General features: G+C 37.3%; 2 long non-coding RNA genes across 15 annotated transcripts; both read right to left on the bottom strand.

Moving 5' to 3' along the window:
* Window positions 1-21,654: 21,654 nt before the first annotated feature.
* On the bottom strand, window positions 21,655-30,813 carry LOC136264774 (uncharacterized). 12 transcript variants are annotated; one of them, XR_010705309.1, is made up of 8 exons: window positions 29,488-29,512; window positions 29,169-29,434; window positions 28,966-29,086; window positions 22,336-22,447; window positions 22,175-22,283; window positions 22,018-22,116; window positions 21,851-21,917; window positions 21,655-21,805 (listed from the first exon to the last, which is right to left on the bottom strand). It is a non-coding gene; the product is annotated as an uncharacterized lncRNA (long non-coding RNA). The 12 variants fall into 12 exon arrangements; XR_010705311.1 differs by lacking the exons at window positions 29,169-29,434; window positions 29,488-29,512 and adding an exon at window positions 30,667-30,763; XR_010705312.1 differs by lacking the exons at window positions 29,169-29,434; window positions 29,488-29,512 and adding an exon at window positions 30,325-30,482.
* A 13,678-nt stretch (window positions 30,814-44,491) lies between these two features.
* LOC136264741 (uncharacterized) lies at window positions 44,492-69,415 on the bottom strand. 3 transcript variants are annotated; one of them, XR_010705301.1, is made up of 3 exons: window positions 69,327-69,403; window positions 59,135-59,253; window positions 44,492-44,707 (listed from the first exon to the last, which is right to left on the bottom strand). It is a non-coding gene; the product is annotated as an uncharacterized lncRNA (long non-coding RNA). The 3 variants fall into 3 exon arrangements; XR_010705299.1 differs by lacking the exon at window positions 44,492-44,707 and adding an exon at window positions 56,848-57,012; XR_010705300.1 differs by lacking the exon at window positions 59,135-59,253 and having other exon boundaries at window positions 69,327-69,415.
* Window positions 69,416-72,089: the final 2,674 nt, after the last annotated feature.

The following is a 72,089-nucleotide window of genomic DNA, read 5'->3' as shown; positions in this document are numbered from 1 at the left end:
TTAATATTATACAGTCAGTTTGCTTTTGGATATTTAATGTCTCCAACTGCAACAAAAATTCGATGAATCCATGCATCTCATCACTGGTCGTCTGAACATTCTGAAAGTGATACAGTACCGCTCAGCTACAACTTGACAAACGCGTGCTACCGAAACGCAGCAACTGTTGCGTGTCTACCATAGGTTTGGCGTGTAATAAGCGTTGTCAACTACAGAAGCACGGGTTCAGCACGCGTTACAACGACGTGAATATCATGGCGAAGTGCACACGCATTGATAACTTTGCAGTTTACACGCTCCGGTAGGTGCAACGCGTTTGTCCGTCGTGCCATATTATGCTGCCAGTCAACGCGTTGAACCAGACTTACAACGCGTTGAACCGTTCACATCAAGACTCATTCAGTATAAAAATTACTACAATAACGTACCTTTGTGTAAATTCTTGTTACTTCCGGCGAGCTTTCTTTACCTCCATCATTACCCTGAGCTGCACAGTGCAGCAGAGCTATCTTTACGTTTGGAGCAGCTTATAATAAGCGCCACAGTAAATAAATTTAGCTTCTAATTAATGCGAACTGTTGTTCATTTAAGCATGCTCGGACGAGTTATGCGTGTGTATTATCTATGGACGAGCTGTATACCGTCTACATGTTGAACAGGGTGATATCAACGTCACCTCAGCGCAAGTAAGTTTTTCGTATGTCTGCACTCACAGCATATACAGGCGTGTTGTTGTGTTGTGTATCAGCTGGTGACAGGCTTTTATTGCTAGGAGAATAATAGTGTGCTGATTAGATAGGTACAAGGTACAAGAAAACACGCGTAACAGTACAAAATAGCGTAGAAACAACACTCTTAGCAACTGGTACACCTGTAAGCGCATGTGTAGTTTTGCTGACTACTGGAAATATTTCCCTGAACCAAATTCAGGACTGTTAACATTTTGTATACCTACTAGTTTGGCTTCTTGTGGGCTTAATGGAGTTATTTGTTAGAAATAATGTTTCTGGTGGTTGTGATATGAATTAAAAAATTAATTTTGTGACCACAGTGTCTTGCTTTAGGCCATATTGTAGCCATATTTCAGTAACTATACACATTATTCTCAAATCCTCTGTCAGTCCCTCACAAGTGATGTCCTCCAAACCTTAGAACTGTTAGTAAGTTCTTCATTGGTCTGATTTTTGGTTCAGTTTTCACTAATTGGCATGTGGACATCTCATGTTTCCATAACAACATTTGAATTCCAATGAGAAAAAGTTAAGAATGGATAAATATTTGTTAACAGTGGATTAAGAAAACCAAAAGCCCCAAATCACCAATTGATAGTGTACTTATGAGTTTGCAGTATCCCGAAACCTTGGTTCAACCACTTCTACCTTTTAGCACAATGAATTCCGAAGTGTAGGTGGCTTCATTGCTTATCCAATGGCAAGACTATATATAAATATAATATTATAGTGGCCGGGACCACAAAACAGTAGGCGTGGCCCACGAAGTAACATCACCCAAAAAGCAGCCTCAATTTTCCCACACAACAATGAGGCACTATTGAACTTAGCCCAAACAAGCTTTCAGATCAACCCGAAATGCTTTGAACAAGTTGCTACGGAATTTTAAGCTTTTTTATTCGATGGAATTTTCTACTGACTGACTGATTTTGGACAAGCGTATCTCGATAATGGGTAAGGCTATGGGCCTGATGTTTTCACTGTTACTCTTCAATGTTCCAAGAGGTACCTTTAAGCATACCGCAGTACGTACCATGCATTCTTCATGGACTTACCAGTGTCCTCCTTTGTGTGTCATTCATCTTTGCTGATAGCGAAAGGTGTTGATTTGGCAGTAGTACGTGACAGGCTTCCCTTTGAAGCAGAAATTGTCCGTATTTTTCTTAGTGGCTACAGAGGTGCTTTTCAAGCAGTTCAGCCAGTTCTTGATTTATACTGCTGTGAACGGGATGAACATAGCCAACAGCGAAGTGTAATGGATACTTCACTTTTCAGACGATTATTAATATAACTGGGGCCCAAGCACTGTAGTGTTGCTTCTTTCGATATGCGTGGATCACAGAGGTGCCTTTTGAACAGTTCTTAATTCAAATCCTGTGTAACTGGTTGAACATAGCTGACAACGAAACATAAAGAATACTTCACTTTTTCAGATGATAATTGATATAGCTGGGGCACGTGGTGCCAGTTCTGTTTGCATCGGTTCACCAGTCATAATAAAAGTATTTACAAAAAAGTTAGCAAACAAATACGTGCATGAAAAATTGGAATTTTCAACTAGAGCAGGGACCATAACACATCGATAAAAAAGTACTGAAACAAATAGTCCATGACATTAAATCACTGTAAAAAGTGTTATATTCTTACTGTGCATTTGTATCTTGAGCACATTAGGGATATAACACTTCTTATTGTTTTACTGTGATTTAATATCATGGACTATACTCCAACTTGTTTCAATGTTTTGTGCATACTCTAGTTGAAAATCCCAAATTTTTCATGTACTTATACAGTATATATATATACATGTTATTTTAACAGGGAGACAGGATGTAGTGAGACAGCATTGATCAGAGCTAAAGCAGGATTTTCAGTGCACCCTGAATATTCATACTGTAACTTCACCTTAGTTGGCCTGACCAAATAAGTTATTCATAGGTTCACGAATCCACACAGTATCATGAACCACGATAGTGGGTTCATAATAGGGATCGCCCTGTTTTTGCAAAAATCCTAATAGAACGCACACCTAAAAACCACCTTGAAAAGCATCCTTCAACTCAAAACAACCCTCTGGTGGTTCTTTGCGATGAGTATAGGTCCACTAGTAAGTATCAAGTGAAAAGGAAACAGTATGTGTATTTCAGACAAAACTGAAATATGCCCGTTTGTTCATATTATTATTCTTATTATTCATAATATTATTCTTTCACAGGCATAGCAAAGTTTACAAGGAGAATTCTGAGATAAAAAGTAGCAGGGCTTGCTGAATGGATCATTGTGCGTGTCCATGACCTATTTTTGATGTCGTTTTCGGATGGAAACAGCCCAAACCGGGCCGTTTCTTCTTGCCAAAGCGCCATTACGCTCGAGAAGCCATACAAGATCGTGCTCAGAGTTTGGTTTTTTGGTGTGCGCTACTTGTGGCTAATAGAATCCGTCTTTATTAAACTCAGTATAGGCCAGGAAGCTTAATCTGGGCTGATGAGTTTGTTACAAGGTGGTTTTTTTGTTCCGTTATTATTGTACGTGGGCGGGTTGTCAGATTAAATACTCTAATAGAGCAGTCATGTAAATACTCTAATAATGCAGTCAAGTGTATAACAACAATCCTTGCACTGAATTTGACAGCTATTAAAGGCACCAGTAATGTAAATTGTAGCACATATTGGGAGATTCTCAGTCTGTATGCACATTGCAATTTGATCAATTTCATGTTTGTACTGAAACATTGACGATGTTACTATGCAGAATGCAAAATTATAGTATTCACAACAGCCTTCATTATCGATCAAATAAATCCATGTTTATTTGTACACATGATATTGTAGTCAATAGTGTGAGAAGATATTGCTGAGGAGATGATATGTTCCAATAACTTGCAGCAAGTACTAATCAATGATATAGGTCTATAGTTTGATGGATTAGTACACGGGCCTTTCTTGTATACTGGTGTTACATATGCCCTCTTCCAGTCTGAAGGGAGTTCACCCTGATGAATAATGCAGTCCAGTATATAACAACAATCCTTGTACTGAATTTGACAGCTATTAAAGGCACCAGTAATGTAAATTGTAGCTCATATTAGGAGACTCTCAGTCTGTATGCACATTGCAATTTTATCAGTTTCATGTGTGTACTGAAATGTTGACGGTGTTACTATGCAGAATGCAAAATTACACTATTCACCACAGTCTTCTTCATAATCCATTACTGGATTAACAAAAAGTACACAAACTAGATGAATAAAAAATTGGAAATTTTAAAATGGGAATAGGAATCGCTGAAAAAAGCCACAAAACAAGAAGGGATCGCTGGGGTGGTAATGTAAACCACAAATCCCTATTTTGACTCTCTGTCGGTGGTAATGTAAACCACAAATCCCTATTTTGACTCTCTGTTGGTGGTAATGTGAACCACAAATCCCTATTTTGAGCCACTTCAAAATGACAGAGCATGTAACTAAAGATTTATGACAGAGAGTCAAAATAGGGATTTGTGGTTTACATTACCACCCCAGCGATCCCTTCTTGTTTTGTGGCTTTTTTCAGCGATTCCTATTCCCATTTTAAAATTTCAAATTTTTTATTCATCTAGTAAAATAACAAGTCATATGAAATGTTTTTTTTTGGAATTTTCACAATGCCTTACTACTGAGAAGTACACAAACCCCAAAAATATGTGTGTAAAATTAGTGTTGCACCGATAACTGTCGCTAACAGCTGATATTACAAGTATTGGTATTGGCTAAAATAACTTGCTGATTAACCGAAACCACAATTAGAAAATGGCATGCACAATATGCTTTGATCTGTGGAAGCTTACTCGCTTAGGTCTTTGTAAAGTCTATCCACGGTTTAATAGAAGACAAAAACAGACTTAACACTCTAGAAACAAATAGCGCCAAATAGAATTTTCCATGATATTTTTGGACTTCTCCATTTATCGTAGCAAACGTACCTACAACGTTAGCACCCGTAATCAAATTCTTTTCGGTATGCCTATAAAATGAATAGATTGGTTAACCACAAGTTTTTTAAAGACCTCATTATCCTCCTTGTAGAAAATTGATTTAGTGCTATGTGTAATGTGGGTGTGGTCCATATTTGAAACTGTACTTGTTCTTCATGCTTGTGATTGTGTCACAACATGTGACAACTCCAGCGTTCCCATTGTTATAAGTCCACACAACCTGCTTCTTCGACACAGGTGTTCTTCATACTGTTGTGACACCATAGGCACTAGCTACCGCTAACCCAGTTCAACATTATCAATCACTGCCATTTCCCTCACCATTTCCAGCACCCAGATCCAAGTCTAACTTGTGAAAGGAGTTTAAAGGACGCTGTGCGGGCTTCATTTTCCAGCACTTCGACCAAAGCATGTTGAATCTTTTTAAATGTTCGTTAACAATTTCAGTATGACATGTTATCCAATCCCACAATAACTCCATCTATGTGCTCATGTATAAATCCATACATTTTCCAAGTCAATTAGAGACCATACCCTCAGATATTTGTGGATTTTAAAAACCGAGCGAACCTCATGCTAGGTCTCTAACCAATACTCAGTTAATGGTGATGGCAAAGAACTGGCAAAGTAAAGAAAGAGGTGAATGCAGCAGTAAGTAATACAATGTTTGTCTACTGTAACTGTTTTGTAGCTGTTTAGGCTTGTTTGTTTGCAAAAAGATGGCAGCAAAGCTGTAGCAGGATGTGTATATGTAGTTGATCACTCTTCACAACCCACTAAAAGTACTGTTTGATATGTTGACTTAGCTGCTTTATAACTATACTTGGCTTCTTTCCATAAAAAAGGTTATAGTGACAAAACTATAGCAAAAAAAGTCAACGGCAATACATTAAATACATTATCGTGACAATTTCAGTTTACACATACAGGCTATATAAACTCTAGGTGATTTTCTGCCCCTACTCTCCTGTTATGAATAATTGGTTAATATCGGTATATTAGTTACAGGAATAGACAAATAATCAGTATCGGTAAAAGTGAAAAATCTTAACTGAGCCAACCCAATCAATTTTCAACATTAACACTAATACTGCAGTACTCAGTCTTGTCGTCTCTTTGTTCTGCAAAGTAATTCTGGAGAAACAGTGCATTATAATGTCCACAGATACGGTGTTACTTTGCATGGTTAACCTACTGTACATAGACTACCTGCCGAGAATTTATTTTTTGGGTTGGCTGGGTGCTGTACACCTTAGATTGTGACTATTTTAAGGCTGTGTGTGCATTCTCTTACTGTATAATATGTACCACCTTAGCTGGCACTTTCTTCAACACACGCTACATACCTAGAGAAGTTAGACTGGGACGATTGCAGTCATTCCCCACAAGGGTGGCACCACAAGAGTGCTTGAATTCAAGGTACGTACTGTACACAGTATATTTTAGGGCTAAAGCAATCATGGTTTTTTGTATTCAACTACTCTCTAGAGAATAATTAATTTTAGGGCTAAAGCAATCATGGTTTTTTGTATTCAACTACTCTCTAGAGAATAATTAAATTAATTATTCTCTAGAGAGTAGTTGAATACAAAAAACCATGATTGCTTTAGCCCTAAAATATACTGTGTACAGTACGTACCTTGAATTCAAGGTACGGTACGTACCTAAAATACTCATGGTGCAGTACGTACCATGAGTATTTACCATAAATTACGTACCATACTCATGGTACGTACCATGGGTATTTACCATACTCATGGTATTACCATGGGTATTTACCATACTCATGGTACGTACCTAAAATAGTCACAATCTGATAATGATCTAGTACTCATGAATACTAGCTACTTGTAGTCAAACCCATTCAACATTTAGTTTTGTTACAGTTTACAACTTTTTAAGTAACAACAATGGCAAAAAATATTACTGGTGTTAGTATCCCTGGCGAAAAATCATACCTATGAAACTCACTCCCTGACAAATACATCATGTGAGCTGGGTCATGTGATTGTAAACTGTACTCACTGAGTACTAGTATATTTTTAGCCTAGTATATTTGCACTGTAATATCTTAATATGTTAAAGCCTCATCAGAAGTCTACCTACAGTAGTATCATACCAAGGTCTTAACCCTTAAACCAGCAGAGCACTTTTGGGAATGTGTGTTTTTATACAAAATGGACACGCATGGCGACACTAGGTGGGGAAACTTAATTATTACAGTCTACAAGTATGCATCAACTAAAAATTTGCTCACTGGGCTATGGTTAAATGAACAATGGCTTACTTGTTATGAAGTGATGAACAGCAACTTGTCATGTCTCTGTGTCAAAATTCTTGCCACATGTTTAATGTCGATTGTGGATTTACTCCCGTGAGTCATATATGGTTTGTTACAAAATTTTACGCAGGATTGAATGGAAGCAGTTTCAAATAACAAGATTTTACTTTCCTTATATAGAAACTAATTGGCTTGGATTATGATGGCACCTGGAGAGGAGCAAGTTATCAAATATTTTATAAAGGTATATGAAAAGGGTTTGCATTTTTCCTTATTTCCTTACTGAAAAGTTATTTTCATGGCTAGTGTTGGCCTCACCATTTAGCGCTGGGGTAAAACCCTAGGTGTCAATTTTTACTCCTTGTTAGATCACAAGTAGAATGACAAATTGCGTAGCCATAGGATGAATGCTTCAAAGGTTATGGCACTTTGTACAAGGCACGCTCAAAATTGGTGCAAAAAAATGGGACTTAGTTTTTTTATTCTGATCTAAGTATGTATGGTTGAACCTACCCATACCCAATTCTGATTGGGTCAAGAGAACTGTGTAAACTGTGGTGGAACAATGAGCCTCATGATAATTAACCTGAGGAGGGCAAGAACCTTTTTCAAAAATTCATGGCTATAGGTACAATAATTATGAAATTTCCTGATTAATTTGAAATAGGCAAAAATTTACTTTCCCATCATGTAGTTCAAAGAATGCTTTTATATAAAGTGTGTGTGCCTTGAGGCGACCTTGTGTGTGAGTATGTGACATCAATATTTACCAAGAGTATAATAATAGTAACCAAGAGTATCTAACGGGTGTATTACCCCATGATTAATGAATGCTTAAAGTAACACGGATATTTCAGTAATTGTTCGTTTATATTGCCATTAAGGGTTGCTTTATTTAGCCCAATTTGGCCACTAAACCAAGCAAAAACATAATAGCATGAAAGGGGATGTTTAAGTTCTCTGTGCAAACAAACAATTAGAGAAATATCTGTGTTATTTTACGTAGTCATTAATCACAGCATAATACACCATTCAATTCTATTATTTTCTGTACTCTTGGTTTTACAGGATGGACTGGTTCGACGAGGTGGCCAGGTGTTAACATCAAACACAGAAGTCAGTGTCTATTCCAATTAAAGCCTGATGCAAGTACCTACAATTGGTAAGTAGTCATGTGATCAATTAAATAACCATGTGATCTGACCTCAGGTGATCAGTCATAAGGCAGCTACTGACTTGAAAGTGGTTGCAAATAGATGATGTTGTTAGCCATACCCCCATCTGCAGGTGTCGAGCCTCATCTCAGCTTGACTCTACAGTGTCAGATACCGTCTTTACATGAAGACGCTCTGGGAAAGGTTTCAAGGTCAGTAACTGCCCTTAAGGGTATATAATGTTTCTGACCATCTCAACCAAAACCTACATTGTTTGTGCAAGTATGTGTTCCCAGTGCTGGCTCACTGGGCCGCAATAGCTATGTTCGCATGGCTGTCGTAGGCTTTGCTTTGTGTGTGTGTGGAGGGGGGGCTGCTGAACTGACACAAACCCGAGGTTCGTTGTCCGACTTATTAGGATATTTCAGCAGAGAATCATCAATACAACCGCCTCCATATGAGTTTGCACCATTACATTTGTATTGGGCTAACTGTCCCCAGTATAATCTGTACTAACGGACTGTCCCCAGTATAACCTACACTGCTGCCTACTTATAGTGTACATGACTAGCCATTTTCTGTTAATTACAGTGACAGTAAAGTGAAACCATGTTTTGTGTAGAAGCCACCTGTATAATATATTGCCACCTTTCCATATAGGCTATATAAGCTTAAACTCTATAATTGAGAAGTTTATACACTGGTAAACCACCTGCCATGTAGAGATTCTAGTGAAAAGTTAGACAGGTTCCACTGTAGAACCTATTGGAGGGCATCTATTATATCTTTAGAAAGTTGCTTCTCCTGTGTCGTGAAGAAACTTTTGGGACACATTCAATTTAGTAGAGCAGCATACAGTAGTGCTTGAATATATTGATTTTGTGCAGTTTGTAAAGGAAGAAAGTTTCAAACTTGGTACATAAACAGTGCTCCCAATCTCATTTTTGGATAAAAGCCTTAAGAGTTCAACTGATCCCATTTAATGGTAAATAACTAAATATTTAATCGCATCACACTAAAACTTTACCAAAATTGAATATATTTATACACTTACATTTTCAAAGATTTCTTGGGGGAACATGCCCACAGACTCCTAGAATGACAGTAGAATCCTATGTGGCTTACTTTGCCCTCCCCTAGCTTAATCAGAGGATGTAGAACATGATGTCAGGATACATGTATCCGTACTGTACATTTTGCCAATAGGGTTTAGTTTTAGTAAACGATCAGAGACCTCAACCTGTAAAGTGCATTTGGAGTGAGACCTGAGGGTAAAATGAGGGATATTTGCTTACTTATGCATGGGATCCCCTCGTTTTCTCTCTCTTAGTAGAAAAATTCCTTTAAAACTTGCAAAATTTGCCACGTTTTTGCTATTTTCCCAGCTATTTTTTACCTGTCCATTTTTAGCCTTTAAAGCACTGTAAAGTATTTTACCAAGAATTCTGGAGTGAAATTAATCATGTTAGAGCTTAATTTTCCAGGAGTTGCAAGGTGTGAGATGGGAAACCATGCATGAGACAACAATCCAATGCATGTGTCTCACGTGTAATGTGTGTGTGAGGTGTCTTAACGATGAAGTTCAGCACTATGTTTATTTTCAGAAATTGTACTTCACTGCAGAAGCAAATATAACATTCAGCATTAGACCCACCATAACGTCCTATCATGTGCAAACTTGGTTGGTCGTGGTAGGACATTTCAATCAAGAGTCAAAATGTACTACAGTGAAACTTGTGTATTAAGGACACCTTGGGACCAGCCAAAGTGTCCTGACTGTCAAGGTGTCCTGATTTTCCAGGTCAGTTTACGTGCTAAAAGACCATTGCCAAGTGTCCTGATTATGCAAGTCTCCTGATTAACAGTTTCCACTTTAGTTGAATCAATGCTATTAACAACTGTACACAGCTTTGGTGGTTGTTATTGTTGTGAGCTAACTACTGTTGCTAATTGAATGGGAGGAGGCCTAGTGCGTTCATGGCCACTCCCATTGGGTTGTAATACTGCGTTTACACTTCGCGCAGTTTTGGAACCTGGTTTATGAAACTGCAACATCCCGTTTATTGGCACATGTTTAGACACACAATAATAAAGCGTGCTGGCCTGGAAGATGCGTAAAGTAGGGCTCTTTTATTGGGTGGTTGAGAAGAAAGGCAGTGGTGAATTGCACGATTGTGCTCTAGGGATGGTTGTTGGCTTATACAAGCCATTAATATCCTTATAACAATGTGGTCGATACCGGTAAGCAGGAGTACATAATATATTTATATAGAGTATCCAACGCTGTATTGCCCCTTCAAAACGCACTGCATAATAATGTTAAGCAATAGTCATCATCACCAAAGGTGTTAACTTGCTTCAAGAGCTATAAGGGCCTTGAAGTGCTTGCAGGTCTTTGCTTTGGTATATCAATGCCTATCAACAAGTCTTTCATGTTGAAGCCATGTGTTGGAGTTTACTGAAATTGTACTAAAATATTCCAGATATGTTACACAATGTTGCACAATTATTATGCAGTGTGTTTTGAAGGGGTAATATAGGCGTTGGATACTTTCCTAAATATATATATATATATATAATATATATTATGAACTCTTGCCGTAATCATGTGCTCTTCCTGCTATGAAGTGTTGAATTGTTCCGTTTGATATAGTGTTTCTTTTATCTATTTAAGCTTTATTTTGATATAATATCTAGTGGACACATTGAATATAGAAAACCGAACCAAACCAAGTCGTGCTGGCACACCAGTTTTATGCGGGCTGGTTTGGCTTGGCTCAGTTCGATGGGCGTTTATACTGTAGTGAAAACCGAGACGAGTCATGCCAAACCGAGCCAGTGCGCGACATGAGACAATTGTAAACGCACTGTTAGAATGTAGTGTATCCTAGCAACCAAGTGGTAGTTATGATTAGCAGTACAAGCCATAAACCAAACAAATAAACTGTATTCCTTAGGCTCCATCCTTTTCTTTTGATAGCTAGGACATTATGTCTGAACAAACTGTGTTATGGTCAGACATGCAGACTATTTGGGCCATAAATGTTCAGTGCCTGATTGTTATATTTGGCTCTGCACTGGTGTAGAAATTGTTGAGCCCCAGTGATACTGCAGTGGATTTTGCAATAGTGCTTTATTTACAATAAATTCTGATAGTAATTTCAGACACCTGTGTTATTTCGCTATTCTTAATCACCAGTAGAAAATGCAATCAAGTTTGGCGTCTACAATGATAAAGTTTTTCATCATGCAAAAATCATTGTAATTCAATTACTGTAAATTTGGAATTCAACTAAATTACACAAAACTTTACACGTTGTGACATCATGGTCTCCTCTCCACCCCCCCTCCCCCTTTGAGCTTTCAAGCACAAAAATGTCTGCAGACAGTGTTGAGCAAGTTACTTAGTAAAAGTAACTAGTTACAGTTACATATTACTCGTAAAATAAAGTAACTGTGATCTGTGTAGATTATTGCACAAATCAAAGTACCTTTACTATTTCAGACACCTGAGAGTGATTATGTGCCATTCTGAAGGTCTCTAATAATAGCAAAGATACTGTGGAGTTGGGCAATAACCGAATTAGACCCATAGTTCGTGTGGCTCCGGTCACTACCAACATTGGTAGCTTCCTGATCAAATTAGTGTTAAAATATCTCACTGGTAAGCTTCCTAGACGTATACCATCATCTGTATTATCCAACAATGCTTTCTTGATAGTATAATGATGATTTCTGAGACTAAAATCCAGCAAAACACATGACACACATGACAAATTTTTTTTTGTCACAGGTATCAAAGTTTAGATGCCTACCCCAAGTATCTATTGCAGTTTAAATACCTCATTAGTGACCAAACATCAAAGCATACTATGCATACCATAGTCTATTATTACATATTACATTATTTTGCATCCACGGCCTTAAGCTGTCGTGTGTGCAGCTACCACCCTATCATGTGACATGGTAGTGTTATGTAATGTTGGTTATAAGTAAGAAGCTGGTGAATAAGCTTCATTTAGTAGGCTTCATTACTTCGTTGTGGCTAGGCGTTACTCAGCGGTTAGCAACTTTGTTACTTGTATTATGTAATATATTAGACTTGTTATTGTAACTTCATTACTTATGTAACATGTCTTTTTAAGCAAAGTAACTCAAGTTATATTACTAGATTTTCTCTATGTTCACCAATTATAATAAAATTATTAACCAAAAAAAGTTAACAAACAAGTACACGAAAAAAAGGAATTTTTCAACTAGAGTAGGGACCATAGCACATCATTTAAAACAAGTTGATACTTCTAAAAACCAGTTGCCATGCAGCAAACAAACCTAACTGGAATTAATTAGCAGTATACTAATGGGTCTTTCAGTGTGCATAACTGAATTGTAGAATTTGTATTTTTTGTAATAGATTAAATATTTTGTAATTCTGTAATTACATTGCTAAGGAGGTGTACCTGAAACGAAACACTTTAACCCACTAATAATGTACAGGAGTATCTTCTTAACTGTTTTATAGTTCGTCTATAAAATTTTCTTGCGCAAATTCTCCAGGCAAAGCCTCAAGGCTGCTCTTCATTTTTGTTCACATATGTACTGGCACGCCCCCTTATCAACTCAAAGGAATTCATTTTATCCGATATCCTAGGTGGTCATCTGTGATGTTTTTTGGCTGTTTGATGTCCATAGAGTCCATTGGGACAGGTCTTCACCTCGTCCTTATAAACTTGTGTCACTCGTATTTCAGCAGTATTAACCAAAGCTTACCTGCCCAGAAGTTTAATAGAGGCTCTATAATAACCTTTATTTATAACATAAAAGCTGTTTTTAACCAACAAAGTTTTGCTCATGTGGGTGCGGAAAGACAAACAAATTATACAAACATACATACGTACACACACACTTTTTGGAAAACAATTTCAGTAACCAGGCGCATGCCCACAGCCGGCCAAAGTGGGCACACGCCTGGTTAAAAAGCACAGAAACAAGTTGGAGTAGTCCATGATATTAAATCACAGTAAAAGAATAGGAAGTGTTATACCCCTACTGTGCATTTCCATAATGGTATCGAGCACAGTAGGGATATAACACTTCTTATTGTTTTACTGTGATCTAATATCATAGACTACTCAAACTTGTTTCAGTACTTTTTTTATTGATGAGTTATGGTCCCTACTCTTGTTGAAAACTCCTCATTTTTCGTGTACTTGCTTATATCATTACGTAACACGTCACTTATGTAAAGCGGTACTCCTAACACTGCTGCATGGCTACCCAAACCCTTCCAAAGATGTTTTATGATATTTTATTTTTTTAGAACCAGCACAACATGAACTTGTCCAGCCACTGCAGGAGTCTGTTAGGGCACCTGAAATCTGAAGGTACATGCAGTAGTATTACATAGCTCCTACGGTAGATATTTTCATTGTTTATGTGATCCCTCAGGATGGAATTATCGTAAGGTGTTGGATGGGATGACACTACACGTGCCTCTTACTCTTGATTACTAATGTAAGTACATATACTTCCCCTGCATCCAGAATAATACATGTGATGTTTTTAGTGGGAAAGGCTGTCTTCCTGGATTCTACATTGCTGCAACCAGCAAGAATTACAGGAGAATAACTTTTATATATAGGTTTACGTTTAAAGTTAATTTTACATTTCATTTGTATTTCTGACCACATCTTCACAATAATTATTCATTCAGTGAAGCTTAGCTGCTGGTTTATTATGTTGTCTAGTAAATAGTATGTAGGGGTGGGCGGTATTGATCAATGTCATACCACAGAATATTATTATAAATATTGTGTTAAATCTGTACAAAACAGCCTCATTGTAGACCATACAGTGCTTTCACTTCAAGTAGGAAAAACAAATTGGAGGTGTTAGCCATTTCTACGGAAAAAATCTGACAAAACCAATACATTATCACCATCTTCTTTACAGTAGACAATAAATACTTCAGGGGTTGCTATGAAAATTAAACATAAAAAATGATCACCATATACAGACATCATGCATATAGCACATGCAGAGTCAATAGCACTGATAAAAAGAAGTATCAAAATAACATACAAATATTTGACTAAAATATGTGCACAAGACAGAGCAAACTCGTTGGCTACTGTATTAGCATGATCACACCTACCCAGCGAACCAACACTGAGACATAAGCTGTACACTATTGAGGTGCTATGTGATCAGTGCAGACAAACCCTCCTGGGGCAGGACTATAGTAACCCATATGAGGATGTACCGTGTTCCACGGGTGGAGGTGTAGGCACCTGGACCTTCACCTAATACCAGGGACTGAGATACAACACAAGTCACTTTGAATCCCACAATGGTATCTGGACTTTGGGCAAGAACGGAATCTGGGATCTCAACAGATGTTCTACAAGTCCATATTATTTCTTGTAAATTATGCTGTATGTTATCTCATGTGCTGTGCTGTAATAAATTTAGTTACTTGTGCGCTGTGTGAATGTTTACGCAAGCCTTGCCAGTATTCCAATTAGCTTGGAAGCCAGCTCAGTGCTTAAGTAAGATTCAGAATCTTGAACGCGATTCTCAGGTGGTGTCTGGCCCTTCAATTTAGAAAGAGGTACCTCCCATGGTAGGCTCTTTGCTCCAGTGTTGCTAAGAAGTTGTGCTATAATACTTTTTGAAAACCATACAGTACGTGGTACATTACTTTAGTGATACAGTTTTTTAAAATATGCCCACCCCTAGTAGTACTGTACATACATATGTTAGGGGCCTACTTGACATAGATGCCATAATGAGGTCATGATCTGCATATTGTCTGGCCTGTTTGATGTGGTTACTAATTAGATATTAACTGTGACAGTTCTGATAACAGTGCACGTGATCAAGAGTTCATAATGCAAAAAAATGTACTCTTGACATGATCAATTTAATTGGAGGGGGAAGCGCTAGAATTATAAAACTTTTATATTAGCAGGAGATGGCAATATGAATGGCCTGCAGTTCAAGCAGTGTTTTCTTCGACACACAGCACAGGACAAGCCATTTTTCACAAACACCCTCATTGACTGTGGCTTGACCTACTGACTATGCATGACATGACTATTGAACCCTCATTGACAATATGACTTGACCTACTGACTATCATCACATGGCTATTGAGCCCTCATTGATTGGTTGACTAGACTTACTCTATAATTGAACCCATAATTGACTGGTTGACATCACCTAGTGACTATTATGACATGACTATTAAACCCTCATTGACTATGACTTGACCTACTGACTATGCATGGCATGACTATTGAACCCTCATTGACAATATGACTTGACCTACTGACTATCATCACATGGCTATTGAGCCCTCATTGATTGGTTGACTAGACTTACTCTATAATTGAACCCATAATTGACTGGTTGACATCACCTAGTGACTATTATGACATGACTATTAAACCCTCATTGACAGTATGACTTGACCTACTAACTATATGATCATATGGCCATTGCACCCTCATTGACTGGTAGACGTGGCCTACTGACTATCATCACATGACTATTTAACCCTCAATGACTAGTTGACCTAATCTAGTGACTATCATCCTGTGACTATCGAGCCCTCACTGACTGGTTGACTTGACCTACTGACTATCATCATGAGACTATTGAGCCGTTGACTTGACCTACTGACTATCATTTCGTGACTATCGAAACCTCATTGATGGGTTGACATAACCTTCAGTACTTATTATTATAATATGAATGATTGCTAGGGACATTGGTTTTTTGACCAGCATCACTGATAGTGTTTTCTCATGACAATCTATAGCTAGCTATAGCTAGTTTAAAGATTTTTCTTTATGACACTTCAAATTTTGAAATAAGGTACCCATGTAAGTTTCATCTGTCAAAACAAAATTTATATCAATTTTCTCAGTAATTCCAAATTAAAAATCTGTGGAATTCAGTAATTTAAATTTACAAAATGATTCTCAACTTTTTATCTTTCAAATGCACAAGTAATAATATTATTTCAGTTACATGTTTTGAGACAGCCAACAAGTATACGATTATGAAGTGGAGTTTTTGAAAATCAAGGGTTGCAGTTTGACCACAAGACATGCCCACACTCTTAATTTTGCATTTCGTAAAGCTTTTTGGTGATCTAATTATGTCATTTACCACTATTAACATCACAAATACACTTCAGTTAGTGTGTATTAAAATTTGTGGTCAGGAATTGATCTCGGCAGGAGACCGCTCACCAACCTTGAATTTCACATTGACAAGCTAAACCATAAAATTAATATACAAATGGCAACATAACTGTGATTGTTGCCATGGTAACCTGTGCATATATATGAAGACATGAGAGTAATCATGTACAAAAAACAGAATTAGCATAATAATGATGTGCTGTACATTTGATCATGAAGTTATAATCAAAGAAACCTGATTTACATTTTTGGAAGCTCATGCCAGTTTAATTTTATGAAAGCTCTTACAACCAAAGATTCATTACTGTTAGTAGATTAACTAATTACAGAAGAGGAACGGGAAAAACCAGAAAGGTCAGCATAAAGTCAGTATTATAAAATATTGCTGTTGGAGTTGTACATTCATGAACTAAAACCTGCAAGACTGCATATGCATGTTGCCTTATGGTTCATCAAGGGTTGGAGAGAGCATATTAAGAGGTAAAAGGTCTAACACTGTACAAATAAGTCACCACAAAACAGTAGGTGGCCATGGAAGCCTGCAGCTGGACACTGTAATTCTCATGTGCACTCCTCGAGGAGGTACTAGATATACCAGAAACCATTGTGACATTTTTGTGCAGCTATAGATACACCATATGTGCATAATTATAATGATTGCTGCACTGTCAATCAGCAAAAAACCTGAGTGCACTTTGCGGAATGCTTACAAGCACTATAGTTTACATCATGTTTGGCCATGGGTCAACAATATAGTGGTTAATTCTTTGCTTCAGCCACAAACGGAAACAATGGTAGCTAGACATAATTTTTGAGACAACATTATTTTTGATGCATAACTTCCTTTCAACACCAGGCTACAGTGTAGTTGACACATGAACGGCCTGAATTTTATTCTACCATGTTCAAACTGTGGAACTTTGTCTGTGCTTGTGAAAACAGAACAAAACATCCTGCATGCTGCAGGTTAGATGATTAAAAATGGCTAAAGATTTTATTGCCATTGCATGCATGATAAATTAAACAGTTATGTATACGATAAATGGCCTATCATAATAATCACATAAATAATAAATAGCTTCTGCAGCTTCACTGGGCAATCAGTTTAGTCACAGTCTAAAATAAACAATAGTTTACATTGTGGTAGCTTAGCAAGAACAGCTTAGCAAGAAAAGCTTAGCAAGAACAAGACCAGCTCATCCGTTCTGTTGGTTCTAAAAACTCATACTCACCAGTGTGAAAAAGCTAAAAAGAGCGTGCAGGAGTCACTCTCCATAGCTGCTTCAAAGACCTTCAATAATGAGAGGAATTATAACGAAACTTCACTAGTTCATTGTCTTGTGTACTTTTTGAGGAGTTAAGGGAGGAGACTGGCCGTTCCTAGCCCTGGGTTTGAACCCTTGCCAGCACCACACTGACTGCTTTCACAGCCAGCTTACCTCGACACTTGACACTAGTTACACGCTCAGAAACCAAGCAAATTTAAGAGCTATTTAAACCCTAATGTTGGTAAAAGCAGGGTGAAAAAAAAATCGGGTCTCAGCCGGGAATCGAACTCGCGCCTTTACCCGATCCCCCCGCGATAAGCACAACAACTAACCTTTGCATCACAAGGAACTCACATCGTAAGCACTTATTTCTATGGTACATATTGCATACAGTAAGCTAGCTGATCAAGAATCAAGCCAGTAACATTCAGCTGAGAACTCAATGAATGGGAGCCCGTAAATCTGCTGAACTGGGAGGACTGAGTCAGTTTTAGATAAAGCGCTTGTTAGCTAAAGCACGACAAGTTGAGCTGAATCCTGAAAAACAGCTCCAAACTAAAAGTGGATTTTTTCTTAACATTTCATTTAGTCGATTGGTGGTATATAACAGCAAAGCTAGAAAAATCAACATACACAGTGTTGGGAGCCGGTAACGCGTTACGTAATGTAACGCGTTACGTAACTGATATAAGTAACAAAGTAATATAACGAAATACGCTCGTAACGAACTTACGAATTTTGTTAGTTATCCTCTGAGTAACGTCTAGCACAACAAAGTAACGAGGCCTACTGAATGAAGCTTACTCACCAGCTTCTTACTTATAACCAAGATTTGCACATTGTCCAACAACGCAATCATGTCACGTGATAAGGTGGTAGTTTCACACGTGACAGCTTAAGGCTGTGGACACACAGTAATATAATATGCAGTATTATTATAGTTGCTTTATTTTATGGGTAATATGTAATTGTAACTAAATAGTTCAGTTGCAAGTATTATGTAAAGAGTTACTTTTACAAAGTAACTTTCCCAACACTGAACATACATATAGCTCAACTAGTATATATTATATAAGTTAGGGAAAGGACTGTAATGAATACCAGACTTTTATGGTCTCCACATAGGAAATGTATGGTGAAAATTTTGATTGGTCATAAACAGACATTTGAACGAAAAGATTTTGAAATATTTTTAGCAGGTCAAGCAGTAGCTACTACAAATGAGCCAAATTTCAAGATCATACAATTGCATCCAATGCGTACATACTAGTTTAGCTGAGGCTGGGGTAGTCGCAGTCCTACCCATCATGACACAAACAGCATGACACCTGTTGAGAGTAGATACACTGCTTCATAGGCACCGGCCTATTATGCTAGCATAATTTTTAGCATAAAAGGTGCTTTGAAGCATCAAGCATAATGCTAGCATAATGGGTAGATTTTGCCATACAGTAAACTGTTACCAGTGAAAAATGAACCAAAAATTCACATCATGGAATAGATCAACATAACTATTCTATCTGTAAACTCTTGTGTAGCCATACCACTACTTTCCTACATACTAAAAAGGTGAGTATATTATGGATGTAGCCTAATGAGCAATTCTAGCAAAGCAGTCAGGTACATAAACATTTGACTTAGAGCCATTTATCTGCCAAATAAATTATGGTTAATTTTAAACAATTGCTTTCAGGTCATCCATATACTGCATAAAAGCATAAAATTATTAGTTAAACATGGAGGTTGAAGCGCATAATTTTGAGCATAATGGGTTACATTTTTGAGCACTGCAGCATAGCATAATAGGTGAAATTAAAAGCATAATAGGCTGGTGCCTATTCATGCAGAGATATGATGGGAGTGAGTATAATGGCCATGTAGCCACTTGATCTAGAGCAGGAGTCTATAGCTACTAGCTACTGTATACCTGAAAGAGGACCAGCTCATGCATGATATCACGATAATTTATTTTAACTAATACTTTTCCTCCAGAAGTCAGGACATAAACATTGGTTCTTGTGCGTATATGAGATCCACAGGATTAACACCTCTGAGTCGGTAGTGCATAATTAGGACGTTCACGATCATGATGCAAGATGTCATGCGATTGTTCATGAAGTGGAGTAGCACACCCCCTCCCCTACAGTTTTGTTAGGCACTTACTCATGTGACCTACCCAATTTGAGGTGTCCAATTGCAACCGAACCAACTTGAGGAGGTATAAGGAGTGACCAAAGGCTTATTAATTCAACCAGTTTTAGATCAATCTTATCTTGACCCCCAAAGCTCTCTAAAGCTGGGCACCATGGCCATCTTCAACATTAGGAGATTTAGATCTACAGTGGAATTGTGTTCTCCCAAGAAAGGCTACAATATTGTGGTTTATATAATTAGTGTGTACAGTGAGGCACATTTCAATTTCTGACAACACAGCAGTACACAATTCACTGTCTTATAGCTAATGCTAAAAAGTCATTGGTTCTCCACATAAGCTTTCCACTAACCTTTCCTTTCCTTTTGACTTTATAGCTAATGCTACAAAGTCAATGGCTTTCCACTACTTAAGTAGCTATAGGGAAGAGGGTAGGGTTGTTAACCATATTACAAGCAAACCTGTATGTAAGATGCATTATCATCATGCATCCACAAATAATCCATTATTTAAGAGGACACGATGTACATGTATACTTACAGTAGCTAACCATGTTTGTGATAAGAAGACAATGCAGTTGTCATAGAATGGAAACTGACCAGAATTAGGATTGCAAATTAGGTAATTAATACTAAAATACAAACACATCTATTAATTAATTCAAAGTGATGGCAACACCATCTATAGTCCAATGGACCTCCACTTGGTACGAGATCCATGGATGCACATTCCACTGGCATGTAAGATGGCAAAAGCCAGATCCACCCCATAACTAGTGCTGAAGATTGCTCCCACTTTAAAGAAAGGCAATAAGCCAGGTGTTTCAGATGACTTCTTGTCTCTGGGCCAGAGAGACCATCCCAGAAAAACAAAGTGGAGTAAAGCTTACCCTATGATCACCACAAGCCAAAGAATACTTCCTATTTTCTGCAGACACCAGTACGGATTGCGGGGAATGAGACAAATAAGAACGGGCGTCAGTGTCAATAACACATAATAATATGTCAAACAATGACTCGGGCTGACTTTGCCACATACACCAAGATCAGCAACAAGGGCACTCTGACTTTCATCACTTGTAGATTCCTAAAATTCCTTTACAATATGTTCCTTAATAACCTCTGAAGATAAATCTCCAATACAGTCACAAACCTCATCGTGGCACTTATCAATTAAGCCGCCCTTTTTACAAGTAAGGAGGTGGTCCTAAGTTGAAGGAGAGCCACAACCATCATAACTGGAGGGAAGGTCCAACAGAGGTTTTCGGTATCTCACTGCTAAGGCATCACAAAATTCTTGAGCAGTTAAGCCAAAATGATTCTGCTCAACAGGTACAACAGAAAGCCAAACTAACATAGTGTTATCGTGAGCATGTTGAATAGATCGTTGATGAAAAGAATCAAATTGTTGAAGGACACTTGCAACATGGCGTTGCTCGCATGACTTGAGATAATCAGATCTAGCAGAGAACACAGTAGTTTCATGGACATCATTAACCTCAAAATTTGATGAGTGGCCAATGATGGCAATTAATACTCTATGAACACAATATAAATAATGTTGGTTTTCTTGCAAGAAGCTTGCAATTGTGTATTGACTGTAATTTTGATACCCTGCCACTATTCCTTAACTGCTGAGGACGAATTTCTTGACTTTGGTTAAGTATGCATGGCTCAGAAACTTGTCAAGTATAGTGCATGTCAGCTTTACAATTGCCAATTGTTTTCAGTGATACAGTTCACTTCAAACAGAAGTGGAAAGGAAAGCAAAAGGTTGAGATTCATTCTTTTAAGTGCATGCATTTGTGTCAACACTTGATTATCTAATGCATGCACAAGTACATACCATATAGCTTCAAGTCGTACATCAAAAATAATTCATGACTCCATGCAAGTAAAAAAAGCTGTACAGCACTAAATATACAGAGATATAACATCAATTATTCATTTGTAGTTTTTTCACATCACAACGTCCAGACTGTATAGACGCCTGCTATGAGTCATACAACAAGTATGTTCCCCTTTTGCAGAGAGTTGTCTGGTGAAAGTAAATATGAGCTTAGTAAACAGACCACATTATTACCTTTGGGAATTTAGCAAACGTTACAGATGTTTCCAAAACTGACTCTCTGTCATCCTGCACCTTGAATCTAGTCACAAAAAAAATAAGTATCTAAGTATAAGCAAGTATTTAACATACGTACTTAAGATTAGATATAAACAAATACAGGTACTATACAGTATTCGTACTTGTTCAAGTTTGCTTTCCTCTTTGGGATGTAGGTAGCTGTGAACGTCCCGGAAGAGCAGAGTCTGACAAGCGGCGATAACCCATGTTCTATGATGATGCTGCAGATACATAAGCCACCATAACTAAAAGCAAGAGAAATTGACATCCCTTTATTACCTGAATGCGTTAGATGGTCTTAAAGAAGTCCTGCTTTGGGCCCACATTCAGTAGTTGGTGTATGTCAGCAAACCTTGGAATTTACCAAGTGTTATAAACAATGAGCTGACTGCAACACAAACATGTGACATTACTAGCATGATACACTGTGTGGCACCTACCTCAGAATTGCTTTGCCCAGCACTTGTGCTCAACACTCAACTGTGTCAGGATATCAGTGGCTGAAATGATTGATGACTTAAACTCCAGACAGTCAGCAATAGCCGTTCTTCCCTGCAAGAGGTATAAACACACACACATTACAATCCACAATGCATAGCTATACTTACAATAACAACTACAGCAACATACACGATAACATATACAATAAATATGCAATAAAATGTAGGAGACAAAGTCACTATATGATGCTTCCCTTACTTCCAAGGACAAAGAATTCCACATTTGAATAGATTTATAACAAAAAAAATCATTGAGTAAATGAAAGATGACAAAGTGGAACACTCGCAGGTCTTCTAGTATTGTATACATGTTGGAGTCCAAATACAATTGGTGGGATACAGCAGTCAGTGCTGACGGTACTGAGCAAACATAGAATATAGACAGCAAAACTGAATAAGTTCCTGTAAGGGTAGCAATCTAAGATGGTTAAAATAACTTGGAACGTCATATTTATGGAGAGAAACAGTAATACGTACTACTTTATTGAGCATGAGACTGCGATTATATGTTCAACTGTGGTCTCCACACTGTGAGAGCATAGAGGAGGTGTGAAACAGTTTATTAGCATTTTCAAAACAGCAGAATTCATAACATGTCTATGCTTAATGGTGACAGTATGCCATTTTATCAAAAATTAGTCTCAAGTACTTCCATCCATCAACAACATAAAGAGGAGAATCTCCCACAACAATGAATCTCCCACAACAATAGAGGGATATATATTGGCGCCTTTTAGAGGCTTTTACAGAGAACCACATAACTGTAGACTTCTTCAAATTTAGTTTAGCTATAACCTAATCTTGAATATAAAGACAATTGAGTATTTAATGTGGCAGCAACCTCGTCAACTGTAAAACCACTACACATAAGAGTGGTATCATCTGCATACTGAACCATTAGTGATCTGAAATGGAAGATCATTCATGTAAACCAAAAGCAAGAGAAGCCCCAGAGCACTGCCCTGGGGTACACGGACAATTAATAAATTCCCGAATGCAACTTCCAATACCTGTGTGTATTAATGCCCCCTCAATAGCGGACACTCCTCTACTACGTAAACCGAACACTACATAAATCTCAAACATGGTAAACACTACAGTACAACACCTCGCTAATCGCAGACGCTAGCAACAAAGGTTAATTGCCAGTTACAACAATCAATCAAACTATATCATTTAATGCAAAAAGCATTGTCTCTGTAACTATTGTCTGTTCTACAAAGTGCAAGACAAAGTGCTGAAATCAGAAGCCATACAAATGCATGTATAGGTACAAGCACTACTGTTACTATTCTTAACAGAGTCTTCTGAAAATAGTAGCTGGTGCACTTTAAGTAATAGTTAGACACTCGCAATAGGTGTCTTCGAGGATTTAAAAACCTGAGGTGACGCCAATAATTACCTAGGCGCAACCTGAGGTCACGTCAATAATTACCGAGGCGCAGCCTAGGTAATTATTGACGTCACCTCAGGTTTTTAAATCCTCGAAGACGCCTATTGTGAGTGTCTAAGTGTTTTAGACAATGGCGTAGTAGCAGTGAGTTAGTATAGAGTTCCCATTGTAAACACCTAGGGTATTTCAGTGAGCAATAGATGTGAGGTCGCGCAAGCCATGAAGCGCGACTAACTGAAGGTTTGTAAAGTCGATAAAAAGTATGTTTGAGGCATTATGGATACGTGTGAATGGCAGCAAATGGGAATAGCCAGTGCCAACATGGCTGTCTTGGTCTACAGAGCGTGCTTTAATATGGCGAAGGCCACAAACTGAATTAATGGCTTGTACCACGATGGTCTATAAATCCACTGAGCTACCCACGATAACAGCGTACCTGAGTGTAATTTCTTTGTAATAATCTGCTCACAATCACTTGGTGTTTACTGATGTACGAAATACTAATTGTCCACAAAAAGCTAATTGCATTACTGTAGGCCACATTGTGGTTGTAAACAACTGTCGGGTGTCTTACCAGTAAGACACCCGATACCAGGTTTCTTCGCAAATAAGAGACCTCCACACATCAAACGAAACACTGCATACCATTGTCTAAGTAATAGTTAGACACTCACAATAGGTGTCTTCGAGGATTTAAAAACCTGAGGTGACGTCAATAATTACCGAGGCACAGCCGAGGTAATTATTGACGTCACCGATGGTTTTTAAATCCTCGAAGATGCCTATTGTGAGTGTCTAAGTGTTTTAGACAATAGCGTAGAAGCAGTGAGTTAGTATAGAGAGTTCCCATTGTAAACACCTAGGGTATTTCAGCGAGCAAAAGATGTGAGGTTGCGCAAATGAAACGCGAATAGCTAACTGAAGGTTTGTAAAGTCGATAAAAAGTATGTTTGAGGCATTATAGATACGTGTGGATGGCAGCAAATGGGAATAGCCAGTGCCAACATGGCTGTCTTGCATGGTCTACAGAGCGTGCTTTAATATGGTGATGGCCACAAACTGAATTAATGGCTTGTATCACGATGGTCTATAAATCCGCTGAGCTACCCACAATAACAGCATACCTGAGTGTAATTTCTTTGTAATAATCTGCTCGCAATCGCTTGGTGTTTACTGATGTGCGAAATACTAATTGTCCACAAAAGGCTAATTGCATTACTGTAGGCCACATTGTGGTTGTAAACAACTGTCAGGTTTCTTCGCAAATAAGAGACCTCCACATATCAAACGAAACGCTGCATACCATTGTCTGACCTCCACACATCAAACGAAATGCTGCATACCATTGTCTAAGAATAAATAAAATATACCACAGGATGTAAACTACATAATCTGTATAGCCAACCATCTTGATAACAAATCAAATACAGAGTAGTCCTGAGTATATAGTCTTTATGGGAGCATGCATAAAAAATTCTTGTGGTGCCTAATTGTCTGGATAGTGTAGTAGAGGCCACACACCATAAGTAACCCATGCTCAATAACATCACTTCTGTTGCTATAACAATGCATGATCACACCTGGTTCACATGGTAGCCACCCATAACCTATCTTGCTCCACCACTTGATCTAATCTTGTGCATTAAAACTGATAAGTTTAGAAAACCCCTTAAATAAGGACACCTCCATATAAAGGACATATTTCATTTCCCCAATGGTGTCCATCTTAGAGGGGTTCCACTGTAATCAGAGGTTAAAATCAGCTATAGAAGGTTCTGTTGATACAACGAACGTTTTCTGTTATGAAAGATAGTTAATTGTTTTCTTGTAACCATTCAAAGAGTAAACTATTGTTAAAACAAAACAGAGTATAACTTTTTAATGACCCCTACTGCACATACCAACACGCAAACCTCCCCCCCACACACGCAAACCACACACGCAAACCACACACGCAAACCACACACGCGCGCAAACTACAAGCATGTATGCAAACTACAGTACATATTATACATACCCGCACGCACGGCAAATTACATACACACACGCATGCAAACACACCTGCCTATTACCACACGCAAACTACATACATACGCAAACTACACACCCACGTGCAAACAACATACACATGCGCAAACTGCATACACACACAAACAGCAAAGCCTATGGCAGCCATGCGAAACATAGTTATTGCTGCCCACTGAACCAGCACTGGCACTACTCAGGTGATTGAACCGTGTGCAGGCAAAACCTCCTGGGGCAGGGCTAGTAACCCGCAGAAGGGCTAGTAACCTGCAGAAGGACTGTACAGGTCTCGTGGAGAGAGGTCACGGGACCTAAAGTTCTACAATGACCCCAACACCACCAAGAGAGACAAGGGAAGTTGGGAATTTGCTATCCCAGTTTACACCAGGCACCCATTTATGATGCAGCTGGGTGGGCTGCTTCCCCAGTTGACACCAGGTCCCCATACAGCAGCAATGTAAGTAAAGTTTCTTGCTCAAGGAAACAACAACACCAAAGTGGCTCAACCGGAAATCAAACCTGGGACCACACACAGACACAGTCACACACACACACAAACTACACACCCATACGCAATCTACACAGACACACGCAGAGACACAGACACAAGCACTTACACACAGACACACGCACGCAAACCAGTCTTGGGATCAAATACACAAGTATTTGGATTGAAATACTATTTGCAATTGTATTTTGTACCTTTGAAACATAATGTATTTGTATTTAAATACTTCAAATAATTTGTTTGGATGATATTCTGTATGACCTGATCTGTAAAATCTGGAAGATAATCTCTATGACTTATTGACACCTTAATATGTGAAATAATAATTATAGCAAATGTAACCCGCTGAGCAAAAACCCGACTAGTTAGCATAATCTGTTTTTGAGAAAATCAGCATTGAAATACATGGGGTAAATAAAGGACTACATAAATAATTTTACGTGCATTTTAATCACTTCAGCAAACAGTGAAACAAGCTCTAATTGATAAAACTAAGTGACCAATGGATTCGCCTGTTAATGGTGAGTAATTATATCCTTGTTTCATTTCAGTGTCATGACGCAAACGTGAGTTATGGGCATTTGTTTACAATGTGGTGAAACATTACATAAATGTTGCCATTTCTAAGTTTAAACAGCTAAATGTATGGGTGTGTGTAGGGCAAACATTATACCTTGCTGAGTGCCCCAATTCATGGTGAAGACAATGAGCCAAGTCCCATCTCCGTAGTATGTTTCCTTCGTGAGTTATGATTGACTATACAAGCGCCTGCAATTTTTTCCCGTCTAGTCACCGTATAAACCGACTGTTTTGCACTTCCTGCTGTCTATCATTATAACTCCACAACTATTCACCAGATAAGGCTGAAACCTTTGACAGCCCATTGGTTTTTACCTCTGGATAACAAAGATGTTATAAAAGAAGTTTGATAAAAATGCAAACTAGTCAGGTTTTCACTCAGTGGGTCACAAATACTGAACAGTAGTGTTGAAAAACTTCGGGAACCTATATTAATCAGAAATTTGGAAAAAGAAGACTTGGCAAATTCACACAACATTTAATTACTTTGAGAGCCATGCATGATAACTCTGAGCACCAGGTAATGTGGCACTACTTGTGGTGAATGACACAGATTCACTGGTACAATTGAAATACTGTACTTCAAGATTGACACAACTATTTTCACAGAGACTCTGCTGCTCACAGTTTCAACTTCACATGTTCTGATGTGTTTACCCACGTTATCAGTGAAACCTGAAATTTGAAATTTGGCAAAAGAAAAGCTTGGAAGATTGCCACTGATTTGCCAAATCTGCTAACCTGACACACACACACACGCCTAAATAACCTACACACATGCATGTCGCATGCACACGCATCACACGCACACGCATGTGTGTGCACAAACCACACGCAGTGCAGAGGCAAATATAACAGTCAGTCACTGGACATTTCCGTCCAAATAGTCTACATGTCTGACCATAACTCAGTTTGTTCAGACACAATGTCCTAGCTATCAAAAGAGGGTTGGTGTTAACACTGGACTCTGGACTGGACTTTGGACTGTAATATAGACTGCATTCGCTCGCCATATGTACTCTAATTATTCATGTTGGATCATTTTACCCTTAGTACCCTTAGGCAGCAGCACTCTGGACTGCAGCTTGATGATTTTCAGGCCAAGTTTTCTCACATTAACAGGTATTATGGTTGAAACTGAAGGCCAGTTGCAGTCCTGGCTGATTGTCAAAGCACATGCAAACCTGAGAAGTGAGCTGAGAAGTACCCAGTAATCTAGATCAACGGTCAAGATTAAATAATGTCATGGTACCTTGGCCCTGCAAGATAATCTAGTGCAACTTGGGACTGCATTCTGTATGGGGAAAACCCTAACCATGTATTAGACAGAAAACTGGTCAAGCCATACGAAATTCAAGACGAACGACTGCTCTGGAATGAACTGCCACGAAGTTCAAAAGAGTGTATAATACTGCTTCAAGCTCTCAGAGGAATGTTGTAATAGATCAACCAGATGCAACGCAAAAATTTAATGTGTCTGCAATGTACCAGTCAGTGATCATGACTTGTCGGATCCCCAAAGCAGCTGGCGGAGTGCCTAAGAGCCACATTACCCTGTCTATATGGGTTCCCTAATGGCAAAACAATCTAGCATGAATAATTCCTGTACATATTGCAAGAGAATGCAGTCCATATTACAGTCCAGAGTCCAGTCCATGGTCCAGAGTTTACACCAACCCATCAAAAGAAACCTAACTTATACAGTTTATCTGTTTGATATATGACTTGTACTGCTAATCATAACTACCACTTGGTTGCTTGGATACAGTACATTCTTACAACCCTATGGGGGTGGCCATGAATGTACTAGGCTTACTCCCATTCAATTAGCAGCACCTGTTAGCTCATAGCAACAACCACCAAAGCTGTGTACAGTTATTAATAGCATTGATTTATCTAGTACATTCCGACTTTTGATTGAAAATGTCCTACCACGATCGACCAAGTTTGCATGTGATAGGACATTATGGTGGGTCTATTCCTGAATGTTTTATTTGCCTATGCTGGTCACACACACACACACGCACGCATGCACAGACGCACGTACGCATACACACCTTCTAACCATTCTTGGCTAAAACTCCGGATGCAACGTTTGATCCATTAGTCAAGAGCATCTCTTGCGGAGGCCACATGATCCAGCCCTTGAGTGAAGGTGATAAGTTTTGTCCTAACAATTGCCTGACCTGGTGACATATATACATACCAAATGACTTTATCATGAAACATAACATTCATTGTTTATACAGATAGTTGGTCATCGTCTACCTTCTTTCACTGGTAAGTTTTAATATCTGAATGAATTGTCTTTATTATTGAAGCCAAAATTCTAAACAAGAAGTAATTTTCATTAATACACCCATACAAGTGATTTTACAAAATAAACAGTAAAGCCAATTCTCAAAATATAGCATTTGGTGGGACTCAAGACTGGACAAATGACTGTTAGTGTGGATACCCCATTAACTTGACTTCAGATTCTTCCTCTCATGTACACTCTTGAGATATCTGACATTCTTTTTCTGATAAAGAACCTCAAAAAACCCACCGATAATTTCAATATTAATAATTATATTTCATTCTCTACCTAAGTCAAAGATGATTGGAATTGACGGGAAAATTGATGGGTATGCAGGAGCTACAAGGATAAAGGGAATGGAGTTTATGAGGATCATCAGGATGAAAGTTTGCAATGAAGTGGTACCAGAAATAAGAGTTAATACGATATTTAATTATGCTAAAACATAGACTGAGATCAATGATAGGAATATAAATCCACAGGTGACTGATTCTGTTCAAGTAAAAATGGCATTTTTATTTGTTGAAGATGCATTATGCCTTAACTTAATATACACACACACACTGGCAACCTCCCTGGGTCGTTCTTAAGACACTTCTATCCACAATTACATCACAACACAAAAATGACAGTGATAGCAGGGGAACTTTGTACACAGTGATATTGGGAGAACATATAAGTGGTTACATACAGCAGCAAGGGAAAAGGTGTGTAATAAGCCAAATGCGCATTGTTCTGCATCCATATCACACTGGTTTTGATTGGTGGGATTATTTGGCATTGCCACATTATACTAACTGGTCTCCTACTTTCATTATCCAATGGTTCCATGTCCTAAATCGCAAACTAAGTTAGCTTTCTTTACTACAGATGAACAATTGACAAATTGCCCCTACTAAGATGGCCATCTTGTCAATTATGGCATCATTGGGGGATAAAGTCCACACTGTAAATATGCCATAAAGGTACAAAGAAATACATTATTTAGCCGGTAAGAAAGCAAACGTACAATCATCCATGAAACTATACTGCATCATACTGGAATATAAATACAATCTCTATTATTTTGACAGTACAATAAAGAATATACCTACATACTGTTAGCATTCCATATCAAGGTCTTACCTATTTTAATAGTAAACCCTTAAGCCAACTTCTTGGTTGTCAATTAAGTGTAGATAAAGTATTAGATAACTTTCATGCTACAACAACAAACAACTGTAGCACACACAGCTGAGATTCCATTATCATAATCTCGCGATAGGCATTAAATAGCATAGAAACGATGAGTATTAAATAGAATAGAACAAAAAAAGAATTCTATCAGAGGTATGTACGCTTGTCTTACTAGTATATTCATCATTAAGCAATTGTTATAAATGCCGAGATAAATGTCGAACTGAAGTTGTTTTCTCAGACAAAGTAAGATTTGCTGGCTTACAGTTTATAAAAGTTAAAATAACTTACTACTGAATTTCTGAATCCATGTACTTCTCTTCCGAGTTCTAGACTCAACCAGTCCGGGGCATCTTTAAAACGGCTTATCCTGCTGTCCACGTGCCTTGCGCACTAAAATGTTAGAATTATATCTATATGGCAAACTGAAACGCGTGAGCACGTATGCAGCGATGGTTCAACGCGAATACACGCCCAGTTAGTACTGTAGTTTACACGCAAGGATATTAGCGTGTGATGGCGTGTCCACTAGTTGCGGTGATGCCAGACGGCGTGTGCACTGGCTGCGGTGGCGTGTGCACTGGCTGCGGTGGCGTGTGCACTGGCTGCGGTGGCGTGTCCACTGCGTTGCACCAGGCGTATCATCTGAGCCAGCTATACAGAGAAATGCGTTTGGTCTGCGTGAGCACAGTAGTTCATGCCAGCTGAAACCGCGTGTAACTAGTAGTGAAATCGCGTGCCGATGTCAAGTTGTAGCTGAGCGGTACTGTACCTCACTCAATCAACCATATATTCTGTTTATTAGACTGAATAAAGTCATGATTACCTAAACAATCACTTATAATTATCCTATTCCATTTTCCTGGAGGTTCCACTGATAAAATGCAATTTCAGCAATGATAGCAGTTAGCCAAGCTGCAAGTTGATTCAGAAAGCATTCCATTCTGTAAAATAGACCCCATCCAGAATTCAACTCAGTACTCAGGCTGAGATATCTGACAATAGTCCACTACTCTGTTAATGAATCATTGATGTTCACACAATATAGCCTCCTTGAGGTATCTAATGTTTGCTCCTCACACACTGCACAAAATTCCTTTAGATTCTGCTTAGACTGAGTTGATTCAGCTTGTCACCATACTTGTTTCCTTTGTAGTGTAGCTATACACATACTGATTTATGCCGATTAGAAAGGCTGGGCCTCAAACTGTACATTCTAAAGTCAAGTAAGTAAAAATAACTCACATACTAGTAAAAACAAGTCATGCATTAAGTTCCCTACTTGATATATCCAAAGATGAACACACTGAGTCAGCTATTCCCACAATTAGTACTTCGTTACTAACAGGCCTGCCAACTCTCACGGGTTTACCGTGAGTCTCACGGTTTCACTACCCTGCTCAAGGGCAGCAGATCGAATCTCACGGTTTTTGAGACCTGCTAACTCTCACGGTTTCACTAACCTTCGTTGGATAGAATCTCATGGTTTGTAGCGCAATGTCACGGATTTCAAGTTTAAAAAGTCGAAACCTTTTTTTTTTTTTTTTTTTTTTGGTCTCAGCATAGCATCTACCAGTTTTTTTTTACTACACACTGCAATACTACAATAAAGGTACAGAAATCTCAAGATTTTTTTACTTTCCAGGTTAGCAGGCCTGTACTAATGACAACCAACATGAACCCACAATCGATCCTTAAATTCGTTTTATCTTTCTTGGGGTACGTTTGATTACCTGCTGGAAGTGCCACTGATAACTTGTACAGCAATGGTAAGCTGCAAGCTTCGATCTGAGAAAGCATTCCGTTCCGCAGTTTAGTCCATCATTCCGTTCCGTTCCGTTCCGTAGAATAGACCCCACCGCTCTAAGCTATGCATCAAGGGAGGCAGCAAAATTGTCCAAATTTGACTTCACCTCTCATGCTCCACAGCAGCTTCAAATCTTCACTAGATCACCCTACATCACCATTATGCTGCAAAACATCCAAAAGCAAACCGAAAAAAGCACAAAATCTTTCATTTTTGATTCGAGCTGGGTGGAGCTCCTGGTGAGCTGCTGGTATACTGCATCATATGAAATCACAGAAACACCAACTACTACTACCAAATGTTTTGATCCATCATTTATCATCATTCTAAACAAAATTAAGTGACCAGTGTGGCATCAGAAGTACTGGAAAGCGCTTTGGTACCATTGAGAGAATCCCTTGAAATGACGCACGAAAATTTTGACGTTCTTCACCCAGATGGTGAGAAGTCTCAGATCCTTTCCAGACTAACAGCATAGACAGACTATGCATCCAACCTTATCACATCACTATGAGGAAGAGTTGGCTTTCCTTGTCTTGGCTGGTAGGGCAGTTTGAATTCGAAAATTTGTGTTTCGTTTTCTGCTTTTTGAGAGAAAGCAACCCTGTGCCGGGAACCCAGTGAATCATTTGCTTATTACTGTGCGTACTTTTTAACTACATTAACTCTAGATAATATCTAACTAAGCAGCAAGTTCTATCCTGTTCTTTGTGTGGAGCACAAAATTTTAAAAACAATTTTTGCATCTCACGAAATACTAAAATCGATATTTCTGTGAAGACAACAATCGTGCCTCCGGTTTCATGGTTGTTATTATCTACTTTACCAGTTAGGCACTGGAGGGTGTACATAGAAGGCAGAGCCTGTTCGAGATGTTTACCCATAGCCTAGGAGCCTAAGCGAAAATCTTTGAGCTAAATATCCTGAAGTGAAACGGGACAAATACCTAGAAGGGCTGAAAAAAAGGCAACCCCATCGTGACTTGATCCGCAGGCCACCCAGATTCCGGCCAAGCGCCACGCTCGGAGCCAACTTTGGGGAGGCCACCTAAGTAGGGAAATGTTGTTGTTATTATCTACTTCCCTTCGCTTGAAGGGAAGTAGATAATAACAACGTCCCTTCGCTTGAAGGGTTTTACTCTTTTCACCACCTTTTATAACCCTTACGTAATATTAAGCTCAAAAGCATCCAGACTTCCTACTGTAGTTGTTGCTCTCTCTCTTCGACTTTAGGGCACGAATCTAGTAATTGCCGCGAGTAGTCGACTTTAGGGGATGCGTCCAGTAGTTGCACCAGCAGAAGCCAGTGACATGGCAATGTTATACCAACAGAAGCCACCTGGTGTGTGTCCACTTATTGAACTCCGCAACTCATTAAACTCTGTACTGTACATGAACTCATGCAGTTCACATCAGGCCTCTTAACATTAGTTAACTGTTTGTGCATAAACATGTTGTAGCTATACCCTTGTAGCTATTTATGCTCAAGGTGGTTGTTTAGTCAATAACAAACACACTCCTTCTACAGCAAGCAACCGCTTGCCCAACTGGCAAGAAAAGATACCTCTGGGTCTGTTCATACTGCAATACTTACTATAGCAACATGATTAGCCTGCACTCTTGTACACAGCTTACAGTTATATGTAATCTCCTGTACGTACATCTTCCTAAACACTGGGAAACATTGATGCAGAAACTGTGGTAGCTACCTACATGCAGAAAAAAGAAAACTGAATTCTTCTGGAATTATTTATTATGAGCTGCCATACAGAGAAGTATCTGTTTATCATGTTAAGTAAGTTACTAGCTGTAACTTATGACTGTCTCACCATCTTTAGCTACATGTTTCACCTAATAAAAGTCGTAGCTATATATACTGTGGTTGTCAAAATACAGGGGCGGATCTAAGATTTTGCTAAGGGGGGGCACACAGGTAGAAGTCACTTTCGCACATTGTGAAATGCAAAGCATGAGCTTTCCAGGGGGGTCTGGGGGCATGCCCCCAAGGAAAGTTTGAAAATGTAATGTTCTAAGATTGAATTTGGTGGCAATTTTGACTGAAATTTGTTGATAGTTCAACACTTGGTTAAAAACCAGAATTATAGTATAGTGTAAAGGCCTATGCTACTCCCTATAAGGAAATATATCATTCTAAGATTGAATTTGGTGGCAATTATGACTGAAATTCAACATTGGAAGTATTAACTGAGCTCAAAAGAATTAGCTAGCATATAATATAGCATTAATTATAAGTTTCCTCAAGGAAATGTTGAAAAATCAACTTTCTGATATTGAATTTTGGTGGCAATATTGACTAAAATTTGTGAAAATTCAATGCTGGAAGCATAAATGATGCTAAGCTGGTAGTACAGTTATAAAGTCTATAAGGAAATTTTGACCTTTGAGAATGATTTAGGCGCTAATTTTGGCTGAAATTAAGTTGAAAAATTTTATCGAATGTTCAAATATTACCAAGCTACAAAGCAGAATTAGTGTAAGGTCCTCTGCACAAGCATCACAAAATATTTAAACATATATAGATAATCCTGGCATGTGGTGTGCAGCTGCATGATTTTTCATCTCCAGAGAATTTCCCCAGTCACTAGGGTGTGGATAGAGTCAGTAACTCAGTTTAGAACAGGTGTTTTAGTTGCTTAAAATGACAAACATTGTTTTATAATTATGCTACTCTTGACCGTTTTATTAGAGTAAATGACTGTTAGTATCTCATTCCCTAAATGTAGGGGGGTTCTAACCCAGCTAGTTCCCCCTGTGCTATGCCTATATTGGTAACAATTTGCTAGAGACAGATTTATAATAGACATAAAAAATGTTTGAATTATGTCTAAGGTGTCTAGCTATGTTCAATGAGCAACACTACTATGATAAAAAAATTTTTGAAGGAGGGGGGACTGGATCTGCCCCTGAAATAGCTGTATATACATAAGCATTGCATGATACCCATTTACATGACTATTATAATGATGCTTTGTGGTAATCATTGTGTCAGTCAGTCAGTACATGTGACATTTGATATGAGAAATTCTACTAGAACAGATGGTGCAGTTAATGAACTCGGTATAGCACAGTCTTTGAAAAAATTCATAAGTTCCACAACACTCAGTATATAGCTGTGTTGTAACCATTCAGGAATCCCTTGCAGCCTTGTGCTTGTGCCTGCCTGATTATGTTAACAGGTGGTAGCAGTTAACAAGTTACCATAGAGTGTTAATGTTGGGGCAGTAGTAGTAGTGTTTAAAAGAATGGTGATGTACAGTTCTGTTTCTTGTCCCCTATACAGTGGAGAGAGCCTACAAAATGGTTGCAGTAAGGGCTGTTCAGACTCTTACGTTTACAAATAGCACACAAGTACTTTACTCATTATGGCTTCCTTTTAATAATATGGTTGTTCAGTCAGCTATCAAACAAACCACTGGGTGAAAAAGTATAATGGACAGTTAGACTTGATCGAGGCTTAGCTAAAGATGGTTGGAACCATATCGTTTCATACTTCTTAATAAGTGCTGCATATGTGATAGTTCACATGTAAAAAGCCACATACATCACTCTATACACATTTTTTCGTAGAGTGTACATAGAATAGCTTGCTTTATTACTCTTTATAGCTATATTTACTCTTTATAGCTATATTTACTGTTACACATGCAACTACAGACTGCATTGTCAGGCAAAGAAAATGACTTGGCCATATCAATACTGTGTACGTAATTGGAAACCAATATGCCATTATATATTTGGAACTACAGTATGCGATTATACTTATTGCTGATGATGCCAGCATTCCAATCCTACAATATCAACTTGATATATATACATTTTTAACTTATTAAAAAATTGTGGTTGTGTAGCTAGCTAATATCAAGACATCAAGATGCATGGTATATTTTGAACCCAGTGTGGGAACATGACAGAGAAGTGAATACATTAATATAGAATGAAAGAAATGTGATCTTCATGCATTCATGGTATGGTCATGATGCCATGATGTGTATATACTGTATTTGCAGTAAAGGGATTCCATTACAAAGCAGCCATCTCTGAGACTGTGTGCTTTCAAGCTTTGTCCTATTTTCTTTATATTGTACTTATTATGAATTTGCAACATGTAAGCTATCTGCATGTCTTGCAAACTGAACATCTGAAAGAATCAGGAAGGTATGTACACCATGTCGGTAGAAAGACATCTAGAATAGTTCCAGTTTGCTACAACATATACGGTACACCCCTGCATGGCTATTTTGTCAAGTAATCTTGGAAAACCAAAGCATAGCAATTAGCACAGCGATTCTTATCAAAAAAGTTTTGTTAAGCTTTGGTTTTTCAAGGATATAGTTGATGAAATTGCCAGAGGTACATGCTGCAGCACGGGAAGAAAGTGCTCCAACTGGAATGCTGTGTAATGCAGGGTTCTGCTGCTTCTGCTGTGAATGAAAGGGTATCTGGCAATGATGTGCCTGATTTAACCGACTGCTGTAAAACTTTCTGCAATTACTTCAATTGAGAAATCAAAAACCAACAAGGAAAGTTGTGTCCATAATCATTCCATGGTTCCTAATGTCTTGCCAAATAGGAGTTCATCACATAACAGGGAACTTTCAAGAATAGCCGAGTAATTTCAACACAAGTTTCACAATGCCACATAATATTGCCTATTGTCGCACTTAATGCACATAACTATTTAGACAAATTGTAGCTAGCACTGGTAGACTCTTGGTGAGACTGTGCCTGTGGGTGATTTATTTTTCCCTTATAACTGTAGGTTTAAGCTGCAGTACTAGACCTCTTGTTAGAATATTTGATTTGAAACTCTCTCCCATTTAACTGAATCTTCTCTCTTTTTCTGTTTCAATAACTTTTGAAATACTTCTTGTAATGAACCTTAATATTCACTAGTCATCTGGCCAACTTCTTTCTGCAGGGACCTTGTTTCACAATAATATAGACTCCAGGTAGGCATCACATAATCTGGTATATCTCATTGCTAACAATCCTCCAAATTTGTCATCATGACAGCATTGATAGGTAATTATTGCACTCCATATTCACCTCTAAAATACCTCAACTGTTCTTTGTCATGATGTCTTAATTTCTAACTATTCTTTGCCAGGTGACATTTGCAGAATTTAAAAACCATGAGAGCCAACAAGTTCTGTCCTTGTGGCTTCCGTGAAGTCAACATCATTCTCACTACTCTTCCTATAAAAAAATTGAAACCATTTTTGTGACTCCCTACATGTATGTAATAGTTGTAACATAGCCACGGGAATGAGGGCTTTGCCTGATATGCAGCCCGAGTGCCGCAGGTCCGAGGGTATAAATATCAGGCAAAAGCCTGAACAAGTAATATGTACCTGCAAGTGTCAGTTTTTACAGCTGATATGTGTACCACTTCCCATCCGTATCAGATTGATAGCCTGCACAGGGTGGTCAATCACCTAAGACAATACAAGTGCAACAGCTGGATATATTATATATGCATACCTAAAAATTTCGATTATGGGTCAGCAGCTAGTACGTTCTGATTACATTCGGTTACAATGAACAGACAAATTCTAGAAATATCACTGAGAAGTTTGGTTACACGAGTTTAATGTTATGATCAGTGTTATTGAATCATTTATTGAATAATAACGGAGTTTACTAAAGGCCTAGATGGGTAAGCTTGTGGTTACTTCATGCAGAGTGGTAACTTCGTGATGGGGCAGTGGTGGATCCAAGGATGGGGGGGATAGCATTTAAAAAAAAAACTTTTATCACAGGCCTTAGCATTCAATAAGATTGAGATACTCTAATAGAGCAGTCAGTCAAATACTCTAACAGAACACTCACCGCATGTAACACTATTAAGAATCCTCCACAGTTGCTGAGTATGAAAACTGGCAGCTGCAGCGCCATCCCATGGTGTACATTTAGCCACTAAGAGATAAAATGTATTATAGTTCTTTGTATGCCATTCTAAATGACAATTGGCTCATAACTGAGCTCACTAAAACTCTTGATCAGTGCAGACCACTCTATTATTTACATAAAACTGCTCTACATTTCTGAAACATCGAGTGAAACATAATACCTTTAGCTTCCGGGGTGGAGGTTGGGGGGCGCCCCTTCTCCATATGCCTACTACCCTGGTGCCTGGATCCGCCCTCGGGGCCATGTGTGGCTACTTCATATTCGGAAACGTGCGGAAACGATTGGTGAATATACTATAGTACTAGTTCTCACCTTAGCCCAACGTTTTTTAACTCGTAGGATAGCAAGGATAACAAAACGCTCTCTGTCTGAGTGGTCTTCATGGCGAAATCCAAGCATGCATACTAATCAGTCACGTGAGTATCAACAATATTGATCCCCACAATCGATTTCAGCCTTAACATCTATATAATCGCTGCCCAGATGTAAGTTTTTCCAGGGCCGTTGTCAGACTTTTATCTGGGTAGGTTCTTTTATAAGAAAAGGTGGACCTTTCTTGTATGGTATGATGCAGGATTACATCAGGATTTGCAAAGCATCCTGCAACTAGAAGGTCACAGGAAAAGTTACTGATAAATAATATGCAAGATTTTACAACAAATATGACTATCCACATACTCTATGGAATTGTTGGCCAATTGAATACACTATAACAAGTAATATCACCTAAGGAATCTATTGTGATACTTATTGTAGAATTGTTTATAGAATTTGCAATGCATCAGTTTTTCTGGGAATCTTATCACAAATCATCTGACAAACTTATTGTATTTCATTTGTTAAATTTTCTATAAAACCATTGAAGAATTCCCCATTGCAGTTTTACTACTAATTTTGTTATAATTTTCATGACACAAAAACTTACAAAAATACAACCAAAACTAAAAGCATACAGCAATACAACATGTCCTACATCAGTACATAGCTATAGTCCTGTCCTTTAGTAATCATATGTTCTGTCTGTTAAGTGATCAACAAATGTTCCATCTGTTCAGTGATCAACAAATGTTCTGTCTGTTTAGAGATAATGTTCCATCTGTTTAGTGATCAACAAATTTCCGTTTGTTTAGTATTCAACAAATGTTCCATCTGTTTAGTGATTAGCAAATGTTCTGTCTGTTTAGTAATCAACAAATTTCCATCTGTTTAGTGTTCAACAAATGTTCCATCTGTATAGTGTTCAACAAATTTCTGTCCATTTAGTGTTTAACAAATGTTCTGTCTGTTTAGTAATCAACAAATGTTCCATCTGTTTAGTGTTCAACGAATTTCCGTCTGTCTAGTGATCAACAAATGTTCTGTCTGTTTAGTAATCAACAAATGTTCCATCTGCTTAGTGATCAACAAATTTAGTGATCAACATAAAATTATGTTCCGTCTGTTTAGTGATCATCAACAAATGTTCCATCTGTGAAGAGATCAACAAACGTTCCGTCTGTTTAGTGATCATCAACAAATGTTCCATCTGTGAAGAGATCAACAAGTGTTCCGTCTGTTTAGTAATCATCAACAAATGTTTTGTCTGTTTAGTAGTCAACAATGTTCCATCTGGATCATCCGAAGAATTCTCCACATACAAATCCCAATTGTTACAAATGTGTGGCTCGAATAAAAAAATCTTCAACAAATTGACCATAGCCTCAGAAATATAGCTCTTCCCTGCAGTATAATTATATAATCAGCTGTGCATATAATTAAATAATAACTCACAAACTTTAGACAACCATTATTCGCGCTGAAATCCTTCCTTTGTTCTAGATTTTTTATTCAGAACACTCATTTGGGTATAAATTATTAATTGACGGAGACTCCTTCAATGGAACATCAACAAATTAATTGACGGAGACTCCTTCGATGGAACATCTACACACTTCAGTAGTTTCAAATACACTCCAGATCAAAGCATTCTTCTCTTGAACAAGGTTTTTGTACACCCACACCAAACAGATTTCATTTTGACTCACTACAATGACATACTATGCATACACAATAATAGGAACTGATGTGCTTGCTTACCAGATGAAGTGGATCCTTAAGTTGGTTAGCCAACACTACAGCCTGAAATTTTTACATTCGACAACCATACAAGTTAGGCATTAGCTAGCTATCACCTCACCTGTTGTGTTACTTCAATGGCAGCCATTCTATAGGGTTTCCCATTAACAATAAATTTCAGTTATACAAATGAAAGTGCATGTATGCATACAAATTAGATTAAATCGCATCGCTCAGTCAACACATGCTACAATTGCAACTTGTCTCTCTAAAGTGCCGCCAGTTTTGATCCCGGCTGGCATCACTGAAGAACTATAACATCTCCTTTACTTATGCCATCAAAACGCCCAGACTTAAAAGAATACCCTCGTGAAGCTTAGGCCTTCTCTCAAACATCCTGCACGATGTCCACGTCTTGACTCTTCATCAGTTTGAACTGAGTTCCCGCCGAAAACGCCCAGACTTAAAAGAATACCCTCGTGAAGCTTAGGCCTTCTCTCAAACATCCTGCACGACGTCCACGTCTTGACTCTTCATCAGTTTGAACTGAGTTCCCGCCGTTTCTATCATGTGGTTACTGTCATGGTGACGACCACGTGAATTGCTCGACTCTTGGAAGTTCGTCGTTCTGGAAGCCTTTGGTGATGGTTTATGCAAACAGCAAGATATTTTCAGTCCGTGCAGAGACATTTCAGAGTGCTTGGAAATGAAAACAGGAAGAAATTTCACAAGAATACATCTCGGAATACATGTATGCTCTGTGCGCATGCGTACAGATCATCAATGTCTATGACCTGATTATTTATTGTAGATGAGGCAAGTGGACATGGTGTGTGTAGGGATCACATCACTACAATACTAACACTAATAGAAAGTACTTTTACACGAGTCTTTATCACCATTCTAAGACTGACGATTTGGAGAACCAAGAAATCAACCATGCAACATAACCAGTCAGTATGCCATACCATAGGTAGCATATAATATCCATGGCCATACTTGACAGCAATGTCTGAAGGTGACTATGGTGTGGATGAAAGCCAACAATTGTAGCTAATGTGATGGTACCTGATCAAACAATCATGTTTTGTGTGCATACTTATACACTCTCATGATTGCATTCAGTTGTTCATTCAATGCAATGCACATATGCTAGAATCATGTTACTTTCTATAAAAGCTGATGCTTCTTAGAATATACTCATATTGGGATTTGAATGGAAGGTTGAATATTTACCATCCTGTGAAGTTTCAGAAACCTGGTGTATAAGCCGGGAAGTTCAATTTTCGGTTGGTGATTCTGTCCACATGCAGTAGCATGCACATTGTTTAGTGATCATTTACTTTGGATTGGATCATGCATGGCAGCTTATACAAAGGTGCTTTGCTGCTGTTGGTTCATCACAGCCCTATACACCCATCAGTGATGAAATCACAAGTCCATGATGATTTGCATACTACCACAGTCCATGCAAGTTGGATGGACTACTATAATAATTATATGATTATAGCTGTGTGTGTTGATGTTGTAAAGATAATTAATATTCAAAGCCTCATGATCAAGTGAACACGTACATTCATGCAGTAATAGAATTCTACAAAGCATTTTACAATGCACTAAAATTTGCTGTGAAATAAAGTACACTATTTTATAGTCATTATATCACTATTTGTAATGTGAGAATACATTGTGGAATTACTTGCAATATTCTTGTCATAATTCCACAATGAAATATCATGTAGTATTTTATACTACATTCCCCAGTACTGTTTAATGTCCTGTGAAATTGTTTGCACTATATTACTGTGGTTTGTTTCAGTAAAATGTTATGCATAATTCTACTGAGCGTTTTATAGCACAGAAAAGTGCTCTGCAAAACACTACATACTATTCCTCAGGTACTTTTCCTGTGGGTCTGGGGGCATGCTCCCGCAGGGTAAAGTTTTAAAAATGGACACCAAAAGGTTGAATTTAGTGACATTTCAGTCAATGAAATAACAATTCTTAGGCAGCAAATTCAAGCACTACTGTAGCTATATGGCACCTGGAAAAGTTCTATACTGCTACTGTAATTATACCATCTGTGTCTAAATGTTTTAGAATGTATATGTAATATGGATGAGTGCTCTATCAGCAGGGGCAGTGCAACAGGACAAAGATTGCTTTGATGTAATGTAATTTTTTTACATGTACATTGCACGGCCATGGAGTTGAAGCAAAGAGGAGATGGATGTCATTCGGTTATTCATGGGGTCTGGGAATGAGCTAGAATTTTTATATTACTGGGTGCTCTGAGTGTATTTTAGACTATCTTACTATGTTTTTGTAAACTAAATTAAGTAGACTTTTAAAAGAAATGTAAAAGTGACTGTTCTATTAAGGTGATTGTTCTATTTGAGTAGTTGAATGCTCTATTAGAGTATTTGATCTGTTACAAGGAGGCTTGAGTCAATTATGCTTTGAAAACCTGTTATGCTTTTGAGCAGTGCTCAAAAATTCAGCATATTATGCTCAAAATTATGCTCCCAAAATCAACATTATGCTCGAGAACTGGCTGTTTTATCAGGATTTTCTGACTGCTGTATCAGAGTAAGTGACTGCTCTATCAGTCTTACTTCCGTGAAGTGTTAATAATAAGCCAAGAAACAGTAAAATAATTACATTTTCAAGGCCTTTTGGTATGAAATGCAGTAATAATGTGCACTGTGTTCATTTTACTGCAGTAGTTTTGGCGTGCGCATTGCACATTTAATTAAAATTCTTAAAAAATTGTCCTATTATGCTGGCATAATGCTTGATGCTTTTGCTAACCTATTATGCTTGAAATTATGCCGGTATAATTGGCGCAAGCCTAGTTACAAACACTGAATGAGCGACTTGGAGCACTTAACTTAGCTTATATACTTATTTAAGTTATTTAGTAAACTGTAGCTATTAAATGCACTTTTTGCTACTAAAAATATTGGACTTTTGCACTAAAATTGTGGACCTTTTTGCTAAATTGTAGATCTTTTGCTAAACTTGTGGACCTTTTATATGAAATTGTGGACCTTCTTTTCCAAGAGGGCGGTTCTAACCCCCCTGGCTATGGGCCTGTTTTTGTATGTAACTGGGATACATATACGAAATGTGGCCCAGGCGGCTGCTTTGATTTGTGGTGTGAAAGTGCTACATGTACACTTAAGGACATTACACTCACTTTAACTGCTATCCTTCTTCTAAACTGCTGAGTAGTGGGTTGGTGGTTGTTCGACTTGCTGAGGCCTTACCATCTTCTTTCCATGTACCATTTCCTTTACACTCAATTTTTTTGTACTCGAGACTACTCACTGAGCCAGAGACTACACTGACAGATATTGTTACCAACACTGAGCCAGAGATTGCTAAAAGACTCTCTCTAGTCTCTGGAGGATAGAGATTTTGTAAACTCAAGTGAGATTTCTTCAAGATTTCAGTGTAAGAATAGTTTACAGTCACTGTGATAAAAGAGGGATATAAGATGGTATTTCCAGTGGCTTATTGAATACAAAAAAGCTTGATATAACCTGTAGTATACTAACAATCACATGTAAGGCTTTAGTTAATGTGTTAAACATACTGAGACCATATATGTGATGGTATAGCTTGGGCATTGTATTCAATATAAGCTATTTTAGGTAATGTGGTAAATAAACTGAAACCATGTATGTAATAGTATAGTATGCAAGTATAACATGAATATACTACAAGGTTTATATTAAGGCTTATTTGTATTCAATAAGCCACTGGAAATACCATCTTACATCCCACCTTTTTCACAGTGAGTTGTTTAGTTCCTAGTTTAGAGTTCTTGTCATAATGAATAGCCACATTAGCCAGTGATAAAATTTGTTGTACAAGTAGAAGTGCTAGTCAGTGTCAAGACTTCAGAATTTTCAGTTATGGCTAAAGCTCCTTGTGCTAGTTGTAAGAATAATATTAAAAAAGTAGATAAAGCTCTGAGTTGCGTAGTTTATGGGAACATCTTGTATGTAATTATGACAGAAATTGATGCACCTTCAGTCACTGACAGTGTAATGCTTTGTGGGCAGTAGCTATGTTAAGTTTGTCATATGCATAGTCAAGGTTCTGTGACAAAGAAAGTATGCAAAAATAGTAGCTATGGAAGAACATGCATATACTATAGTTACAAGAGAGAGAAAGGTGAATCATTCACAGAGAGAGCACCTGGAGAGTACTCCAGTTGCGTTTGCTCAGTGAATAGTTTCTGAGTGAATGAATATCTCAGTAGGACCTCCAAAAGTTGTGTACCCCTACTACAGTAAGTTGAGAACTTATTCTAGCATTCAAAGAGAGTAGATAAACTCATTAAACATTAAAAATACACTGGGCAATTAATTGTACATAAAATACAATAGCACCAATTTATGTCATCGTTGTTTATGTGGTCTCTGCATGGTGAGCTCTAGACCATTCTTCTTAACCATGGATCCTGTACCTGCTGTGATGAATATAGTTCTCTGTTACCCACTTTGACATCAGGCTGGTAGCTTAACAGTTGCTAGGAAATCGTTGCAGATCAACTATATCCAGAAATGATTTGTGCAGGTCTATCAAAGTGGTCAACACCTGTGCCAATATACAGATTTCAAATGCAAGGACCAGATTGGGTATAGTACAGTAAGTGTCTCCAAAATTCTGTAAACTGCTTAAGGTAGAAGCAAACTCTACTAGAAACAATGCTAAACATTTTTAAAACTAAAAAATATAGCAGGACTGTTAATTCTGCATAATATTGTGAGCAGTGCTGATACACTTATTGGGAAGCTGCATTTACTACCATAATCTTGGTAATATACTTAGCCTTAAACTTGTCACCATGAATGTATTTAACGTGGAAGGACACACCCCTGAAATCAAGTCACATGGATAACCAAAACAGTAATCAGGATAAACACAAATCTGACAAGTTTAAAACGTCTTTGCTTTATTACATACAGTCAGCATTTCTGTTCATGTTTTGTATAGTTCAAAGAATTATGACAAGCGTGAAAGGGTGTGGGGTTTCGACATTTGCCCCGGAATGTATTTTTTCCACAATTCAGGCTGTATGGAATATCACATCTGTGGTCGGAATGTTAGTTGCGATCACTTCAGTAATCTTGTGAGAGTGTATGCTTCTTCAACGATGGAAGTGTATTGGAAAATGGGGCCTGTATCCACTCAAGCATGTGTCAAGTAAGAGGTCCATCACATACTACTTATTATTTCACCTGTATTAACAAGAGTTTGTAACATTTATGTGGGGGAGACTACCTAACTTCAATGTACACATCAAACACCCTGAAGTGTAAAGTAACACCCCAGCTCATTATCAGAATAAAGACTTATATCACTACTAATCAACAGTTTTCCATTACCACTAGACATATTAATTTGAAGTTGAACTTTGCATAGGGTGTTGTACAGGCTATACTGGCAGTTATGTAGATACTCTCTCCTATATAAATAATGAAGTCTTGGTAGTGATGTAAATTGTGGTAATCTGTTTGCACTATGAATACACATGCTACAGTATCTATACATGTGAATATATGTACTGTAAATTGCTACTGTATATACAGTACGTACATGTGTACATGATAGTATGTTCACATTGAGCTGAATCCTGAAAAACAGCTAAAAATTAAAAGTGGATTTTTTCTCAACAGAGTTAACATTTCAGCCAACCAGATGATTATTGGTAACGGCAAAGGTGTCAACAACATCATGTACGGTTTGGCTTCATTACAAGTTCGGGAAAAGGCTGTAATGGATGCTGTACTTATATGGCTTCCCCATAGGAAATGTACTGTGAAAATTTTGATTGGCTGTCAAACATTTAAACAAAAAGATTTTGAAATATTTTTAGTGGGTCATTACAAGCAGTACTACAAATGAGCCAAATTTCAAGATTGTGTGTAATTGCATCCATGAGTTATTAAATATTTTTGAGGATTCAGCTCAACGTGAATATACTATAGTAATCATTTGATAGCTAGAAACCACATTAATCATTATTTATAGGACCAAGGGGTAAAAGGGGATCACAAAGGTGGTCCTTTGCTTCCAAAAATGTTAAACTGAAAACCAGTTTTGTATGTGGTTTGGAAATGTTGTGTGTATACAGGTAGCTATTGAAGCTCAAACATGATTATTTCCCCAAGATCATTTCAAAGCTTCTACAAATTTAATAGATTGAAACAGAATTTTGTACTGGTTAATTGACTGACTGTTTGAAACAAGCATGATTCCATTGTAGCTGATGATGTTACAGGCTTGACTTTTTAGTCTCCACCATGCTTTTGCATTTATATGCATAGGTGAAAATGAACTGTAATGAATAGCCACTTCACTTTTCTGTAATTGATAGTTGGGGACACACTGAGATGAAAAATAAATTGTGATACATCTGGAATCATTCTTTTGATACAGTATGCATGGCTTGATCAGTCATACTTACGTTACAAAGAGCAAATAAATGAATTTAAGTTTGATTAGTGACCAAAGAAACAAAAGGTAATGCAAAAAGAGGTCACCTATAGCTATGCCTCCTGTAGATATACCTGTAATAGTGGATGTTCCTACTTCAGTCATTGTGTGAGGAATAAATTTTCACAAGTTCCTGTATCTATAAGTATATGTGACCATGACCTCTTTTGTTATATTACGGTACCCTTTTAATTTCTGTGATTCCTTTTGTATGTGCTATGCATGTATGTGTACTGTATATAGAGGTATACGTGTGAGATCTTAACAACAACTGTTGATTGCTCAGGGATTATATACAAACTGCACATCTGGTATATCAGGAGTTGCAATTGATCATGACGGGGATCACTGTTGCCACTGCTTTGTACTAGCAAAACGTGTCTTAGCACATTTGGATAAAGAAACTGTATATTAAGCTTTTTTGCTGTGAAGTTTTCACACCCGAAGCTTCTTATATGGATGATTATATCAGACCATGTAGTAATTTCACATGCACGAGACACCAATACTATTAACTTACAAACTAGGTGATCTGTTCAGGTGATGGTGTTGGTAAACTAAGTCTTTAGACAGTATTTAATGAAGAAAATGACACTTGATTTAAGTATCAGAAATCTTCTATCATGTATTTTGTATGGTAGAAATAGAATTATTTGCCAACAAAGTGATTTGTTACCATTTGTTTCACTTAATCTCACACAGAACTCTAGTTTGTAATGTATCAGACAGTAAATTCACCATATCTCTGAAATGCTTCAAAATATCAAGCCAATAACATTATGTTTGTCCTAATTTCATATTGATATTCTGAACAGCCATTTAAACTATACAAAAACAGCTAAACTGTGAAAAAAGGGTGTGGTCCCAAAAAGCCAGGGTGAAAAAAGATGTGAAATTAAAGGTGGCAGCCAAGAAATTAAAGTAACTGTGATGGTAGGATATTGGGAAAAACTTTAATAATGACAATTCAGGTGAATTTGTGTTGCCTTCTCCAAGTTTCACTAGCATTCAGCACCAAATTCACCTGAATTGTTGTTATTATAGTTTTTTTCCATTAACCTACCACCACAGCTATTTCTGTTTGATTTCACTTCATCCTGGCTTTTTGGGGACCTCACCCTTTTCACAGCTTGGCTGTTTTGGTACAGATATCACTTCTTTTTGTATTTATATACTCCAAAGCCGACGTGTGGCCAGCTTTAGAGCTTCTTTTACTTGTCCTTTTCTTAACTGCAGAAAGGAGGAAGAGATCAAGAGCTGAATTCTGTGGATATTTTTATAATGATGCATTTGTTTACAAAAAACAGTTAACAATGTATGCATATGAAACTTATCATGCATGCCCTCTCTCCTACAGGTTGGCTGGCTTGTAGCAGAAATCTCTACAAGGTAACTTGTTTGTATATATAGCTGAACTCTCTACAGAGTGACTTTCAATGTATATGCAACAATCGAGCCTCTGGTTTCATGGTGGATCTAGCAATGGGGAGCATAGGGGAATTGATAGTGAAAGGTAATTTTTCGGTTTGCGGACCCTATCCAATAGCGCAGTCACCCTAATAGAATATTCAGCTACGTAATAAGTCACTCTATTAGAATGATCAGCTACAATCAAATCATCCTGTAGAGAGTTCAACTATGATCAAGTAACCCTGTAGAGAGTTCAGCTACAAATAAATCAACCTGTGGAGAGTTCAGCTACAAACAAATCACCCTGTAGAGCATTCAGCTACAATCAAGTCCCCCTGTAGAGAGTTGTAATTGTAATTGTAATTTTTAAACAGAGGGTCCACTCAGTAACCAAATACCGATTTTCAGTGGAACCCTATGAGCAAAAGAAGAAGTGTACAAAACACAAATACAACTATAGGTACAACACCGAAAATAATTATACATGCACACACACAAAGCCAAAGAAATAATACTTAGCTACCATCTAAATTTATTTCCCTTAATGTATATCTTCGAAATATCAGATATAATGTTTTTCATCAACTGTCTGAAAAATCCAACCCCAAGCTTTGACATCAATTCATATATATCTTTCTCCCAGAGTATCACAAGATCTAACTCAGTCAAGCTTCACCATAACATATCTAGAGAGCGTCATTTTTATTTTAATTGAATTTGTTGACTTTGGAACTCCTTGCCAATCATCAATATTAGTTTACCTGCAGACACTATTAAAAGATGTATTAAAATTTTTTTCTGGAATCATTTTATCACACACTTCAGTTCCAATGACCCACATAAATTCCATTACTTTTGTCCTTGTGGTAGTTGTGTCAACAGTCAACCTGTCATGAACTTTGATCACCTGTAGCTATATTAGTAACTTATAATCTAATCTATTTAGTAGGTTTACTTACTGTAATTCTTACATAAATAGAACTAATATAATTATTATAATTACTTTTGTTTTTGGGCACTGGCACAGTGTTCCATCAGAGCATTACCAAATCAATTATTTGTTACATGCACACCTCTGTACATTTGTACCTTTTTGCACTGAAAAGACTTAATAAATAAATAAAATTAATATTGATGCCAATACTTTTTTTTGTTCAGTTACAAACAAGTCACCTTGTAGGTAATTCAGCTACAACTGAAGAAAATCCAGCTACAGCTGTAGAGATTTTTGCTACAAGGTAGTCTACCTTTAAGGAGAGAGGACATGTGATAATTTTCATACAGTATTAATTTTTGTAGAAAAAAAATCATAAAAAAGTGTCCAGAGAATTCAGGTCTTGATGTCTTCTTCCTTTCTGCAGTAAAGAAAAACAAACACAAGTAAAAGAAACTCCAAAGCTGCCCACAGGCTGGCTTTGGAGTATACAAATACAAAAAGAAGTGATATCTATACGAAACCAGCCAAGCCGTGTAAAAAGGGTGCAACCCCAAAAAGGATTGGGTGAAAAGATGTGAAATCAAAGGTGGCGTCCAAGAAATGACTGTGATGGTAGGTTAATAGCAAAAATTTTAATAACGACAATTTAGGTGAATTTGGTGCCGAATCCTAGAAGGCAACACAAATTCACTTGAATTGCCATTATAAATTTTTTTTCCATTTACCTACCATCACAGTCATTTCTTGGCTGCCACCTTTGATTTCACATCTTTTCCACCCTGGATTTTTTGGGGCCACACCCTTTTTTCACAGTTTGGTTTTGTATAGATTTTATTTTTACAGGGATGACAGCATCAGCCAAGGCGGTTTTTCAGCTGTGCCCTGAAGTGTACATATACAATATGTTCCCAGTTTAACAGCTAGGTGGCTGGAGCATTTTTTTTTGTTCAAGGAAAGAACAGTACTGCTCAGGCATTGAATGTGGAACATCTCAATCACTAGGCCAATTCCCTACCAACATGGTAGTCTAACATGATTGTAACTGAACTCTCTGCATGGTGACTTGATTGTGGCTGAACTCTCTACAGGCTGACTTGTTTGTAGTTGAACTCTCTACATAGCGACTTGATTGTAACTAAACATCCTAATAGAGTGACTTAATATGTAGCTGAATGTTCTAATAGAGTGACTGCACTATTAAAGTATCTCGGTTCTAGTCAACTTTCACATTGGCTTTTATTCTGATTTCTTGTAAACCACTGAAAGGCAGTTCTTAAATAATTAATGTACCTTTACTTCAGCTGATTTCATTAACTAGTTTTCCTGGTAGCTAGCCGTGCAAGTAATACTGTACTTTTTCTAATCAAAACTCAACCTTGCGCTTGTTACACATGGTTAGCATACTGTTAGTGCAATTTCTTTGAAACCATAAAAGGTTTGCACTATGATGGTTACTCCATGTACAGACTGATTTTCAAGTCATTCATTCAAGCAGTTACCCTGTAGCCATGACAAAAAATCACTGTAATTGCGTTTTTCAAAAACGTGCATAAGTCCCTTTATCTGATGTGTATGGAATTGGACTGTATACTGTATGTGCTACGTTACATTCTTAATCTTTCTGTCCTCCAAATTTGAAGAAAATTGATTAAAGCATTGCGAGTTGTATCAATTTTTCTAAGTGGAGCGAAAAGAAGAAGAAAAACATGAAGAAACTAAGATGAACTTTGAAGGCGCAAATCTCTGTGATGGCTAGGCAGATTCAACTCAAATTTGAAACAGGAGATACCCCACCCCGAGGGAGTTTCCACAGTAGACATGGTTAATTTCCGGTAAGGCACTATCGAGCTACGGATGCATGAAACTGCATTTTCTTGGTTCCTGTAAAATAACACACTTGCTTGTCGCACGCCTGCACAGGCTGTACTTGGCCGCACGACACACCATCGTGTGTCTTGATACGAACATATATTATTAAATTAAATTTTAGGCCATTCCAAGAAAATTCATTGTTTCCCATTTCCCGCCCACATGCAGATTCTCTTCCCGCATGGTCATTCATTGTTGCTGTCAACTGAACATTTTGTTCATTATATATCCTGTGATTGCATAGCAGTAACTAGTTTAGCATTCAGAAAACCCATTTAGCTATCTTTTCACTGTTTAGATTCTTAGTTTAAATATTTCTACTATATTCTTACCTGTGAATTTCAAAAAATAAGTGGAAATAGTTATCTATAATTATAATGAATAATGGATAATGAACCTCCCGCCCACATGTATTTTTGATGTCAATAAAATGGGAAACAAGGAATTTTCTTGAAGTGGCCTTAAGGACTGCACACAATTGAACATTTTGTCTAATCATTGCCACATACCAGGAACAATAGCTTCTAAGTGTTCATAGCTATATTATTAGGTTACTCCAAGAAAATCCATTGTCCCATTTCGTTGATCTCAAAACTGTGCGGGCGGGCGGGCAGTTAATTATTCATTATAGCCTTATGCTACTAATTTTTAAATCTATGATCCACACAACAGCTATTAGAACTAAACTAAGGGCATGAGATACAGTATAAAAGCTCCAAGTTGAAATGTTCCATGGATTATGACTGATAATGATTAAGGTTATTGCTAGAAATATAGTGCGTAGTAGTGCCTGTATACAACTGCTACACATTTACATGATAGCTAAATAATGAAAATGTTCGGTTTATAGCATAATGAATAAACCATGTGGAAGAGAATTTGCATGTGGGCGGGAAATAATGAATTTTCTTGGAGTGGCCTAACTGTCAGTTCTGCGTAGATGACTAAGTGAATTATACTAACACTTTTAATAATTCCCTGATGTAAACAAATTAAATTTTTACAAGAGCAATTCCATGTATACAAACCACTTCTAGTTTCCTACTTCCAGGTTATATAATTCCTGGAAATGCACGTCACATTGTCTTATTTTTATATACACATAACTTGTTTACATGGTTATATTCACCGTGATTGGCGTGATACTAATAAATTATACACAGCTTTTTATATTTTACAGGCAAAGTTCAACCTTTCAATCAAGTAGTTGTACAACTCTTTTATATAGCCAGTTTAAGTTCTGCCAGCAGGGCTCAACCCAGAATATTAACCTAGAGGGGGCGAAGTAAGTCGCTTCGGATTCTAGGGAGGTCTGGGGGCATGCTCCCCCAGGAAAATTTTGAAAATTTAGGTGTAAATATACTCAATTTTGGTGAAATTTTACTGTGATGCCATTGAATATTGACCATTGGATTATACAACTTTGGGATCAATTAAACCTTTCCATTTCTCAAGGCTTTAGGTATAAACCTAGGGGGGGCAATAGCTAACCCAGAGGGGGCCTGTGCCCCCCCCGCCCCCCCCTAGATTAACCCCTGGCCAGTATTTGTTATAGCTTCCATGAACATACGTAATTCCAAATTATTATGTAGATTACTACTTTAATGGTGTAGTTTGGTGTTCACCCTGCAATAATTAATATACTTTATTTGCTTCATCATTATAGCCATCGACTAGCTTCAGCAGACCAATTTATATCATAGTCGCTAAGGCCATGGTTTGAATTGCACAATCTGTCTTTATATTGGGTACAGCTGGCATTAATTATTTTGTGCAATAGTTGCACATTACATTGGTTATTAGTTGTGTATATTTTGTGGAAATGTGGTTTCCATATTTAGTTGTAATTAAGTTTCGGGGAATTATACAACTATCACATGTCTATGCTAAAGGTTGTCTATTGAGTAATAAATTGATCATTTCTATGAACTGTGTAAATTTTACCACAATGCATTTAGAGTTAATTTGGAGGTTAAATTTTTCTGTATTAGAAGTCCTGTGTGACTATTGGAAACTTGATAAAAAGAATGTAGTGCAGTTAAAACTGTGTTTAGTGCATATTTCTTCAGTAGGTATTCATTTACTGTAGCTTTTAGTGGGCTTCTAGGAAGTTTTCCAATGAATCTATTGATCTCCATTGTTTTTAGGTGGGCATAACTATATTCAGAGCTTTGATGATCACCTTAGGCTGCACTGCAAAGTGATACTGACCGATTGTTGCAGTGGTGTTACATATGATTGCTTCGGTTCAATATAGCTAAATGCAAGCTGACACGGATTGGTAACTCTGCTCTGTTCACCTACTCTATGCTGGACAGTTTCCAGTGGCGTAGCCAAACCCGGGCAAGCCAGGGCATTGCCCTGGCATCAGACTATTTAAGGTGAACTACTCCATTATTGTACAAAAGTACCGGTAAATAACATAACCGACTAACCGTGTTATTTTCACCAATGTCTTCTCTTCTGACTATATAGTCAATGGATAGAGATGGGATTATCCAAGGGATTTTCCCTTTGAGTAACTCCATTGTGTACAAATAATGGGAGGTAATAAATAGAAGCGAGATCATGTGATTACAAAAAAAACCATGCAGTATTGTAACAAGGATTGAAGGACAAGGATTATTATTAACTCTTCCAGTATAGTGGGATGGAGAGTTAACAATTGGATTAACTTGTGTAACTATTGGTGCAGTCAAAATTCGAATCGGAGAATAAGGCGAGATATTTGAGGCATTAGCACCTGCCTAGCCACGTAGATACTACTAAGTGATAGTTCAAACGGTATGGAATGCTTATTCAGTCAGCAATTGTTTTCTTTTATTTTAGGCTGTGGCACTGGAAGAGCACAATCATCACGTCATACAATACCATAAGCGCCCCGTGCTTTAATTAAGGTTTCTTCCAAGTCTAGAATTAAGACCATAGACGGAGATGTGTATATGGAATAAGAAGGCCAATAGCTAGCATTCACTTAGAGTAAGGTTAAAGAACATTGGTCATGCATACAGTGGTGTAGGTAATTAAAGTATACGTAGTGATGCATACACGTTTTTAAAATGGTCTATTGATGTCCATAATTATGAAGATAGACTTGTGTATGTGTGTTGCATGGTTGAAGGTTTGCCCACCCAGTGCCCTGGCATGGCAAAAATTCTGACTACGCCACTGACAGTTCCACCAACTTACCCTTTGAAATCACAGAAGTACAAGAAGAAAAAGATCTTGGTATTTGGTGCACTAAAGACTTGAAACCATCTCTACAGTGTCAGAAGGTTGCAGCAAAAGCTATGCAAGTTCTTGGTTTACTAAGAAGGTCCTTTAAACTTATTCTGTTGACTTGTTGACATTTTTGTATAAAATGTATGTCAGACCTCACTTGGAGTATTGCATCCAGGTCTGGAGCCCTTACTTAACGAAAAATATACAGAGACCTGCCACCAAGTTATTACCAAGTTTATTTGATTTATCGTATGGAATTCATCTAGAGAAACTTTCACTGTACTGTAGATATCAAAGGGGAGATCTAATCGAGAGGCCTACAAGTAATTGAATGGTTACTACGGATACCACCAGAGGTCATCACCCCAAACTCTTTAAATTTCAATCTTGATTGCTAGCGAGGCATAATTTTTCCACCAACAGAGTAGTGAGTTTGTGGAATTCTCTTCCAGCAGATGTCATTTTTGCATCAACGGTAGCATTATTTAAGAAGAATCTTGATGATTTATGGAGAACAACAGGATACGGCCCCCTTAAAGGTGTGCGGCCTAGCTTGACAGTTATGTGCTGCCAAGTAATTTTTTCTCATTAATAATAATTATACAACCAAGTACTAAAGATAATGCGAAATGCGGTTAAAAACATGTCATTAATATAAAATATAATTAATAATAAAATTAATAATGTTTGAGAAAATTACAAGGCCTAAGGCTTTGCACTCACCAGGAATAGAATCCATGTTGTATGAAGAGACAATCGTATAATGGGCGAATGTTTTCGTGGAGGTGATAGAAACCGTATGACTATTCTATTTAACGCCGATTAAAACAGCTAGCACGTGACGCCCACTACAATGCAGTTAACCGACCAGGCGGATTCAAACATCAATCTAGATGAACGAACTACTGATCATTTGTTTTTGGAATTGTTGCCAGCTGGTACACCAAGTCTCAAGTCGTCATGCCAGCTGCCAGCGGATGTGCTCCATGTAAAGGCAAGTAATTAAGGCGGCTATGCCCAACACAACAACACAAAGGAGGTTCACCATGCCAGCTGCACAATACCACGAAAAAGATTAATAGTGGTATGTTTATTTGTATTGTTTTGTACTTCCACCTGGCTTGCTAGACTCTATAGTTGGCTCAATAGGCTACCTCTAGTGTTTGTAAATGTATTGTAAAGAGCATGGTATGTTTTAATGTTTTCTTGTATTGTACATTTTCCCTTCACCTAGCAGTCTCCTGGCTTATGGGTGGCTTGGCTGTCTCCCTTGTTGGCTTGCATACAGCATTGTGTATCATCTGCACTGTATCTCCTGTATTGTGTATCTCCTATATTTCATCTTGTAGTATATCATGTTATCACTTTAGGACATATAGCCCAGCTTACACGCATAGCTGCTGAAGTTTCCAAGAGCAGACATCAATGATAAAAGAAGCAGGGTATTTCACTAGAAACTGTTATTGTAATTGCATATATCACTTAAGTTTACTGTCTGTGTATCTTTTCCATCCACACACACTGTGCTGGTCATGCATTGTTGTTAGACACCAGCCTATTATGCTTTTAATTTTGCCTATTATGCTATGCTGCAGTGCTCAAACTGTTTGCCTATTATGCTCAATTTTTTCTGCAGTTCTCATGTTTTATTACTTTCTAATGGATAATGATAAACTTTGGCTTATGAATAACTGGTTAAATGTAAAAGTAAATGCTCATTGTGCATTAAGAATTTGGCTGCATTGTAAACGATAACAATAGTCGTGTCAAATAACTATAATACTACACTGCCATCAATTATTCTGTCCACCTTTTAAGTGGCACACATGTTTGCTTAAAATATGACATAATTATTCTGCCTATTATGCTAGCATTATGCTTGATGCTTTCGGGCACCTATTATGCTCAAAATTATGCCAGCATAATAGGCTGGTGCCTAACTGTTGTACATGCCCCATTTGTAGATTGCCCCATTGGTGGTTGTACTTGGTTGTATGTGCCCCGGGCCTAGTAATAATAATGTTTTCCAGGCACAGTTCATCCTTTCAATCAAGTAGTTGTACAACTCTTTTATATAGCCAGTTTAAGTTCTGCCAGTATTTGCTATAGATTCCTTGAACATAATTCCAAATTATTATGTAGATTACTACTCTAATGGTAAAGTTAGGCGTTCACCCTGCAATATCATGAACCACGGTAGTGGTCCATAATAGAGATCGCCTATGTTTTTCCAAAATCCTAATAGAACACTCCACCTTACAAACCTTTTCCAACCCCAAAAGGAGCCTTAGAAGTTAATTTGGAAGAAGTTTAGGTCCATTAGCAAAGATGAAGTCTAAAGGACTTGATAAAAGTACTTTTTAAAGATCTGAAATCTGTCATTTTCAGCCATTTTGTTCATCTTACTAGGACCTCGGGTCACACATAACCAAGTACATTTGTTAGCGTATTAAACAACCTGTGGCTGCTTTGTCTAACTGTGATGCATCATAAGTACAGTAGGACCTCCATTATCCAAACACCTGTCAAGGTTTGGATAGTCAAGGTCCTATTGCATCAGCTGCTTGTATCACAATTGATGGTGGCCTCTCTACCTTGTCCCCATAGCCCTGATTATGCCACAAGAATGTAGATGTAGTGTCAGTTTGCAACGCCATAAGAGCAACTTTTAGCCTGCAAGTAGGGCAGAGTTTTTTGAAGACCAAAAACAAAGAAAACCACCCACTTAACGACCTAACATTAATCGACATTTGTTTAAGTGGAATTTTGATGCTATATACTAAAAATATGGTACATAAAAGCACGTAACAGTTGACAATATACAAAAATAATTTTTCAAGTGTTTATCTTTATCCATTAATAGTAACTTGAGACAGGTATTCTATTTATTTATCTTGCTACAAAACAAGAATACATGAAACTGCTTATTCCCACATCTGATATTCAACAAAATTAATACAGTTACATGTATAGTATAGGGAACCTTTCAGGGACATATTATTCTGAATAAAAAAAGTCTGACTGACTGATGAAATTACTCAGCTACTGCACAAGAATGAGTAGCACAACTTAAACAACACTACATCATTTTTGCCAATGGATTTTATTCTGGCTAGTGAATGGATAGAAGTATGGCTATTCAAGGGCTGTTTCAAGCTACCATTTCGCATAAACAAAGTAACTGTGTTATTCCAAATAATCATTAATCACAGGGTAATACAGTGTTATCCAACCCCCTTGGGACCAAGACATGTTCAGATAATCAAACCCCATACATTTGTATGCAGAGCTCAAATACTCTAATAGAACATACATCATAAACAAAAGAGAACTCAATTCTGCTGTTCGGATAACCAAGTGTTCAGATAATCAAGGGAGCTAACACTGTACGTCATTTCACCACAGGAAGAAGACTGATATACCATTTTACCCTGTAAGAAATGTAACAGTAAACTAACGGGTGGGACACCACGTATATAGCGTAGTTTACCCCGAGATTTATTTGCAGACACACACAGAGTAGAAGAGTAGATATTCTGTTAAAGATTTTTTTCAAATTCCGTAGCAACTTGTTGGGTCAGTCTGAAGGTATGTTTGGGCTTAGTTTTACCTAACCAATACTGCTACATCATCGTTTGGGAAAAGTGAGGATGGTTTTTGGATGGGCCACACCCATGCCTTTGTGGTCCCTACTATACAGTACGATAACAGTACTATCATACTGTACAATAAGTGAGCTGACAATCACTTCTCCAGTGTACATACCTTCTCATTGCTGCTAATTCCAATGCAAGTAAAATTCAGTAGAAGAACTGATAGACTTTAGGCTAGCTACATAAATACTAAAGCACAGAAGGCATACCTTAGTGTGGTTCCTAGTAGGCCATGCACCCCACCCCTACCCCTAAGACAATGTTGGAAAATTAGACCATTGGGGTTGAATCTGAGGGTGATATCAGCAGTTTACTGTATACAGTACTTATTTTACTGTTGTGTAAGAGTGACTGCTCTATTAGGGAAACTTTACAGAAAAGCAGGAAACATACTATCCAGAATTTTTTTAACACTAGACTCAACATGAGGCTGACTATTAGCAAGTAACAACTACTTCTGTCTCCCTACTGTATTAGAGTGACTCTTCTGTTGAATGTAAAAGAAACCACACATGCTGCAATTCAGCAATTATGGATTATTTAGTTGTTAAAACAAATACTACATTTGACCGGTTATAGCTGAGGCTACTACAACTTTCAGCAAAGAAAATCCTGCGGCTACTATGTGAAGGCAGCTACTATGGGCTTGTGTGGCAGCAGCTCATGGTGTCTTTATGGATTCACAAGTGACTGGCCTTGTTCGGTCATCCTTCAACGGTATCACTCATTTAAACGTCTCTCAAAAACGTTATTTCCTGGCTTAAAACAACTCCTTTGCCTGGTTTCTGCTCCAAACATGGTCTTATCAACACTTGTACCAGCATATTCAGATACAAGATGTGGCTCTTATCCGAGGGCAACTCTTATGACAATAATTCTAGGCTGTAGAGTGGCCACTATCTGGGGGCAGCTATTGTAAGAGCCGTGGCTATTAACCAGTCAAATATGATGAAGGTACAGTGGACCCTTGGTTATCTGAAACCCAATACGTCTCAGACAATGGTAAAAGTGTTCAGATAAATCAATTGTTTATAAAACTGAAGTCTATACATTTATATCCAGAGCTCTGTTGAAATACTCTAATAGACATACATTTGTACTCAAAATACTCTAATAAAGCAGTCGTTACCAATTTTGGATGAACGAGGGTACGGATAAATGAGGGTTGGATAACTGGGGGTCTAGTGTACTTAACTATTATACAAGAATAAATAACACAGCTCAAACTACCAGTAGTGGGTTGGACAGTTTACATTTGGAATAAGTTATGTAACATTTGGTGTGGTCCAAACTCTGATCAGAGAATAGAGGAAGTTATTTGAGACATTAACACCCATCTAGCAATGTGGATACTACTTAGTGATACCTCAAATGGTGTGGTCAACTTGTTCAATCAACAGTTGTTTCTTTGTTTCCAGTCTAGTGGCAGGGCATATTTATCATGTGTAAAGAGCATTAAAACACCTCGTGTTTTCAAGTTTCTTCCTATAGTCAGGTATAAACTATATAAAGACACATTCAGATGTATATATGGGTTAAGCAGGCCAATAGCTAGTTAGGGTCCTCAAGGTTATATTAGTCATTTTGCATACAGTAGTGTTACATAATGCATAACACTATTCTTTGAAATGTTGTACTGATGTCCATATGAAGATAGGCATGTGTATATGTGTTGCATGGCTGAATATGACTTGCCCACCCAGTGCCCAGACATGGCAAAGTCTGGCTATGCCACTGCACAATGGTGTTGAAATGAAAAACAGATGTCAATTTTTTTTAGAAAAATTCTTTAGAATCCACACTTTGTATTCTCATAGAACATCATCAATTTAGAGTCTAACTTATGAGTACATGAAAAAGAAACACTAATAGTTTGGCCTAGAAATTTAGCATGGTTATAACGTTACAGATGTTAATAGTGTTTCTATCTAGTCTGTCCCTCTGCATAGAGAGAGGGTCTGGTCACTTTTGAGGTGTCATTAAACAATGATGTCACAATAATGTCAGCAGGGACGTACGGAGGGGAGTAAACCCCTTTGGATGTCACAATAATGTCAGCAGGGACTGTACTTGAAACATTAAGAAATTGAGAAACTTCAGGGTTCCAGAATCTGGAATCTGTCGTGGAACAGGACACATTTTAAACTTTTATCTTAGTTAAATAACAGTTTTTCACATGATAGCAACACTTGTAGCATTGTTCTGAATTATGATTTTGGTGAAAAGATCGAGATACTCTAATAAAGCAGTCAGACAATATAAACTATTCTAATATAACAGTCACTTAGCTGTAGTGGAAACTCCTTTTCAAAATTCCTGCCCTGATGTCAGCAAGAATGGCACATGCAACAGCCACATAAAGTGAGTAGTTCTCGAAAAACATCAGCGAACAGCTGCTATCCAAAGAGAACCAAAGATTCTTTCCATATGGATTAACATAAACAAGATTTTTTTCCATATGGATTAGGCAGCATTACCAGTTTTAAGAGTGTTACATCACAAATTTTGAATGTCAGAGTGACCAGACCCTTACCCTATAGAAAGGCAGACTAGTTTCTACAGTCAATAATGTAAGTGCTTTATTAACTTAAGTCCTCAAACCTTTTCTTACTTATACAAGTCTATCGTAAGACCATGTCTTGAGTATAGCAACATCATATGGGGTCCTAATTACAAAGTGGACGAAGATGCAATTGAAAAGGTCCAAAGATATGCAACAAGGCTGGTACCATCTATCAAATATCTACCTTATGAAGAACGTCTAAAATGCCTCAAATTACCAACTTTAAAGTATCGGAGACTTCGTGGGGACATGATCATGACCTACAACATATTAAATGGACATCTAAATGTGAATGAAACTACTTTTTTTACAAGAGCATGGACAGCAATTAGAGGGCACTCTTGCAAACTGTTCAAGCAATTTGCTTTTAGAGAGGTTCGACAGAATTATTTTTCTCACCGTGTAGTGAACAACTGGAACTCCCTTCCTAGTAGTATTGTGGAGGCTCAATCAACTGATGAATCCAAGAAGTTGTTTGACAACTTGAACAATGACATTATGTTTAGCATAGATTTATTGTAAAATAGGATCAGGATTTATAGGCTTTGCCTTTTTTAAATTCCTGTATAATAATAATAATAATAATAAAACTGTATGCAGTACACAATGACCAATAAAATGAAGCGGTAAACATGTTGAAATTCATTACAGCCTTCAACGCTAGAGATAGTCAAAAGTGCGAATCAACTTTACTGGAAATAAAAAAAAAAGTTATATCATTGGAAAATCACTTTTCACATTATTTAGTGAAGCAAGGAACTAGGGACCCGCCGATTATGCTCATAATTTTACCTATTATGCTACACTGCACTGCTCAAAAATTCACCTATTATGCTTAAATTAATGCTCAATATTTACCTATTATGCTCGATTATGCTCAATGTTCATGCCTTAGTTCATATGCTTTGCTACTAGTTTAACACTATATAGAAAGAAAAAAATGAGTGGCTGGAACACAAATAATAAATTCTTGCTGCATGCCTGCCTGTAAGAGACAAGATCGATATACTCTAATAGAACAGTCAGTTTGATAATTGTTCTATTAGAGTTACTGACTGCTCTATTAGAGAATACCGATCTTATTTTGCAATTGTCATTTTTCCAGCAAGAGTTTACACTATCGTACAAATATTTAACCTATTATGCTGGCATTATGCTCAATGCTTTTAGGTACCTATTATGCTCAAAATTATGCCAGCATAATCGGCGGGTCCCTACAAGGAACACTAAAACAAATAAGCTGCTCTATCAAGATATCTTTTTACTTTTTATTGCTCTACTTAAATATCCAATATGCTTGACATTCCTCTTATATGTTCTCTTGGACCCTTTCCTACTCAATTTACAACACTTTTTCAGCTGTAAACCTTCTTGTGTCGTTTCTCCCAGCTCCTTCAGTCGCTGTCCTAACTGGACGAGTAAAATTACACTTGGCTTTAACTGGCAGAGTTCCTTACGCACGTGACATGCCCACTAAATCTCGATGTGTGGAATCCATCAACTAACAATTCCTTTAACTCGAAATGTCTTTTCACTGAGCTCCTCAGATTGCAAGTAGTATCTAATGCCCGGTTAAACGCGCAGTGCATATCAACTAGTCGGTTGCTATAAGCTACAACCCGTTTATCAACCGGTTGTACGAGTTCATTGCTAGGGACTCTTACCGTAAAGTAATTTTGTTTGTTTATTGGACAGCGTTATTTGGAATAGTAAACTTCGTAATTACAGCAAGTAGAGATGAATCCATTTTAGTTTTTCCCTTCGTGTATTACTTATTTCATTGCCGGTGAGTGTATATTTTTATGTGCAGTGGTTTAGCCGTACATTATTTAATTATTTATGACGTATTTTGACGAAAAAAGTATTATTCTTATTACTTGGTTATGTAATTATTATTATTATTATTATTATTTCAACTTGGATCAATCTCAGTTTTCATAATAGATGTTTTACCAAGAACTAAGGGTTATCCTTTCAAACTTTATAAACAACAAATACTTAATGATGTCAGGGCAAATGTTTTTAGTCAGAGTGATAAACTGTTGGAACCACCTAGCTACCAAAGGAAGTTGTTACAGCACCAACTTTATCATTATTTAAGACAAGATGCGACACTTTTACCAAACCATTAAATATGATACCCAAGTTTTATTTTCTGTCGTGTATAGAATCTTAGGATCAGGACTATTACAGGCCTAGTGCCTGTTATATTATTCCTGTACTACAATAATAGTAATAATAATAATAATAAATATTATTCTTATTTTTTCTCACAGGGCTAGAGCAAAATGTGAGTACTGTTTGCGGATAAAACTACATAACTTTCCTTCCTATATCTTTCTTTACGTCCATGACCTATTTTTTAATGCATATTACAATGATAACACCCATTCTCAAGCAATTTTGCTTCTTGTAGGCTCACTTTTCCATTGCTCTTCTGATTTAGTTTCTGCAAGGGCAACCAATGTGTTAATTGTGTTAATAAATATCCAATCTATTCATGTTAACACATTCATTTGGAAACCCAATATCATTACCTATGTTTAACCACAATATTTTAAGTTCATGCCAGAGCAACAATGTTGTTGTGTACCACTACACACTTGACTTACTGTGATCACATAACTGCACAAGTATGCATGTCTATATGATAAATCTGAAGCCATACTATTGCTGACTAGAGCATGCTGTACACTGCCTATAGTTGGATATGTCAGAGCTATATAGTACAAGGTACATTCAATAGTAAGGAAACAATACACTGGTGTTTGCTAACTCTGATAATATTAACTGACTGCTTAACAACTACTGTATGTGACTGACTTTGATATACATGTTTAGTTCTGTGTAATATCAAACACCACCAGCACATCTTATTATCATGTTAGCTATCCATAAATGGATTTATGAAAAGTAAACAAACTAGTGTAAAAGTAATTTTAAAAATTAAAACATGGGAATAGAGATCACTGAAAAAAGTAAAGAAACAAGAGTCAAACAAGCCAGCAAGTTGAACACACAAAGATCCCTATTTGTACTCAAATAAACATTTATACAGAAGCATTCTCAGTACTATTTGCATGGAGAAACTACTGTTTTTACCTTAGTTGCTACCATATCCATTGAGTCCAAGTAGAGATCTCTGTGTGTTTAACATGCTGGCTTGTTTGACTCTTGTTTCTTTACTTTTTTCAGCAATATCTATTCCCATGTTTTAATTTTTATAATTACTTTTACACTATAATAATATACTTTGCTTCATCAATATAGCCATCAACATGGTTTGAATTGCACAACTCGTCTTTATATTGGGTACAGCTGTGCCCCGGGCCTAGAAATAATAATAATAATAGACATGTGATAACTGTATAATTCCACGAACTTAATTTAAATTTATCGCAATTCTAAATATGGAAACCACATTTCCACAAAATATACACAGCTAATAATTATAACAAATGGAATGTGCAACTATTGCAATAAGTAGACAAAATAACATTGATGCCCACACACAACCAAGTACAACCACCAATGCGACAATCTACTAATAGGGCATGTAAAAACAGTGTATGCATGGTCATCACAGTGTGTGTGGGTGGAAAAGATATATACACATATATACACAGTAGTACATATAATAAACATAAGTGATGCATTTACAATAGGTGGTGAAGGCACGATTAAAATAATCATGGTCCCAAATCAACCTTTGTCACAATAGTGACAGATATAACACAACAGTGGCATCGTAACTAGATGCCACCAGTAGCTACAGTAAGTGCTGGTACATTATTGGTGTGGCAATGGCACAGTGATGTGTACACAGTATATGCATACAAAACATACAGGAGAGAGCTATACATTGTTGTAGTATTGTATACAGCAAATACATTATTGGCAGTATCACCGAAGATGGAAAATATTCAGCTATGTAGCTAGCCAATATACAGCACAGCGTTAACTAGAGATCATTGGTAGTCAAATGGGGTTCATCAGTGGTGTGGAAATAGCACAGTGATGGGTGCACACTATATGCATACATATTAGGAGATACACAATACTGTAATAGTTGTTTGGGGGGGTGGCGCTGGCAAATACTGGGTAGGAATGTGTATCATCTTGTTTACAAACTTAAATAACAGAATTAAACATGAGTGTCTTCTACGATTCTCACGGGATTGCCATTTCAATCTTATTAGCATGTCAGTTATACTGTCTTTATGGTTCCCGAGGGGTCCGCCACGCTTTAAATCTAACTTATCCGAGATTCAAATCTCTTGGAATCCCCATGCAATCTAAAAGAATCTTCTCAAATCTCTGAATCTCTGTGAAATCTGCACAATCCATTAAAATCCATGGAATCTTTAAAATCTTCCTACTCTTCGTGACAATCTTTTACAATCTTTAAAATCTCGCTGAAATCTTTGAATCTGAGACTACAACAATCAAATCTTAATCTTCTTCTTAGTAAATTTCAGTAAACGTTTGGATATTTTACTCAAGCTCTTGTTGTTAACACGTATTCTTGCGGCTGTCTTGCACCTAGGCCTGTTCGTCCACGTGTACTGTGCGATTATTGGGTTCTTTCAGTCTACGTATATTGCCAGAGATATAGCCAGTTGTTCCCGAGGTTGTTTCTTCTTCTCAACGCCTTTAGCTACTTGACGAACTCGTTGGGACAAGCTAGTTAGTGACCCTGACTCGGATCTTTGTTAGGTGAGTCTACATACTGAATTCACACCTGTGAAAAGAGTGAGCATGGTGCATGTACGGATTCATAATTATTGCTCCTGACATAATAGCCAAGATAAAACTCCAATAGCTAACAGCTACATCTCTTTAGCGAGCTCTTTAACTAAATCAGGAGTAGCTAGCACGTCTCATCAATATTCACATTCTTGAAAATCATCATGCAGTAATTACAATCAACACATCTCAATCTCTATATTCTAGATATAGTATAGACCTCGATATAGACTAGCCAACATTCATGCAGCAAATGAAAAGTTTAGCTACACATGTGGGACCCCTGCTTTTAGTGATACAAGTAGTGATATTTGCTATGTAGTTTAATTTGTTATCCCACTCATATGGGACCTCAGCTGTGAAGGCTACTGAAAGCCTTTGTCAGTATAGGGAGTCAGAGACATGTTGGCAAGAAGAATACAGAGAAGACTAATAATCCCTGCTATGGCTCCATAACCATATAGGCACATGTCTTGATTGTATGTGGCTGTGGATCAAGTCACAACACGGCTGGCTGGAGTCTCTGAAATCTTGGTTACAAAGAATTTGCATGCTTTTGAATATTCCTGCACTGGTATCTTGTGCCAGCATCCCACAACATTAAGCTCAGGTATGAAAGCTTAGTCCAATTATAATTAGCTATGTAGCAACATGCACTATGTAATGTGTAAGCTTAACTCTACCATGCCAGCAAGTAATGTGTCCAAATGATATCATACTCTTAGCTGAACAGATTCGAGCAGATTAAATTACTATCTCATCTATTATTGTTTAGTGAAAGATAACAGGAGATGGAGCAGCAACCTCAGGAACTATCCACTACCAGCTTGGAAGTTGATATACTTGCGCTGAACGCATGAACGCATCTGATACCATCTGATACCTTGAAATGCATGAACGCATCTGATACCTTCGCTTAGCTGAGTTTATGTACGTATGTATATACATACAATTTACAATACACGCACAAACTTTAACAAGCATGCTAGCTAATAATTTATATCTCAATGGGTCAATATCCATATCACTTTGCTAACTCAGGTAGACAGTCTCAAAGACAGTTGCACTATAAGTTATATTATATATAAGTGTGGAATCTATGTGTAAAATCTAATTGTGTGGTATCTTTGATATCATATTATTCCACATTTGCTGAAGTCAACTACACCATTGATATGCTGAAGTTCCTGTACACAATTATCGAGACAATTATGTAGTCCAACTGTCAGCAGTTGCAAGAGATGTCTAAATAATGATATAGCTAAAATGTACACAACTTGCATGGACATGGAAAAACATGATGATTTTAGACATATTATTTGATGCATACAGTACTATAATACAGCTATACATGTGCGGCATGAAAATCTAGCGCAAAGTAGTAGTTAATAATAGTATAATTAAGCTTTGCCAACTCTATTGTGAGATTTACTGAGCTTATGTGCGCATGCAGGGCTATTTGATTTGATTGAATGCTTTAGCTACAGTGACCAGCACTGAAGTAGTTTGCTATGTCACTATCTTGGTTGCTCAGTACAAATGAAGTATGTGCAACTCAAGATCTAGGCATTTTCTCATCACTACTGAGATCACTACAAGGAGAGCTAGCTCTTAGTCATGATTACTTACTATGTGAGGTAACTGTATAAATGCATTGGGAACAGTTCCATTAGCTATAGGCTAACTTGCTACGTGTCAGCGGGAAAAGCCGCCAATTTAACTAGGCAAATTAGCCACATATACTAAGCTCTATTGCTGGTAGTATGCAGTATTGCAATAGCTAAAGAGTAGCCTCTTCAGTAGACTCGTACCTCGACTCATACCAGGCACAGAATACGGCTCCACAACACTACAACATAGTATTTAAAAGTATTTCAAATCATAACTGAAATCTTAAAATCTTTTCAAATCTCAGTCAAAATCTTGAATCTTTCTTAAGATTTCTCAAATCTCAAATCTAAGTACTGCATTACGGACCCCTCGATGGTTCCTCCTCCAAGGTTTATGTAATACAAACCGTGCAGCACGATGTTGTATCGTTTTTAGCTTGTGGATTGATGTTTGCTGGTAAGGATCCCATATAGCAGAACAATACTCAATGGATGGTAAAACAATCTGTTTGTAAGCACGCTCTTTACGAGTATGGCAGGTTAACATTAGCTAGGTGAGCCGCCAGATGAAGAAAGACAGCCAAGCCAACCAGAGCCTAGTAAGCCAGGTGAAGGCAAAATATACAATTCAAGTAAACAATACAAGCAAACATTAATACATACCACACTGTTTACAATACATTTACAGACAGCCAAGTCAACCAGAGCCTAGCAAGCCAGGTTAAAGAATATAAAAGAATAAACGGCACAAACAAACATACCGCTATTAATCTTCTTCCTCTTCAGCCTTGTCTTGTGCAACTGGCTGTGCGAACTCCCTTCGTGTTTTGTGTAGGGCGTGGCCGACTTAATTAAGCATTTGTGGTGTGTGTAATATGGAATAACACGGCTTTTTAGTCACCAGCACGAAAATGAGTAAGCGCTATACGTTTGTGCCTTCATTCAATGGCGATTCTATCACCGGATAGTGCATGTCTTTTATAGATGTTCTGCAGAAACTAAGGCCACACCAAGTCAAACCTTAGTTTCTGGTCACCCGCCCGCATGGTAAACCTGAAACCCTAGTTTATGAGGACTATTATTAATATTACAGGTGCTTAAGTGCACGTGACCCAGCAAGACACTTATTTTTTACTGCAAAAGATCGATATACTCTAATAGAGCATTCAGGGATTCCAATAGAGCAGTCACACTACTCTTAACTCTAATATTAGGTATATATTAGGTATATATGCCACACTAATAAAATGTTTCTAACTATAGCTAGTTTTGTCCTTGATTATATAGCTGTTCAGATTATAACTGTTACTAATGCTTCTGTAACCAAAGTAATTTCAGTAGCATTAACTACTAGTCCATGCAGATGGGCCATAGCTTTAACTTTATAATTCAAATGTAGTCCTCTAATGACTAGTCTAGTAACTTCAAATTCCTTATCACTGAACACTACAGGGGTATGGAAAGCCGGCAACATTCGGTGAGCTTAAACTTAAACTTTTCCATAACTAAAATTAGATTGGCAAGTAGAAACCCTTATAGTTTAAACATTCCCAGATGATCACTAAAAAACAGTAGTCTGGAGCACTCAATGACTCAAAACTTTGACAGTTACTTTTCTCAAGGTTACTGAATAGAAGGCTGGAAACACATAGCTAGTGGGCTAAGACTTTACATTTGAATGAAGAATTTCTGATTTGAAAATAGAAGTTAAATTTCATTGTGTATCATGATCATTTGAACAACTTAGCTATAAGTCATAGTAATACTTTCCTGACATAGCTAATGAGACATTTATTTCACTTGGAAAGCATAAGTAGCTACATGAGCAAAACACTTCCTATAGTAGCTATATTCTAAATAAATAAATAAATATATACTTAAATGCTATACATCAGTGTATAGCTAGCTAGCCATGATCCATCAACAACTTTCCTAGTGCATTTTTTGCCGAAGCACAACTACTTATGTTGTTGGTTAAGTATAAAATCAACATGAATTTGCTAAATTGAGCAAATAATAATACCATACAGTATATTGTCACAGTAGAGTCTATAGTCCTGAAGTCCTGATCATCCGCCCGCCCGCATCCATTTGTAGGCTTGGGAGTGACCAGAAACTAAGGTATGACTTGGAGTGGCCTAAATGTTTAGCCTACACCAGTATAGTGAGACCACTGTTGGAGTATGGATCGGCAGTATGGGACCCCTACTTGCAGAAGGAGATACAAAGTATAGAAATGGTACAACGACGTGCTGCTCGTTGGGTCAAGTCGGACTACAGATATAACAGTAGTGTTACATCTATGTTAGCAGATCTACTGTAACAATGGCCATCACTTCAACACCGACGATATGTGACTAGATTAAAACTCTTCTACAACATTGTTTACTCCTCATCAGTCTTAACAGTCCCAAATTACTTCACTAACACCACATATCCCACCCGCCACCACCACCCCTTCCACTTTGAGATTCCGTTTGCTAGAACAGATCATTATAAATTTAGCTATTAGCTACCCCAAATCTATCCGCGATTGGAACAATTTACCAACTGACACAATAGAATCCCAATCTCTACAAGTATTTATAGATAAATTATAACTGACTCTTATCTATGTGATTTGTAATGTTTTTCCTTACCTGAACATATCAGTTTGTAACTGTGTTTTCAGTAATCATGATCATAATCATAATGTCTGTATGCCTTGTAGTTTTCGAGTACATTAATTAATTAATTAATTACTTATTAATTAATTAATTTATTATTTATGATGTAATTTTGACCGCATTTTGTATTATCTTTAGTACTTAGTTGTTAATTATTTGTTGTATTGTGCAGACCTCAAGAAGAGTGTTCTGCACAAAAGAAACAATAGTACAATTACAATCATAGCCACATAATTACTAATTAAATAGTCTCTAGGTTGTGCTTGAATTGTTCAATCTCTGTAGAGTTGAGCATGTGCTGGGATAAGGAATTCCAAATTTTGATAGTGGACAGAAAAAAAAATTTGTAAGAGTTAATCCTTGTCATTGGTAACATAAATCTTTTATGTGTCCTCTAGTGTGGTATAGATGTCAGGGTTGGGAATAAGGAGATCATCAGTATTTATATCAACCCGGCAGTTTATGATCTTATATAACATTATAGCCTTCTGTTCATATCTACATGTGGGCCAGCTCAGGTTGGATAACATTTCAGTCACACTTGCGTACCGGGAATAATTGTTAGTTACAAATCTCGCTGCACACCTTTGAACATTTTCGATGGTATCAATGTCTCTCTGTATGTGGGGTGACCAGAGAGTGCTTACATATTCTAATATAAGAGTCTTGTAACAATTACTTTTGCTTTGGGGGGACACTTGCTTATATTATGTTGTAAAAAGCATTTTACATTATTGGCTTTCTTAGTTATTTGTTTCCATGCTCAAAACTTCAGCTGTGAAAGGACTGCCTTAAAACACAAGTACTTAACTTAGTAAAGAATGACACACAGAATACAGTGTCGAATTACGTGTGTTAGTAGCTAAAGGTTGTCTATTAGCTAAGTACTAAAGTTTTGGCTAGATCATTTCTATGAACTGTATAAATTTATCACAATGCATTTAGGGTTAATCTGGAGATTAAATTTTCCTATATTAGAAGTCCTACTTGTGACTATTGGAAACTCAGTTGACAAAGAGAATGTAGTGCAATGAAAACTGTGTTTAGTGCATATTTTATCAGTAGGTATTCATTTACTGTAGTTTCCACTAAATCTATTGATCTCTATTGTTTTTAGGTGGACATAACTATATTGTTACTGCTCTGTATTAGCAGTCCATCGCATATAAAATGGGTTCACCCTATCAATAGGCGGGTCATTTGTGAACCAATGACACTCAACTTGAGGAATAACAGATAAATAGTTTACTGCATGCACTATAAAACACTAAAACAGGTGGTTACATTAGTCAGTAAAATAAACATATGGCATATATCATGGGATTATTGTAATGATCAGCTTAACTGATGACTTTATGTAGATTATTAGGCAAGCTCCACTGGATTAGAAGTGACATAACCATTTCACTGTATTGAATAACTGAGTAGTGATAACCTTAAGTGTAGTGTGCAACTACAGAAACTACCAATCGAGGGTTAATTACACACATATCATTATATTAAGGATTGCACAGTAAATCGTCATTTTGTCTAATCATTGCCATAGTTACATAGCAGGCACAATAGCTTACAAGTGTATACACAATTATACTAACTGTCAGTTCTGAGTAGATGACTAAGCAAAACTTTACTATATAATACTTTTAATAATTCCCCTTATGTAAACAAAGTTTACAGGAGCTATCCCATGTATAAACCACTTTCAGTTTCCTATTTCAAGGCTATATAATATTATAATTCCTGGAACTGCAAATTGTCATAATTTTGCCATTGTAGACAGACATAACATGTTTACATGGTCATATTCACTGTGGTTGCATTGTAGTAAAATTTATACACTTGATCTGACCAACAAAATTAGTACTCATGTAAGGCGACCTTTTAATTAGCTACTATATAACATAATTGAGTGTTGTGTGACATGCTTAATAAGTACTTGTGTTTTTAAGGCAGTCATTTCACAGCTGAAGTTTTTGGTATGGCAGCTACAGACATGTGATAGTTTGATAATTCTCACAAATTTACCGCAATCCTAAATATGGAAACCACATTTCCACAATGTTTACACAACTATGAGCCAACTATGCAATTGTGTATTGAATATTATATTATTATTATATTATATTTATTACTGTGCAGCAATCAGAAAATTATAACGCACAGGTGTGATCATAAACACACAAAGATCCCTATTTGTACTCAAATAAACATTTATACAGAAGCATTCTCAGTAATTATTTGCATGGAGAAACTACTGTTTTTACCTTAGTTGCTACCATATCCATTGAGTCCAAATAGAGATGTCTGTGTGTTTAACATGCTGGCTTGTTTGACTCTTGTTTCTTTACTTTTTCAGTGATCTCTATTCCCATGTTTTAATTTTTAAAATTACTTTTACACTATAATAATATACTTTGCTTCATCATTATAGATGGTTTGAATTGCACAACTCGTCTTTATATTGGGTACAGCTGTGCCCCGGGCCTAGAAATAATAATAATAATAGACATGTGATAACTGTATAATTCCACGAACTTAATTTAAATTTATCACAATTCTAAATATGGAAACCACATTTCCACAAAATATACACAGCTAATAATTATAACAAATGGAATGTGCAACTATTGCAATAAGTAGACAAAGTAATATTAATGCCCACACACAACCAAGTACAACCACCAATGGGACAATCTACTAATAGGGCATGTAAAAACAGTGTGTGCATGGTCATCA

This window comes from Dysidea avara, chromosome 1 (assembly GCF_963678975.1).
Source record: "Dysidea avara chromosome 1, odDysAvar1.4, whole genome shotgun sequence".
NCBI lineage: Eukaryota > Metazoa > Porifera > Demospongiae > Dictyoceratida > Dysideidae > Dysidea > Dysidea avara.
The sequence above is the reverse complement of the archived record's forward strand: the minus strand, read 5'-3'. Positions and strand labels throughout refer to the sequence as shown.